Source organism: Lytechinus pictus, chromosome 5 (assembly GCF_037042905.1).
Source record: "Lytechinus pictus isolate F3 Inbred chromosome 5, Lp3.0, whole genome shotgun sequence".
Lineage (NCBI taxonomy): Eukaryota > Metazoa > Echinodermata > Echinoidea > Temnopleuroida > Toxopneustidae > Lytechinus > Lytechinus pictus.
Window position 1 is genome coordinate 7,258,846 of NC_087249.1, and position 72,089 is coordinate 7,330,934.

Sequence of the window (72,089 nt, forward strand, 5' to 3'; positions counted from 1 at the left end):
GAACACACAAGAGAAGTGTTGAAACAACACCACTTTAGAATCAGACCGATGCTGGCTTAACACTAATTAATTAGTGTTGCTTAAATGCCAAACCAGTGTTGTTTCAACACCTGTCTGGTGTGTTCCAATATAGATACCAGGCTAGTGTAAGATGAAAACAACCAACAGCAACAAAACATGGTGGAATTTTATTTTGTTTGTTCATCACATGTTTCATTTTATTTGAAATATTGAATACTGAATTTTCTTGATACAAAATGAAAACTTATTTCATAAAAAAATAAAATGCTTGCACTGGGCAAATGCGTATGTAGACATTGTAGGCATTTAAGTACAAAGAAAACAGGCTGCAGAAACATCGGTGTTAATTTAACACCAGCCCGGCATCCATATTGGAAAACACCAGAGAAGTGTTAAAAGAGCACCAGTAAGAATCAAACCAATGCTGTTTTGAAACCAATTGGTGTTGTATAAACACCTATCTGGTGTTAGCCTGAAGCTGAAGTGGTGTTGTTTCAACACCTCTAGTGTTTTACGATATAGATTCCGGGCTGGTGTTAAATTAACATCGGCACTTTTGCAGTGCACCAAAAATAGTGAATTCATATGCATTGTCAAATAAAAAATTGTGCTTAGCGTGAACTATGTTGATAGGAGATAATTATTAATCCCATAAATCATGAAAGCTTATAACAATAAGAAAAATAATTGGGTGATGTAAATTTTGGCAATCTCTAAACCATGCTTTGGTGGTTTTAAAGACAATCACATATAAATTACACTGTGTATATCACTTTAGCATCAATTTCTGTTCAATTCAGAATGTATACACTATGTCCACCCTAATTATACCCTAAATTCAAATTAGACATTAGATGGCAGCCTTCCCAGTTATATTTGACACTGCGAAATAAATCCTAACTAATTGATACAGCAACTTTGCAGTTTTTGATGACATTGGCCTTCATCCAAAAAAGTGAATAATTACTATTGTGATCAGTTAAATAACAATAATTAGTAATGGTGTAAGTGGAGGATTAAAAATATGCAATTCTTCATTGCAAAATGGATGAGATTAGTATGATGTCATCATAGAAAAAAGAAAATACAGCATCTTTGTCTGTGTTCATTTTTTCTTCTCACAACAATTTCAAGACAAATTATTTAATTTGTAACATATCTTGCATCTTGTATTGTATCTTGCATATACATGTATATATTTTTCATATGAATTTTTACTTTATTCACATAAATGAAAACTTTTCTGCAGATTCAATAATCAAATTGTTAAATTCATATTGTAACTCAACAGCGAAGAATTCAAAGTAAAAGTCATACAATGCTTCTGATACTACAATGTACCACATGTGGTATCAATTAATCTATGTTTATAAAATGTCAGAGGAATACTTTCAAGACATCACATTGATGGAGAGCCTTGCCCAAGGTTGTTCCACAAAGCAACAAGTACAAGCCGCATGCATACAAAATGGAATCAAATACACGAAACACGTTTGGGGCAAATTTTGCCTTTGGCAACTAATAAATAAAAAAAGGTATCTGCACTTATTAATACAAATAAAAATATGGTCCACTTGAACCCATTCCTTTATGAGACACTTGTACAATTCGTTCGTGTCAATATGAAATGATAACATCTTGTGATTGCACTTTTTTCTGCTTGATTTCTTTCGTCCATTTTAGAGATAACGCAGACGTCCCTCAGAGCTGCCAAGGCCAGTGCCAGCACACGTCGTGTTTAGCGTGTCAGTTCATAGCGGAGGAGCCGGACTGCGGCCGCTGCACAACGGACGATTTCAGGTGTATTCGGCGCTACGCTAAGTGCCTACGACGAAACCACTGCTCAAAGCGTTACTTCCCCTGCCTCCTGAAAGAAACAACAGTAAGTTGACAAAAGAAAAGAATTTCAATAATATTGAAGTGATTTATAAGTAAGATTTATTTGTTAGTATGAGGGAAAGTGCATGAATGATCAAAAGGGATAAAATGTACAATCTTTGTAAACGATTTTATTCCATCGAAGCTTAGAAAAAAAAAATATTTGATGGAAATTGTAATACAACCATAAAAGAGTACTAAATCTGCTATTGGGTCAAAAGTAGAAGGGTATTCTAAGCAATCTAAGATTGCTATATCAGTCTTTCAGTAGTCAAATCTGAAATAATATGAAATATGGTTCGGTGACAAAGCGGTTTGTTATATCCTGACTCCATTTTCCTTTGATATGATTGCTAATTCAATTCCCTCTTCTTCTTTTTTTTTTCTCTCTCTCTCTTTCATTTTCATTGTAGGATATAACCGGCAAATTTCAATGTAAAGTTCCAGAATGCAGCACCAGTTTATAAGAGTTTGCATCACCTTCAATCATCGTACAGATCACCTGCATCTTTAAATTGGCAACAGTTAGCAATCTCTTTCATAGTTTGTAAGCACAGTGTCAAGAGGTTTATAAGTAGAAAACTACTAAATATGATTAGTGGATAAATCCTACCACTTCCTGGAATGCACTGACTTATAACGAGATGAAATTGAACATTTCAATTACATTGGTTTAATGTTTTTTTCTTTTTTTTTCAATTTGTATTGTTGGACAAAGCAAGGTGGGGGAGGACTGGTCGGGGGGCACTGCTAATGTTAGGTGGACACCATGCTCGTACATGGAAGCATGTAAAAACTAAAAAGTGTGTTTTTGGTGGCCGGGAGATGAACTTGTTTTAAGTGAAAAAGGAATGACAGTGCCCCCCCCCCCCCCCGGAAATACAATCAGCAAAATTATCAAATAGTGTATTGCATGTACCAGGATAATGAAGGAGGCTTTCAAAAACAAAAAGGTGCCCATAAGGACACATCTATATAGTTTGAAATAAGAATAAATAAGAAAACGGAAATCATGTTTAGGCAGGAGACATTTGTTAAGCACAAATGGAAAATATCTATTGTAATGTAATGAATCAATATAATTGAAAATTAAAATATTTTAAAACAATCAGTGGTATGGTGGGTATACTGTAAGCTGACAGGAAAATTTGTGGTGGTTTCAATCTTCATGTATTCCAATTTTACAAAAAAGAAGATTGTCAAGAACCATTAAAACATCCTAGAAGAAGAATCCTTTCTATCTAAAACTATTGTCGTTTCAACCTTCAATGATTCAGATTTTACAAAAGTAAGAACTCCCAAGAAAACATCTTAGAAAAAAAAATCTTTTTCTATTTCTATTGTGCTAAAAGAGAATTGAAGGAGCAATGGCTTTCATTCATATGTAATCATCACTTCAGACAAGTTTATGCATTTTTTTCTGAAATAAAATATTCTAACAAAATATCAAGAGAGATACTATTTTAATTAAATAAATCAAGCTCTGGCAAAAATGCTGTATTCTTGACAAAGTGGTCCTTGATTTCCTCCAAGAATATTCACTATTTCCTAAAACTAATATATATGTAGGTACATCTAAGGAAATGCTAGAAATTATTTGACAATTGTGAATCGTACTGTAAATAATGTAGGCTTTTATTTATTGAATATGAATTAATGAAACCATGCTAATTGTACATACTTGGACGAATGCAAAGTGATGTGAATATAAAATGTTTAACATCTGTGATTTTTTGTTATGAATTGTAAATTTGCTAATGACATGGTTCTGAAAGAAAAAGAAAAAAAAGGTCATCTGGGGCCCATACACAAAGCTTAGCAATCACTGTAGAACATTTTTTTAACGATTGATTGCATAGACTATGATGTACAATTGATCGTGGAAATTAAGTGTACGATTAATCGCTATCCTTTGTGTTACGGTACCCAGAAGTTAAACTCTTTGGCCCGTATTCTGAAGTCGGGTTTAACTTAGACCATGGTCTAACTCTGTCCTAAAATTATGGGAAGCAAAAAGTGTCAAAATTTGTATTGCATTGTGTATTTCTTATGTTTACTGTCTTTCCTGGTTCTTTGATTGTGAAGACAATTATCTATAATTCATAATTCCTAGACAATTGAGAATGATTTGAGAGTCAAATGAGCTGAAATATGATATCTCTACTGTTAGTTATTTATTTCACAATTGGCTTTCCATACTTAAACCACAACTTTAAACCTGAGTTTCAATTAAACCCTACTTCCGAATACGGGCCTTTGGGTGTTATTCTGATAGCCATGGTTTAGTCAAACCTGGGTTAACTTAGACCACCCTTTTATGGAGTGCCAGTTGTCAACTCATTCACCAATCAAAATTATTCTTATCCTGCTGCAAAAAGTTGTCAAAAAGTTTGATTAAATAAATAAACAAATGAATGTACAAATAAATAAACGAATAAGGACAAGAAAAAAATAAATAAATAAAATATGAATTAATCAATACACAGTAATTGCCATAAAATCAAAGAAATATTATGAAGCCCTGCATTGCATATAGAAGTTTGGTTTCATATTCTAAGTTTAGACTAGGGTTAAACCTAGGTATAATTAACAGAATTTTCTTTGCCCAAGAGTTAGAGGGAAAGTGACCAAAGTATTATAATTTAGAGATGTCAGACTGAGGCGCCTTAAAGATGAAGTTCACCCTGAAGAAAAGTTTATTGTAAAAATAGCAGAAAAATATTAAAAATATTGGCGAAGGTTGAGGAAAATCCATTAAAGATTAAGAAAGTTATCAAAATTTTAAGTTTGTGAGTTGTGACGTCATATACGAGCAGCTGCCCAATATGCTATATAAAATGCATAAATTTCAATTTTTCAGTGACTAAATATTTTCTTCTTTTAGGAGGGGGTGTGAAATAATTTTTTGATAAACTAAATGTACAATAAAATCCATTTTCAATTTTATCAGAAAATTATATTTTATTGATTTTTTAAATTCACGATAATTTGAAAGTTCAAATTACCTCACTATGGCACCTTGCACTGATACACAGAATGTTTTCATCCCAGGATAGCTTTGAAGCTGCTGAAAGGGATTACTCTTCAAGGTTCAAGGCTGCTCGCATATGATGTCCAAAAAAAAAAAAAAAAATCTAATGATTTTTTAAATCTTTGGATTTAACCTTCACTTATATTTTAAAATAATTTTCTGCTATTTCTACAATAAACTTTTTGTCAGGGTGAACTTCCCCTTTAAATCGTGGATATTTGTTTAATAGCTTCATGCTTAAATGTTGTTAGGAAAAATAGAAGGACCTCCTTTCATTCCCTCCTGTAACAATAACAACAACAACAAGGGTTAAATATTGGACCTGAACGCAATAAAGAAAAATCCATCGTCATGGTCTAGTGGTTATGACTCTTGTTTTTCAATCTGAGGGGCGTGGGTTCGATTCCAAGCCATGGCGTGTTTTCCTTCAGCAAGAAATTTACCCATATTGTGTTGCACTCAACCCTGGTGAGGTGAATGGGTACCGGGTAGGAAGAAATTGCATGAATGCTTGAGCACCAAATAAATGCAGCTGTGCTAAAGTCGGGGTAATTATAACAATATCATGATTTATATAGAATATAAGAAAGGCCCGCTGGGAGTACAGTCTTTGGAAATTAAGTGGTCATCTTGCGTAAAATGTATGTTATTTTTATTATTATCAAACTGCACAACAGTGAAGAGAATAAAACCAACTACAAAAAATGTATGAATAATGAACAAAATAACAATGGAGATACATTCTTGTTTTATTGAGGAAGTGCTTTGAGTTTATGTGACAATGTTATCATATTCATGTTTTTGACTGACTTTGTATTATGACTTTATTTGCTTTGTTTCCAAAGTTGAAATGATGAATTCCTGATATTATTGTGGTTTTGTGTGAATTATTGTTACTTTTGTACATATTGTTATTTATTTGCATAATAAAATGCTAAATTAAAGCTCAAGCTTTTTTCTCTTTAAATCGTGTTCTGCATGTTACGTCTTTTTATACGCTCATATGTGTGATAAATGCAATGACAAGTTATGGGCAAATGGAAATTTATATTAAGAAAATTGGCTCACAAATTTGTCATTAATGCAATAAAAACAAAGCAAATATTAGATTCTCATAAAAAATATAATAAAGTGTTTGTAATGAAGGGGGTGGGGGAAGGGTACTCTCATTACTATATTGATAAAAAGATATACAAACCTGGAACAAGAGTAAAAAAAATTACAATAAAGTTCATATTCACGGCTACCTATTCATAAAAGTATTTCAACAGTCAAAACTGGATAAAAAACAGAAAGCCATGTAGTTTTATTTGAGGTGACAGAAAAAAAGACACAATAAACAATTACAAGAAATGGTAGCATGCAATGATGGAGAAAGGGAGGGAGAGAGAGGAATGGAGAGGGAGAGCGGATAGGGGGGGGGGGGACACAAAGGAATAGAGAGTGAGCATGGTGACAGGGATAAAAACAGGTAGAGATAAATAGATAGATGGATGGATGGATGGATGGACGGACGGACAGACAGACAGACAGATATGGGAAAAGGAGAGAGGGGTGGAGAGATAAGATAGAAAGAGGATGAGATTGTAAGAGAAAGAGGGAGGGGGGGGGGTAGAAAAATATAGTGTGTGAGAGAGAGAGAGAGAGAGAAATGGAAAGAAGACACTGTCTAGAGAGACAGACATGGAGCAAATGATAGAGAAAGGTAGACAAAGACAAATGAGAAAATAGTGAACAATATATTAAACATTTCAGAAAAGATGGGATAAAGGCACCTGTCAATTTTCAGACCTGTAAAATATACAAGTTTGACAAAAGAGGAACAGCCAGAAAGAGAAAAAGATAGAAACATGTAAAAAAGAGTAAAATGAGAGAAAGACAGAGAGATAATATACAGACAATAAAAAAAAAAATTGGAGAGGGGGAAAACAGAAGTGAGACAGACAGGAATGGAAGAAAAATAAAAATATGAAGAGTAAATAAATAAAGGAATAAATAAATATATATATATAAATAAGTAAATGAATTAGTAGATAAATGAATAAATAAATGAATAGATAAATAAATAGATAATTAAAATAAATAAATAAATTGAATAGAATAAGTAAATAAAATACAATAAATAAAAAAAAAATGAATGAATGAATAAATAAATTAATACATAAACATATAAATAAATAAATAAAAAAGAATAAATAAATAAGAGAGGATAAACACAAAAGGTAGAGAAAAGAGAACCAGACAAATGGAGTGCAAGGAAGAAATCAAGGAAGATAATCAAAGCTATGTATAGGGGAAATAGAAAGAAAAGAGGGTAGAAATATAAAGACATAAGAAGGATAAACTGGAATCTGGATCATTTCATAAAACTTGTTATAATAACAAATTGCAATAACAGTTAAAAGCTACTGAAATCCTTCAATCTGATTGGCTGATAATAATTTTGTTATAGAAATTGTGCAATTGTTATTATAAAAATTCATTATGAAATGGGACCCAGGAGTGATATTTTGATCAAGTACATGTATTTGATTTACTCTACATGTACATCGAAGTGATGTTTATCATCACATTCTTCCCTATAACTATTCAGAATTTGAAACTCAGGTGACAGTTAAACTTTCTTTTGAAGTAACTCCTGTAGGAACTCAGCGGCACAGCTTTCCATCATCGCATTAAGCCAAGCTGGTAAAAACCAATAACATAGGAATAATTTCCCATCTAATTTAATCAGTGATAGTCGCTGACCTTAAAGACGACAGAAATTACTCCAGGGCCTTTCAGGTTGAAGTGGAGATAATGGCTAAGCGGGGATTTGAACCCACAACCACAAGTCCAATGCTCTAACCACTAGACCACACAACCCATGTTGACATTTAATTTTCAGCTTTTCTATCAAGACTTGAGTGTTGGACGATGGTGAGAGAAAGGAAAAAAAATCAATGTTTTACAGGAAACTTTGCGAGTGATTCACACATCCAAACCGTCAGGGTTGCATAGAGATGATTCTAAGTGTGCCACAGGGCGCTAGGGTGAATGAAGTTTCACACCCCTCACTGAATTCTGACAGATCAGGAATGCGTTCCCACTGGAACCAATCCAAAAGGTAAACCGTCTTATGAAAGTGTGAACTGAGATATTAAGAAGTCCCAAATGATCTTGTCTGATGGTTGCTTCAACAAAATATACATTTGCAAATTCTATAGAAAGCTACATTTCAGGTAACCAACACACCCTAGGGAATTTTGTAAGCCAATTTGATTTAACCAACTATTATTCATTAAAAAAAATCCCAATTTATGTTGCATTTAATTTTGTTTTAACCGACTGCTGATTGGTTCATACATATGAACCAACCTGGAGGTTGGTTAAAACACTTCCGAAAGTGTGCGAAGTCCATCATAGAAATCTATTCTAAAAATTGAGGATCTCTCAAAGTTTCATGACCCAATATGAGCATAAATCTGGCACGAATCCTTATAACATTCTAGTCTCATTAATCATAGCTTTTCCTCACATCATGTCTCATATCACCTACACTCTTAAAGAGTACTAATGGTCAAGGTAACCAATCTGTTAGGTGTCTGATCAATGAAAATGGTCAAAATCAACAACAATTTTCTGGTAGATTCTAACCAATAAATTGGTTGATTTTGACCAATTTGTTGGCAGGACATACAGTATTCGCCAACACGTTGGTTAATTTGACCAATCCTGTAGAAGAAGGTTGCCTTGACCAAGGGCCCCATGGTCTGAGTACGTCCATTAACCAGTCATTAAGCCATTGACTCCTAAATCATGTTACTCCAATAAGTTTTGTACAGGAACCAACTAGTTCTACAAGATATTGCATTATTTTCTAGTTGCTACTCTACACTCAGGTGTGATATGCCTGGCTACCAAGTAGATTGCTCAGCACTGTGAGTGACATGCAATGGACCTTATGCCTTGACGTCATCGCACCGCCATTTTAGAGGCTGAAGCTACTGCCTTGCATGCATTGGTGATCTGCAGCTGGCGCATCTCTGACAACTCTGTTTATGCGTATTCCTTTATCCTCTGAGGGAGGGCGCTATGAGATTATAACGTCATATGCATAAAGTCTATAGGTGTGGCTGGAATGCTACCCTGAGAGTGGAGAATGTTTATTGTGAGTGAGCAAACCTTAATCAAATTCTATCTCCATGCAATCAATTATTAGGTTAATAATGGCCTGACGAAATATACATCTTTTCTAATGTTCAGGGGTGTGAGTGGTCACAAATAAAAAGATCTGAAAAAAGCTGAAACTTGTAGAAAAAGTCTGAAATAGAAAGATCTCCCATACTTTTTGTACAGAGGAAAGCCAAAAATAAGCTGAAATTAAGCTGAAAATCCAAACGAAAAAAAATCTGAAATCAGATAAAAATCTGAACTCGAGCACACCCCTGAATGTTGTATCCACGATAGAAATGATTGAAGTACCCAAAACTGCAAAACCTGTAAGTAGCTGGCAGAGAATCTGCAGGATTCTTCAACTTCCCTGGCCCACATACAGAGACTACCAGATCCTTATATGACCCAATGATAACGGAAGCCAAATTTTCATCAATCATATTAACGAGTTTTCGCAACAGCCCTGGGATGAATTCTACAACACAGTAAATCTATCGAAAATGCCTGTCAAATCACAATGAACAGCTTATAGAGATCTTTGTTGAAAATTGGTGAACTGAGACAGCAGATTGTCCTAAAATTCAGAGCTGATGAAAAATTGCAAATATACATGTCGTTTGTTCAGAGTATATGAAGACACTGCTATTTTTATTCAAAGATTTTTGACAAAGGCTGATTTGTCATGAAGGGCTTTTGACAATAGATTCTTAATGCTCCAGGTAGTGTCTGCGTAGTGGTTGCGAAAACTCCCTAATTAGGGAATAGGAGAAACAATGATTGAAGGAAGCTTCAAGTTCAGTGATCAAAATGTTGAAGCTTCGCAGAGTGCAGTTGATTAAGCTTTCACAGTGTGAACGTGGCCCAGCTGGAGTTCAGTGATTAAATCATGGAAGCTCTCGGCATGTGAACGTAGCCATTGTGGAAGAGACAGGGGGAGAAGTTTCAGCTTGTCAGGCCTAATCAAGCCTAGCAAAAGGAGATTGTCTGTGAGTTATCTACTGATAGAGAGAACATGAGGGAATGCCCCAAGAGTCGAGCAGCTACTGCGCTGCCAAGATCACTCTGGGCTGTCGGATGAAGGATTGAGTGGAGAAAAGTCTTAATCAGTCAAGATGTTCAGATTACATCACTCTTGGAGCGGTTGCCGACGACGTTCCTCCTATTATCCACTTGTCACCAGAACTACCTGAAGGTGTTTGAATGCAGGAAGCGCCAGTTATTGTTGGTGAGATGCGAACGACATGCCAACCTTGTATCCCGATTTGAGGGGGAAACAGACCCAGATATTTCCAGATAAAACTGTCAATTCCTTGTTGAAATACTAAACAAACTCTCTTGACCTGATGATTTAAGGACATGTGCCTTTGATCAACAGTCATCTAACCCAAAATATTGACAGCTGAAAATTAAGTAATTGGAAATTTCAGATAAAGCTGAAAAGTTCCCCCAGGATACAGGAAACACAAATTTTCAATTTCATTTACGTATTGGGGGAAAAATGTTAAAGTTTTATATACAGTTGTCACTTGTCAAGTATTAATTGAAGATTAAAGTAAAATGAATACTTCACATTCCCAAGAAATCACCCCCAAATTTGTTTAATCAACAATGCACTAATAGAACAAAAGTTAAAATTTATAATATAATTTGGCAATTTCAAAGCAGGAAGGGGGGGTTATCATTAATAAAATGATAAAATTTTACTGATTGCTGTCTACGATTTTTTTTACAGAGAACAGTCTTCATAAACTGATTTAAAACACCGCGAACTCAATATTTGGACATAAATAATGCAGCAAAAAAGTCTACAGGAACAACTATATAGTTCATAGACCTACATGTATATAAAAGAAAGTTACCCTGAATGTTCTGCAATTCAAATTTTATTCAAATTCAAATTCACTTATTTCAAATTTCTCTCTCTAAAAAAAGATACAGTGCATCAGGATCAAAACAATAAAATGACTCCATAATGAGTGAATTATGAAAATTGCAAAATTTTGACAAAATAAAAAAAAACATACATGTAAGGTAATGAATGGGATGTGAGGGAGCAGCTAAAAGCCAATAGGCCTATCTAGGCTACTCCCTGATTAACATTCATTCCTGAAAATCTTGCAATCAACTTTTTTAGATTGCAAGAAACAAAGAACATAAAACATAACTAGTAATAATTTGAATAAATAACAACAAACATAATGCACTCGACCACTAGTGTACTTGGGACATGGTTGCACATATCCTAAAGGGGGCAAGAATATGTTGAAGTTGAAATTTCAGCAAGGGAGCAAAGTGACCGAGCTGGTTTCAAGGTTTTTTTTTTCTTACTTGAAATAGAAGGATCTGTTAAACCCTTAAGGTTGAATTGTGTGAAAATTTGCAATAAAAACGTAAGTTCTGAAAATTTTGACGGGGAGCCCCCTGCCCCCTCCCCTCTCTCGCTGCATGCAGCCTTGCATTTGGCGACTAAAACATACTCCTTTCATAAGACCCTGTCCGATCGATGCGAGGTGATGTGTACCACACATTTAAGCAAGTGATAATGATCATCTTTTCGAAATCCTCTGATTTTTGTTGAATCGAAACTGCCTTGAGTCTAGGAACCTGTGACTCAAGCAAGCTTCTGTGACACATAGCAGACAGGACCTTCTACTACCTTCACGTATATGATGTTTTAATTCAAAACAGTCTGCACATTAATGTTAATATTGCACCGATTCTTAAGGTTATGTTTACAATGCACAGCATGAAAATAGGGGGGGGGGGTGAGTGATGAATAAATATAAGAGCTGAAAAAAGCTGAAGAATGATAAAAAGAAAAGCTGAAATTGAAAGGGTTCTCATACATTTGCACAGGGGACAGCTAAAATAAGCTGAAATTAAGCTCAAATTTAGCTGAAAATCAAGACATAACATGCTGAAATCAGGTTTAAAAACCTAACTATCACACCCTGCCGAGTTCCCTTTTGGTGGAGATTTTAAAAATGCTAATGCCTTAAATACATTCAACCTCTTTTTGGGGCAGTGCTTTTGTTTTTTTATTGATAATTGCTGACAAACTTCAACCCACCTTTTAAGAAAGACTGGATATATTACTAGTAAAAAAAAATTACATGAATTTCAACTGACATTATGTAAAAAATATTGGGTAAAATTCTGACCAGCATGAGGGTAATTATGTATCCAACCAATTTGGGGCAGTATTTTACCCAATGCAGTAAGGAAATTGTCCAATATGGTTAAAAAATAAGCAGCAATTACTTTAGAATGGGCAAAATTTTCATCACACTGGATATACAAAAATGCCCAATGTTGTTTGGACACATAATTACACTCATGGAGCAAATTTACTCAATATTTTTAGAGTGCAAGAGAATTTTGAAAAGTATAAATGTATGAATTATTAAGGTCAAAGAATGTATTTGAACACTGTTCTATGTACATTTTTCATTGCGTTTAATTATGATAATTCACTTGTTATGGGGGGAGTTACAGGAAGAAATTAATTTACATATTTTCACAGAGTAATATCCTGAAACTCTGTGGCTGATTATTAACCTGATATACCTTTACAAATTGCCAAGGAAGTTTTTGTGAAAAAGGTACAAGTATGCTAAATATTTCATTATTTATTAAATCACTGGCATGATTCTATAATTCATCATTTCATTCATCTTGTTACAAAAGTGTATCAGAAATGGTAAAAAAAAGGAAAAGCAAATTATCATGCAAATGTACATATATTCACATTTCATCATAGCCAAAATAAAAATCATTAAATTACTTGCAACAAGGAGCCTACATGTGACCATTCTATGATGAAGCTTGACTAAACAATGTATAGGGAACATAAATTATCATATCAGCTCTTTCCATACCCTCAAGGTATTCACCCTTAGCGCCAAAAAGGGAAGTGCCTTTCTCCCGAAAAGGAAGGCTCCCGACACGACGCAGCATGGCTCACTCGCAGGACCCATGGGGATACAGAAATACCTTTTTAAGAGACCGAAAAACCTTCCTCTTGTTCCGAAAATGAAACGTGGAAGTCAGAATGGAAGTACGGGTGAGGAATAGACCCATGCGTGTGAGAAGGTCACAGGGGGGGAGTTACAAAGTGGTTGCTTCCTACCTGGTGTATCCATCAGAACACTGATTTCACCTGTACTATTGTGAAGAAGAAAAATTGTTACAACTTAAAAAAAAGTCATTACTTATTGATAATACTAATCTGGTTATCGTTAATGCCTTTAAGATACACATGTATCTCAACGCTCACAGATTTATTATTACCCTGATCATCAGATTCAATCCATCATAGGTTAGCCTCTTTCAATATCAAACATTCTCTATTTTTATTTTCAGTGAGGTGTGGAGAGAGAAATAGCATATGTTCATAGTAAATTAATTTTCACCATGTTCTGCATTTCATTACATCAATTCATTCATTTGTTTGCATCTTTGTTCATTCTTACATTCATTCAGTATGGTAGTTATTTTTATAATTATTTCCATTATTATTTTTATATGTTATTATTATTGTTGTTATTATTATGATTATCATTTGTTTATTATTATTATTTCCATTATTATTATATTATTACTATTATTTTATCATTATTGTTATTATTATTATCATTAATACTATTATCATTATTAGCATCATTATCATTATTGTTATTGTTATAATTATTATTACTATTATTACTATCATTTTCATTATTTTCATTATCATTTTTATTATTCATTATTATCATTTTTTTTTTTTTGGGGGGGGGGAAAGAAGACATGAGAAATGCTGACCAGTGTCCATGCAAGGCCTGCCAGCTTCGACCTTACAAGGCAGTGGTGAAAAGTGATACCCTTCCCAAATCGGACATCAGAGGAAGGGGAAATCCCTTTCCTTAGAACCCCAGCCAGGGTGAAACTTTCCAGTTGAACATTCAGGTAGAGATACAGTAATTAGATTAACAAAAGTTGTTTACCTTTTTAATGATCTGTATGAACTAAGCTGTCGAAGTAATGTTAAATTGGGAATTTATGAGAGATGGAAGCAGGGAAATTGGTTGCCTCCATTCCGGTCCCCCACAAATTTTTTTCAACCTTGAGATAGCCTATCCCTCCCCCCAAATTATGATCTTAATCAGGTACAACTCCTGTTACTAAACTAGTTTCAAATTTTTTGCTGTAATCGCACACCAATTAATATAAGAAAATGCACAGTGGAGAGCATACCCGGATCATGGTCCGTCTTAAAGGTCAAGTCCACCTCAGAAAAATGTTGATTTGAATCAATAGAGAAAAATCAGAGAAGCATAATGCTGAAAATTTCATCAAAAATCGAATGAAAAATATTCGCTTATTTTTCACAAAAATAATTATATGCATAATTTAGTCACATGCAAATGAGAGAATCAATGATGTCCCTCACTCACTGTTTCTTTTGTTTTCTATTGTTTGAATTATGCAATATTTCAATTGTTACAGATTTGACAATAAGGACCAACTTGACTGAACCATAAAATGTTAAACAATAGTAGTTCCACATGTTCAGGGCAAAATAAAACTTTGTTTCACAGGACAATGAGGAGAAAATTAGATTATTTCATATAATAAAATACAAAAGGAATAGTGAGTGACTGAGTGATGTCATCACTTCCCTCATTTGCATACCGACCGGGATATGCATTTAACCATTTTGTGAAATTGAGCAAAAATTAAAAATGTTATAACTTTCATATTTTACATCCGATTTTGATGAAATTTTCAGTGTTGTGCTTGTATGATTTTTCTCTTTTTATTCATTTCAACTTTTTGTTGGGATGGACTTGTCCTTTAAAAAGAGTTAGGATTGATCCAAACAACCTCAACTATATGGAAATCCATCATTGTCATAATTTTTCCTCTTGGAAATTCACACAATGTTCTTTTATAAACATGAGGAGCATACAGAATTATCTAGAAAATGATGAATTCATGAATATACATCATATCTAGAAAATATTTTGAACAAACATGCATTTCATATGTTGATGTTGCTGGCTTTCCATAGTTATGGTTGATTGGATCAATTGTAACTCTTTGGAAGACGGGGCCCATATTGATCTTATTGATTGTTTAGTTGAGTATGTACCATCTCGCAATCTTAGATAAGCTTCGAAGGATCTTTTAAATTGTCCTAGTCCTCACACCAAGTTTTATGGAGAACAACCCTTTGCCAATGCTGCCCCTTCACTTTGGAATACCACCCCATCATATGTAAAGAACTCTCCTACACCCAGGTTTAAATCCTCTTTGAAAACATACTTATTTAAAAAGAATTTTTAAATGAGTTAGTGCCACGATTGCCAGCAAATTTCTCTCTTTTCTTCACTTTTTCTGTCTTCTTCAAAAAGCGCATAGGGACGCATTTGGCAGTGATATGCGCTATATTACCATATATTTATTATTATGAGTAAGGCATTCATTGGCAATAAATCAACCACCCTAAGCTCAATAAAGGAAATCAACTTCGACTCAATATGTTTAGACAATCTCTCTTATCATATCAAGATACTCCTTCCCTAATGAAATACAAATGTTAAACAATAGTCATTTTAAGAGAAGATACGGGTGATAAAAGCTGTCAAATAGAGGCATCTTGGTTGGGCATTGCCCCTCTTTCTCTTTTAACGATGAATGAACTAGATCACAGATTATGTTTGAACTCAAAAGGGATTTTAATGGTGGAGGATCTGATTAAATATTGAGCGCCAGATGGCGGTTGGGAAATTCTTCTTCCTTTGTTCGGATGTGTTTCATCTTTATTGACTTCTTCGTGAATTTACAGAAAAGTGGGAAAAGGAAATCTGACACATAAGGCAAACAAAAGCTTTAAAGCAGAAACACTGTTTCAGTTTGACAGAACATCAAAACAGTGTACACACTCATTCACCATAAAAGTGTTCCAAGAAGAATAGTGTTATAACAAGTGTCTCCGGAAGATGACAAGAACACACTTGTCGAAACGTCGAGTTTGGGTGGTCCTTTTCAGGACCAACACTTGCCCAAGAAAGATACATGGTGTACCGTGAAACCTACTACACTGTTCCAAGAAGCCTAAGTTGATAAATAAATATTTTTTTTATTATTGCTTTAACTCTACTTTTGAAGGTATTCATAGGATTGAGAAGAGAGTATAAGAGTTATAATGTGGAGAAATGTGATGCTGAATCATACAATATCGTTATTTCTGAAGAATTTTTTTTTTTTCAAAGTCATGCATTTTCATTCCATTAGTCTGCGAAGTAAGAGATAGAATTCATCATAATTCTTCCTTGCTTTTAAACTCAAACTGGTAAAATATATATTTAAAAAAAATCTCAAAGCCTGCATTGTTGCATATAGAAACTGGTTAATCCATTCCAAAGCCTATGAGAATCACATAATGAACGGCCATAGAGTGAATATCTAATTGTTCCCTCAACAATCCTTGAATCCTTTGTGGAATAACTCTTAATCTAACCTTGACATGCCCTTTTCCTTTCTTAATTCAATCTAAGTTGCTCTTCAGGCTATCAAATGATGTTTTTTTTATCTTTAAGATAATATCAACGAGATCAACAGAAAAAAAAATATTCTTTGCATTTCTAAAGATAAGGAAAAGCAGTTACAATTAAGTCCAGATCATTTCATGGTGCTTATTTATAAGCTTGAATTTGAACAAAATCAAAATCATATTTTCTTTAAAGTTTTGTAGTCCCCAAATATTTAATTGGCAGATGGAATATTGGATAACAGTGAACACAGAATAATGTTCATGGGACCACAAAAAAGTGTCTGGAACATTAAATCTGAACATTTTGGGCAATTCTTTTTACATTTCCAATGGTATTTGAACCACCAAACTTGCCATAGGCATTTTAAATAAAAGAATATGAAAAATCCATGAATAATGCACCTTTCCCTGATCAACGAACATGACCCAGCCTGGTTTTATTTTTATTTCTTTATCAAATCAAATCAACAGAGTTACCAACGTGATCAAGAACATTTCAGTATTTTAAAAGCTGAAAATCTGTATTTTTGGTGAGGAAATCAGTATTTTCAAAGAAATAACATTGGAAAACACATAAATCTTAAACTTTAGAAATAAGTATTTTGCATAAAAGCAACAGTATTCTTCTCATTTTTAGTACTAAATACTGAAAAATTAGTACTACTTGGCAGCTCTGTATTAAATCAAATCAAATCAAATCTGATTACAAGATCAGACATCCAGCTTGAGGATTCAAAGCCTTAAGCCAGTATAATACTATAGTATAGTATCGGACATTGAAACAAGTACAATCGCCATGGCGATGAGGAAGCTACTGGGATGACCATAGTCAATTTATAACCAGCAGGCAATTCAAACACTCGGAGATGGTCAGTGGAAATTAATTTTGACACCATAAGGAAATTTGGTGCAAGAGCGGGGATAACTCCATAAGTCAAAACAGTTCATCTTGTTAATTGGGACACAAAAAAAAACTTGTGGAGAAATTTATTTTAGGTGATTATTTTATTCTTCTGGCTGTGCATAAGTTTTTCAGCAATTTAGGCCTAATTCACAAAGGTGGTTTTGAAAACCATTGGTTCCATCAATGGTTTATGCAGATTTCATGTGTAAATTATGCTTGATTTACCGCGCATATTGTAAAATGTCCATTGCTGATGCGCGCTGTTACCATATTTCGCCAAATTTACACCTTTTGTCATGGTTAAGTATGTTGTTTACTTCATGAGTCCACTGTTTTGAAAAGTGGACTCATGAATAAAATAGCTTACTTATACATACATGGTATTGGAAATAGCGAGATAATCAGGGTAATATTCAAAATTGGCGAGAAGGTAACCCAAAAAGTGGGATAGTTGGGAGGTCTGAAAATATAGTTCTATGAAGATTTAATAAAAATTCTTCAAAGGATAACAGAGCTATGATTTTTTTTTTGATTTTGTTACATCACAGATGTGCAGCACCTTCATGTACCCGTAACGTGATACTAATTCCCCAAAATGTAATTTTCTCAAAATCTTAATAAAAATTTGTTCGGTGGATATGCCTATCAAACACATCTTTTCATACCTCCTTCCAGGGGAGAAAATGCTTTTATTCTTCAGGTTTAAATAAAAACAAATAGAATTTATAAAATTCATGTCACACGATCAACGGAGGAGCTGGCGTCACAAATAAAACCCTTTACAAATTCATGATTGTCAAATAATCTTTGATGGAATTTCATCAAACCTTCACCAATGTATTTCTCTAATTTTTATTAAAACACATTGTCAGAGGGTCAGCTTCCCCTTTAATCATCCACCAATTACAAATCTTGTCAGTGAGGACACCTCCCTTGAAAACTCCCAAATCTCAGGCATCCTGGTGAGGGGCAAATTGGATGGGCTGGATCGGAAACCCTCTCGTCAGCTCACCCCTCTAGCGACTACCAACAAAAGCAAGATGTGCCGCACAGAGGACACCCTTTGAGGCGTGTTTACTTTCCCCAAGTGCTTCAGAGGTGACAAGGCGGTGTCCTTATCATAATACCAACATGTACGTGCAGCCATCCGGCAGTTCATACTATTCAAGAGTTGTAAAAAGTGTTTAACTCAAGTAATTGCAGAAAGAAAGGATTTTGAGAGATAAATTTTATAATAGAGATGAAGTGCTAGGTCTAGACATGAACTAATAGAACTGCCAGTGGCTGAATCAAAGGAAATAGAAATTTGCCTATTTGAAAAATCTAATGAGCAAATATAAGCCCTATAAATACAGTAATGAGAGAGATGCAGGGTAAAACACATTGAAAATCATATTACTTGAATTTTTCTTGTGTATCATAAATAGAGAAGAAATATTTTGATTTGGTTTTAAGGGCAAAGCACAGTGCTAGCTCTATTTCTATGTAAATATACAGTGTATATCTCAGATCAAATTAGAAAGTATCATTGCAATTTTACAATTTACATGTACATTCTTGAAAATGCTATTCATACTACTGAACGCTACAAAATTACATTTTACAGTGAGAAAAAGTTACGAACATTTCTGTTATTTGATGATCTGGATATAAAATTATTATTCTTTTTGGTAACACATCCATGATTTAGTTTATTGCCATAATTATTTTTGGATGCATAAAACAGAAATGAAATACATATTTAATTTTTTCTTCTAACTTATACCCTCTCCCTTTCCTTCCATTGCTTCATTTCCTCGTCCTCCCCATCCTCTTCCCCCTTCATTTTATTCATCTTCATCTTCTCCCCCTCCATCTTTGTCTTGCTTCAAACCCTCCAATTTATCCCCTTTGTGGTCTTCTACATCGTCATCCTTTGCAATGATATAGTCACACTTAACCTTCCTTCTATTTCTTCTTTATATCTTCTCAATATACTGTCGTGTTTTCTCAACTTAAGGTAAAAGACAGTAGTTGCATTTCATGAGAAAAGTCTTTTAAATCAAGGTTAATTACCACAATATTATCATACATCTAGATCTGGTACATTAATGTAAACTTATCTTTGTAATATCATGAAATCTTAGCTCTAAATCGATAATTCTGATGATCACTAACACAGAAAAGCATATGTGGAACGTGTATTAATATTGCTTCGAAAAATACCAGACATTTGATGGAATTCCGTGCTTATTTTGCTCATTTCTCAGCAATTACGCATTTCCTTCCAGAGCTATTTGGCACATATTTTTCATATATACATACAAACACTTTGGTGGTAATTTCATTGGATTCTGTTTGAACTCATTTTGAGATTATTACCAAAACTGGTATTTATCTTCAATATTACTTTCCTCTTTCTCCATCTCTCAAGAATCCAGCAATGTGTATACATTCTCTTCAGGCTAAAACAAACACGCTTCTGGGCAGGTCATGCTGGTCAACTTGCCTTTCAATTATTTCTAGCCTCGCTCAAGGCTTTCTCATTTTCACAAAAAAATCCATTAATGTCTGACATTAAGGACTAGAAACAAAATACAAACCTCCTTGCAATATTAAGCTTTAATATATTCTCAAAAAAGACTCTTCCGTCTCCATTTCCGCTATTCTTTATTTAAACTATACCTCCAACTGACTTAACCCCAAACTGTAACGTAAATCATTAGTAGGTCGAGATTCAGTACTAAATAGAAAGTCTTCTTCAAGACTATTTTTGAATTGGATACCTCTGTTATCCCCACTGGCAAGTAACATTGGGGTGCTAATGACTTGAGGACAATGCCGTGACCTGCAAATAATAGATTTATAATGGGTTGATAATAGGCTAGAGAGGTACCGGTATTTGGGGGGCAAGGGAATGTCCCCATTAGCAAATAACTTTACACTCTATTCCTTTTCATCCATTCAAAGAATACTGCCCTCCTTCAAACAGCGAGAGTTCTACAACTACGAAGAATGCTTCGCGAAATGCATTTCTGAACAATACAAACCATTTAGTTGTCACTTTGGAAGTATGTTGGAGGCAATGTTGACATTTTCTTTTGTTCCACAATGCAAACAAAGTCTGAAATCACTAAAAGCTCAGACAATACTATGTTCTGTGTGAATGTGGTACACTTTAACCTATTTCTGGCAAGGTTTTAACACATTTTGCAATTTGCTCTACTAATATGCAGAGCCACACAATTCTAACAAATACATGAGAAAAACATTTTCATTTTATTGAAAAATCTGCAGATACATGCATGTGCCTAGTTTTCATTGCATTTTCAAATTTGATTCAGTGTGACCCCGACAAAAAATAAGTTTCAAGAAAATAATCGCTAAATAATTAAAGTTGCAGCATAATTGAAATATCAAACTGCTTCTCATGCAAATTGTTATTTTTCAGTATTTTAAAGATTCTTCATAAATATTTTATTTTAGTTAAATGATTTCGTTATAAGAATGCATCAAAGAATGATATTGCCAATTTAAGGACCAAGAACTGATCAAATAGGCTTAAAAATTTCTTGCAACAAATGGGTTAAACCTATAGACCCATTCAGATGTTCTAGGGAGGGTTCCTAACTCAAGAAGCAGCTTTACTCTATCTACAATATGAACATGTACAGCAAAACAATTTTCCTAGAACAGGAAGATTTGCTGATCAAGCATTGAAGAATCACCACTTATCCTAAAATAAACATGTATCATAGAGTATCTTTTCATGAAACGAACAAGTGTTTACAAAAAATCTAGTTGACTTATTAAATCATCATGATGTTATTTTAATTATTACTATTTATTTATATATTCATTTACTATATTAATTAATTAATTATTCATTTATTTATCCATTCATTAATTCATTTAACTATTCATTTATTTATTTATTTATCCATTCATTTATTCATTCATTCATTTAATTATTCATTTATTTATCTATTCTTTATTATTTTTATTACTTTTTTGTGGGGGGGGGGGGGTGAGTGGTAAATAATCTAGGGTACATTCTTTTCATATTACTGTAACAATAATAAGTAACATTGACCAAGTCTTCTACTATCACTGATTGCACATATAGAGATGAAGTAAATATATACATGATGGGAGAAAAAATCTAAATAAAATTCATACTTTCATATTTTCACTGAAGTAAATAAAAATAATTGTTCTGGTTGGCAGGTGTTCTGTACGCACATGAATAAATCTCACATTTTTCATTATCATTATTACACGACCAATTTTTGCTTTTGATGTAATATTCTGTTTATGGTAACTCCTGCAGGAACTCGGCAGGACAGCATTTTTTGCTGGTAAATGCCAAGCTGGTATATAACCAATTACAAAGGAAACATTTTACATCTAGGTTAATCAGTCATAATGGCTGACGTTATAGACGACAGATATCACTCTCGGGCCTTTTTATCAAAGTGGCGACAATGGCAGAGTTGGGATTCGAACTCACAACCTTGCGATTATGAGTCCGATGCTCTAACCACAGGACTACACGATCAACAAACAAGTCAAAGAACTTGGGACAGATAGAACTTGTTTTGTTTGTTTGGTTTTGTTTGTCAAAAACAACAATATCTTTTGCCCATTCATGTGAATTCCACTTTTTACACCCTCACAAAGATATATAGAAAAGACAAAATTACTGTTTTTCACACACACAAAAGACAAAATTACTGTTTTTCACACACACACAAGTTCTCAACATAATGGCATAAACTGAAAGATTTCATTTTGATCAAGAGAGGGCGGCATTGAATAATGTATACTTTGGAGATAGTTATTGTGCAAGTTCTGAAGTTGAGAGCCTTGTGTGTCAGTCAACTTGCTTGAAATCACATCTCCTCTCACCCCCCCCCCCCTCTAATACATCTTTCTCTCTATCTCTCCCTCATTCTCACTCTCCTTTTCTCTCTTATTTATTGCTATCAAATAGTAATCATATCTTTAAAAACACTTACAGTGTAGGTGTTGGTTTAGTTCCATCAGAAGACAAGTTTCTTTGCAGTTGAACCTGATAAAAAAATGTAAAAAGGCATTGTTCAGAATTTTTTTCAAAGTAAACTGGTTTTCAAAAGAAACTGATCAAACTTTGCAAGTGCACAAACACAGGCTAGCGTCAATAATCTTTGCTAAGCACATGTCAATAATTAAGAGATTGGTTCAATCACAGAGAGGCTATAGCCCCTCACATCAATTGGTTTCAGAATCCAAATTCACAAAATGGCAAAAGAAAGACCAATAGAAATGAGATGGGATTGAACAACTTCCAAGTTTATTACACATCTCCTTGATCAAGTGACCTAAAACTTGTACAGAATTATCAGTGATACTTGATTACCCTACATGTATGTACAATGTTTTTTAAAAATTAAGTTTTCAATGTTGATACAACCTAAAGTACATTGACATTAATTAATGAGTTCATTGTTCAAAACAGTGGACTCATGAATGAAATAGCATACTAAACCATGACAACAGGCATCATTTTGTGCACTGTGACAATAGCGCGCATCAGCATTGGACATTTTTTTTTAATATACGCAGTTTTCAAAACCACCTTTGTGAATTCTGGCTAATTTGTTGCAATCTGGGTGAGGAACCAGTTTCATAAAGCTGTTCGTAAGATACGAATGACTTTACGCACGACTGGTGACCATTTCTTGCGCTAAATGATACATCCCTATGTCATTCATTTAGGACATAAGAACATGTTCCAGTCGTTCAAAATGTTGTGCATAACTTTACGAGCAGCTTTATGAAACACCCACCTGGTGGGTGTTTCATAAATCTGCTCATAAGTTAAGAACGACTTTAAGAACGACTGGTAAACCTTTTTTACGCGCCAAATAATCACCAATGAACATTTAATGGTGAATATCATTTACCACAAGAAATGATCTCTTAATGTCGCTCTTAACTTACGAACAGCTTTATGAAACGGCCCCCAGGAAGTGTTGGTTTATTTCCAATTCGTATAATGCAAATTTGTCCAATTGCCAACTCGTCTACTATCATTTGGTCTACCATTAGTTCATCCACTCACCACATGGTTTACTTTCATTTAGTCTAATGCCATTCCAAATGCCATTTAGTCCATATACCATTTGGTATAATTAAACTAAAGTGTTAATTGTGCAAAATGAATGAAAAGAAAATGGGTATTAGACCAACTGGTTATTAGACAAAATGGTAATAGACTAATTAGACAAAGTGATAATTGGACCAAATGGTTATTGGACCAAATGGTTGTTAGATGAAATGTTGATGGACAAAATGGCATTAGACTAAATTAAGGTAGACCATGTGGTGAATGGACGAGTTGGCAGTGGACGAATTGGCAATTTACCGAAGTGTTTGAGCAGTTCAAGGGAGTGTCTCAAGAAGCAACTTAAATTTACAAAAACAATTCATTCTAAGCCAATCAAATGTAAGGATTTCAGAAGCTTATGACTGCTTATGACTGTCCGAGAAAATCCCTGACTTTTTGTTTCATGAAATGCTTCACCCAAGACTCAAAGTAATGCTCATTAATGTAGATCTATGTGACAACGATATAGGATTTATATTGCTCAAGGAGCTGCTATGGCCCATCTAGTCTACTTATTCAGGTGCTATCAGCTTTTTGAGGAATTACTTCCTCCTGGTATCCATTTACCTCACCTGGGGTTGAGTGCAGCACAATGTTGGTAAAACACGCCATGGCTGGAAATCGGACGTACGTCCCTCAGATTGAAAGACGAGAGTCTTACCACTATACCACGACACCCCCCCTACAATGGCATAATGGCACAATGGCTTCCAATGAGTTGTACTGACCTGTCCCTATATCATCCACCATCTTTCTTTTGCTACCAAGCTTGGTTTGTGGCTTGCTGTTGTCCACTGGGGCTAACATTCCTGGCCTTGGTAGAAGGTGACCTTGTGTCGGGGCTGGCTTGTTAAAGAAGTAGGGCATCTTCAGAGCCTAGTATGAAGACAAATTGATAAAACATTAATGTAAAAGAAAGTAGTTGCACTTGCAACAAACAATTATTTCATGAGAAAGTCTTCAAAATCAAGGTTAATTGCCACAATATTATCACAGATCTAGATCTGGTGCATTGAAATAAACTTACATGTATCTTTGTGTAATCATGAAATTTTAGTTGAAAACCCAAATTCTGATGATCACTGACACAAAATGACATATTACTAGGAAAAATACCCGACATTTTATGGAATACCGTGCTTATTTTGCTCATATCTCAGCAATTACACATTTTTCCAAGAGTTATTGGCACAATTTTTTTATTTATACATACAAACACTTGGATGGTCATTATATTAGATTCTGTTTGAACTCATTTTGAGATCGTTACCACAACTGGCATTTATCTTTAATAAAATGAACAAATTCAAAAGGGAATACTTAATTAAATAGTAGCTTATAAACTCTTTTGTACTGCAAAAAAATTATAATCTGCAACTGCTACAACTTTGTCAAAATGAAATTAGCAATATAATACTTCTAATGTATTAAGATGATTCAAAATAAATTTACATATCCATTCAAGATAGCGACCAGTTCTATGAAACGTTCACAAGTCTAATCCAAAATGTTTCAGTAAACAGAAATATGGAGAGAAAGTCTTTGAAATTAATAGCTATTACAGCATTATAGTGCGTTTTGACATAATTAAAAGCAAGACAAACTTGTCAAATGATAAAAAAAAGTAAAATACAAATATCAACTAGTGCTGATAGCAGTGATGCAGATGATCATAAGTGAGCATGCCCATTGACTTATGTCACAGAAAAAGACATGTAAAAAATGTTAGGAACGTCTTGCCTATTTTGCTACCATTGTTGACTGACACATGTCATTTACTCATGGATAGAAAAAAATTGTGATTATTCCATCAGATTCAGTTACAATCCATTTCACGATTTACACCACTTCTGAATAAATTTTAGAGATTTATGGGTATTCTATCGAAAAGCCTATTGATTTCCTGAAATATATTTGTATAAACTGTCCAAGAGGTTACGCTTATGACGGTTTCATCATACAAGACCTGGGGGGTTCACAAAGATTTAAGTATTACTTAGAATTTCACTTAAATGCCTAGTTGTGTGCTATATAAAAGGCATCACCGCATATGGCCAGATCATGCCATGAGGACGCGCACTACTGCATATCAATCAATAAGATTGCGTATTGCGTATCATATACACGTCAGCATTTACAGGTAAAAGACAGTAGTTGCATCAAACAATTATGAGAAAGTCTTTTAAATCAAGGTTAATTGTCAAAATCCTATCATACATCTAGATCTGGTACATTAATGTAAACTTATCTTTGTAAAATCATAGCTCAAAATCGATAATTCTGATGATCACTAACACTGAAAAGCATACATGGGACAGTGTATTAATATTGTTTCGAAAAATACCCAACATTTGATGGAATTCCGTACTTATTTTTCTCATTTCTCAGCAATAACGCATTATCTTCCAGAGCTATTTGGCACATATTTTTTCTTTAAACATACAAACACTTTGGTGGTAATTCCATTGGATTCTGTTCGAACTCATTTTGAGATCGTTACCACAACTGGTATTTAACTTTAAGTGTGACTCTAAGTCATACTTTGTGAACCCCCCCCCCCCCCGAGGGTGTTTCATGAAACATTCTCTGTCAGTGGTTTCACCTACTTATCTGTTCTGAGCCAATCAGATGCATGGATTTCAGTAGCTTGTAACACTTGCCAATGAAAGTCACTGATTATTCATTTCATGAAATACTCCCCAGGGATCCCTGAGGCCTTATTTACCTCAGTGGCTTTGCATCGTCTGCAAGGGTCCATGAGAAGGAGCCCTTTGAGAAGGTTCAAGAGGTCATCGGTAGCGGCAGTGAAGATATCCCGCAGAGGAGTACCAGGAAACTTCTTGAACTCAATATAGTCTGCTAGGGCTGACATGTTCTGTCCAAAAAAAATATCAGATTCAGATTCAATTCTTTCACACCTCTTTAAAAATACACAAAAATACATACATGTAAATACAAATAAATTGCTTATAAAACAAAACAGGTATTTACAAGTACATGTACATAGTATAAATAATTATAAACAGATAATAAGGAACAATGATCACCACTGCAAGGCGGATGTGAGGGAAAGACAGAAAGCCATTGGCCTTTCAAAGTCTATCCCCCTAATTCTTAATTCCCATAAAGGGACTTACACAATTTACAAACAAAAACAAACACAATGCAAAGAAAATTAAAAAAACAGGAAGAAAATAGTCTTAATTAGCAGCGGAGGGGGGAGGGTGGATTAAACATTCAAAATATCACCAATTATAGCTAAAACTGTTGGGCTGACAATTTGGGCATAGTCCCATACATGTACATGCCTTTCTGGATTCCGCGCATAGTGCATGTATACTTAAAGAAAAAACATATTTATCCTTTTGTCAATTCTATTGCTTCTCCAGTAATCACCAGGACTTAGATGCATTACACAGCATCTCACCGTCAGTTTGAGACATCTCTCCATTTTTAATATTCCAATTCAATTTAAAATCAATGTGGCACTAGCATCCCTGGGCAAGCTCTGGATCTACATGTGCTACTCTCCATCCAAGTGTCACTTGCATAGCAAAAAAATGCAACAGTGAATATAGTTTCACAGGATTTTGAGTTCCTTACACAGTGACTGGTTGATATAATAATTATAACAATAATAGATGGGATTTGTAACGCGCCAAATCCACTCACTCAGGGTGTAAAAAATGCACATGGAAAGCAGCCTATTAAAGCTGAAACCTTTGACCAAGGTAATACAGTCAATACTTTTTCTAGTGACCACTTATATAGAGATGCAACCTGTCTACTCGAGACCACAAAGTTGGCTTCCCTTGAATGTTATTCCCCATTGAAACATGCACTACAGGGGCTTGCCTATATAGACCACCTGATTATAAAGACCATTTTTCTTGGGTAAATTGCCAATTCATATACCGCCAACTCGTCCACTCACCACATGGTCTACCTCAACATTTTGTCTAACAACCATTTGGTCCAATCATCACTTTGTCTAATCACCAGTTCGTCTATGAACATTTCGTCTCATAACCAGTTGGTCTAATATCCGTTTTGTTTTCATTCATTTTGTCCAATTAACACCAAGTCCAATCAGACCAAATGGCATATGGACTAAATAGCTACTGGGCCAACTGGTTATTAGACGAAATGGTGAGTGGATGAGATGGCAATTTGGACCATGTGGATAGTGGATGAACTGATGGTAGACCAAATGATAGTAGACGAGTTGTTAATTGGACAAGTTGGCATTAGACCAATTGGAAATAAACCTTTTCTTGTATCCCGTTGGTGCTCTTTATATACAGGTGCCAGTGAAGAGAGGAGCCTGTAAAGACTAACTGCTTAGAAAGATAGATTTTCATGTCTCCCTTGGGCTGGCTTAGGTCTGACAGAATTTCTTTTCTAAAAAGCTTATGATCAATGTCAAAAGTGCAATCTAATTGCTAGGTTATCATCATCGATTACAAATACACCACCTGTAGATTGGTCTTTATAAAAAATTAATTGGACAAGCGGTAGTTCTTACCGGCCATTCTTCTTCTGATGGCGTCCCTATCGTCTGGAAAATCCTGCTTAACTGGTCCAGATCCGATTCTCCAGGGAGGAACGGGACCCGAAGGAGTAGTTCTGCTAGGATGCACCCCATGGCCCACATGTCCACACCTGTGCCGTAGATCCTCGCCCCAAACAACAGCTCTGGACATCTGTACCACCTGGAATGACAAGTGAATAATTCACATTCAATTCGAGTCAATTCAAAATGGTTTACCATATATAGATAAAAACTTCAATCACTACATGGAGCTGAATGACAAAAGTTTTGACAATAAAAAAAACATACATTACATGTATATATCATTTAACTGAAACCAATAGGACATAAACAAACTGTACAATATAACACAACATAATATGAAAGGACAAACAGACAGTTATTACATAGCATAAGATAAACAAAAATATTGGTGATGGTATGTCTCATAAAACAAATAAATACAAAATCAACAGATAAGTATTTGCTTTATATTTCCCATCTGAAATTATTCATCTACACAAGAAAAGATGAGAACTTCTCTTTGAAAAAATAGACATCTACATTAGGCATGTTTCTACAGAGAATCGTTAAAAACTGTTTATCTTTTCCCCCAATAAAAAATTGTATCGCCCTTAACCCTAATTCTCCCGGGGGGGGGGGGCCATAATGGCCCCCCCCTCGACAATTTTCGCGATATATCCGCTGCGCAAATTTTTTTGACCTCGCCACTCACTGACTTTTTACTTTCAAGTCTCGCGCAAATTTTGAGACCAAATTTGTGACGACCGGATACGCGGTTACGACATTACGCAACATTATGTAAGTGCATGTCAGACCCAAAATTGCTCACAAACGTGATTTCATGTACAAATCCAATGCAAATTGTGTATTTAGCCAAAATTCATAAATGTATCATTATTTCTACTTTTACTGATTGAATTTAATCAATTTTGCCTTGCTTATGATCAGAATTAAGTCTGGAACGATTTCCATTGAAAAAACAATAAAAAAACAAAAAAGTAAAAAAAACAAGGAAATACATAAGAAATTCATAAAACAATAAAATACATAAGAAATTGATTTCCAAACTGAAGTTTTTTTTAATTGCGATTGTTAAGAATGCTACAAAGAATATTTTAACCAAAAATTAGCATTCTAGGAGCTTTATTTAGTGAATTAGAGCAAAAAGTATGATTTATGCATAAATTAGCATAATTAATTCATATAAAATAAAATCTCATTATTTTGGAAAATTTTACCATACAGCCTTGTAGATTACATCGCACACAACCAGCGTGCAAATTTTTGCGTCGCTCGAGCGATTAGCGGCCGAGATCTTAAGGGGGGGCCATAATGGCCCCCCCCCCCGGAATGACAAGAATCAAAATACCCCGGGAGATTGAGGGTTAAACCAACCTGTTTCAACAGAGCGAATAATCTGATTAACTCACATTGCAGAACAAGGCAATAACCACCTCCAAGAGGTGGTTATGAGAAACTGTATTTTGCGTGATGCAGTTTATCAATAAACCGCATCACGTCTGTTTCTACAGGGAAGTTTTCCGGAATTCTGGATACTTACGCAGGTAATACCGTTTAACGATTCTCTGTAGAAACATGCCGATTGTAGGCCTAAATTCACTGAAAGCAGTTTAAACCATGGAGTGTACTGTTAAAGGCTTGATGTGAACATAAGTTTCTACAAGTATGAATGTTAACAATGCATGCTTATCTACACTTGAATACTTGGCCTTAAAAAATGTAATCACCAATGTCAGGGTTCCCAGCTTTTCAAGAAAAAAAAATTCCCTGATGAAGTTTAAAATTAACTGATAATTATTGAAATCTACATGTATTCCCAGTTTCGCATGTTTTCTAAGTCATTACAGTGAATTACATGTATCGTCAGTATAAAGACAATAATGTAAAACTAATTAGTACCGCATAACCACTCATTTATTGGATGTTGTTTTGATATGCAACATAATATAACAGAGTCTGACTGATTACCGTGCTTTAGACCTTTGGGCTGATCAAAATCCCTGATTTTTCCCTCATTTGAGGCATTTTCCCCTGATTTGAGGTATCTTTAAATCAAATTCCCAGATTTTTCCCTGACTGGAAGTAAAATAATTTTCCCTGATGGGCTGGGAACCCTGAATCTTACCTTTGCACTTCTAACTCAGCAGATAAACAAATTTTCAAATACAAGTAGGATAAATCAAATGCTGCATTGGACACTATGGACCAGAGAGGTCGGTGAATAAGAAACAAGCACTGTTTTCAATGCATTAATATAATTCCTCCTCCGATGACAAGATTTTGACTTTGCACACACAAAAACCCTTCAAAGTATGAAATAGAAAAACAGTATAGTAATATGCGATTTCTTAGAACTCATCATTCTGCAAACTGTGCTACATGTATGATAGAACTGGTGCTACACGTACCTTGTTACGACTTGATGTGTGTATATCCTATTGGGACTGCCATAAAACTTTGCAAGACCAAAATCACCAATCTTCAGCACCCCGCCCTCATCAAGCAGTAAATTGTTTGGCTTCATATCCTGTGGAAGCAATTCATCACAAACATGCCAGTAATGTGTCAGCTTACATAAAGAAAGCACACGTTACATAGTTACTACTACTGCTGCTGCTGCTGCTGCTGCTGCTGCTACTACTGCTACTACTACTACTACTACTACTACTACTACTACTACTACTACTACTACTACTATAATAATTTAGAAATTATCAATAAAGCGCACTTTGAGAGATCTCTAAGTGCTCCTCATTAGTCTCTAGTACTTTCCAATAATGAAGCCTAATTACCCTGGCTTTAGTAATTTAGCTGTTAAGCGCTGCCGCTTCTAGGAATAAAATCCTGCCCGATACCCATTTACCTCACCTGGGTTGAGTGCAGCACAATGTGGGTAAATTTCCTGATGATGTAATATAACGCCATGGCCGGGACTCAAACCCACAACCCTGTTTTAAAGGCAAGAGTCAGCACCACAAGACCACGGTGCTCCCTCCATTATTATCCATTTTACAAAAATATTGAAACTTATTTAATTATAATTGCATAACATACTGGTGAGCTGTTTGCATGTGATATCACTAAATGAAAACTTGAACGAGATAGATTCTCACTTCTAGGCTCCCACCATTGCCAAGTCTGAAATGGACACGCATTTTATAGTTAACTTCTAAAATTGTCAAGAAAATCATTATCTCATCATATGGTCATTCCCATAAAATTTAATTGAGATTTCATATATTGGATCTGCAAATTATCAATATTGAGGAAACAAGCAATGACCTCTACAAAATTTGACCTTGTGACCCCCCCAATCACATTAACTGTCACTCTCAAATGGGTAAATTGTCAGTTCGTCTATCGCCAACTCGTCTACTCTTCACATGGTCTACATGTACCTTCATTTAGTCTAATGCCATTCCTTCTAACAACATTTGGTCTAACAACCATTTGGTCTAATCATCACTTCGTCTAATCACTAGTTTGTCTATAACCATTTCGTCTTATGACCAGTAATTTGGTCTAATATCCATTTTATCTTCATTCCTTTCGCCCAATTAGATCAAATGGCATATGGACTAAATGGTTATTGGACCAAATGGTTATTAGACGAAATGGTGAGTGGACGAAATGGAAATCGGACCATGTAGATAGTGGAGGAACTGATGGTATACCAAATGATAGTAGAAGAGTTGGTAATTGGACGAATTGGCATTAGACCAATTGAAAATAAACCCTCAAATGCACACATGAATAATATTTTTAATTTGATTCATCTAACAGTTTTTATTTATCATGAGAGCAAGCCGGTTATAATAACATATGTGACATTTGACCTTTGAGAGTATTAATCAAACTCTGAACACATCACTATCACTCCCATATGCATACATTAGCCATGTTTAAAGTTGATCAGTCAAAGGTTCTTTATTTATCATAAGAACAAGCCATTTTTACATACACAATGGCCACTTTGAGCTTGACCTTTGACCTTGTAACCCCTAAAATCATATGTGATCATCTCCACTTCAATATGTATACATGTGACAAGTTTGAAGTTGATCCATCAAAAGTTCTTCATTTATGGGAAGAAAATATTAAAGGTGTGACATTTGACCTCGTGACCCAAAGTCCAGTTTCCTTTAGTCTTCTATGCAAATATGGACCAGGTTTTAGGACAAACCATCAAACGTATTTTTTTTAAGCTATCCTGACAACATAAATAAGACAGATGGATGGATGGCCTGCAAATTCACAAAGCCTCTGGCAAGTACCTACAGTGGGCAGAGGCATGAAATTTATATAACCTTCATAGAACGTTTCGTCAATTTCTCTGTTTTTACTCAAAACCAACTAATTTTTGGGTTAACTTCCCCTTAAATCATAGCAATCTCACCCTATGTAAGATCCAATTGGAATGGAGATACTCTAGACCTCTTAATGCCATCATCGTATAGGCCTTGATGTGGGCGGGTGTCAATACCAAGCTGCTTTCCTTTATGATCACCTGTAAACAAAAATACAAAACATAAACAAAAATATTGAATCCATCACAAATGGAACAATCTCCCAGGCTCAGCTGTCAATGCAGATTCGCCTGAACATTTTCACAACATTCTGATAAACCGTTTTTAAAGTAAAGTATATCCCTCCGCATGCATGCAATGTGTTCATGAGAGATGTTTGATAGTAATCGGCTGCAGAGCATTTGGCAAAAGCGAATCTAGAGGAAAAGAAGAAGTTATTGCCGGTGTAGCGGCGGATCCGATGCTAGGCAGATATGATTCTTGAACACTATCTGCTGGCGGATCATGTTCCAACTACGGCAGATTCAGAACTAATTTCTCCTCGGCAGATATCATTCTTGCTATCGTTTCTTGATCTGCACGCAAACGGTACCCATTTCCTTCAAAATCATATAGGACTATTTTTATTTACTTTTTTAATAGGAAAATAAATAATAAGAAAATCAAACTGCCGCAACCCGGCAGATATGGTTCCAAGTAAAGAATGATATCTACCATTTAGAACGATACCTGATCTGCTGCTACACCGGACAAGATGCACTTCATGACAAATTTAATATCCCCGTCAAGCAAATAAGCTGCTCCCTTCATTTAGAATCTATACCATATTTCTATATTTTATTGTCATCACCTTGTTTATTCATGTTTTTAATCATTATTGTAATTCACTATTATCCATTTTATGACAAAAAGTTGGAAATGGACTGCTTGTACGAATTCAGACAAATGAATACAGATGAGTTTATAGTCAATTGGCATAGAGAACATATACAGCCTTGTATAGCGCCCCCTTACATCCTCAACTTCTCACATCTGGCCAGGTTCCTATCCCATAATGCAACATTCTTAGCAGTTTAGTCTTGTAATATAGGCCCTCTTATTGACAACATACTAATCCACTATGGTACTCAACACATTCATGCCGTAATATTCATGTTAACAAGAGGCAAAACAAATACTTTCAATTAAAATCATATCAGTTTCTCTATGCAAATGAAATCATATGCTAATGTATTCACTGTATAAATGGAATAATTTAAGACTAGCTATTCACAACACAATGTCAATAAGAGGTCACAAACAGTTTTTGTCTGTTTGCTCCCCTTTAATCCAATACAATCTAAATAATAATAACATTCTGCTTTTATATAGCACTTAATACATCAGAATGTCTCTGAGCACTTTAGATTATATTATTACAACCAGTAATCGGAACCTGGCATGCCCGCACACAATGGCCCGTATTCTGAACTCAACTTTAAATTAAACCATGGTTTAAAGTTGTGGTTTAACTATGGAGAGCCAATTGGGGCACAAATCCCTAACAGTACACATCCAATTTATTAACTCATATGACACCCAAATTGTCTGGGAATGACAAAGATGTATTTTGAAGTATTTTTCATCATTATGAAAGCAAAAGGAAGCAAAATAGTAAACATATCAAATATCCAATATAAAAAGAATGTTAGAATTTTTGGCTCCCCATAATTTTAGCACAGACTTAGACCGTGGTCTAAGTTAAACCTGACTTCAGAATACGGGCCAATGTATACACCATCTCCAATCCCTGAGGAGCATTCCAACAAGCAGGGATGCCACTAGGTGTCCTCCAAAAATACTGAAACTTATTGCGGGCCGGGACAGTGTCCAAGAAATTTTTTTTTAGGGGGGTCCACCTTAAATTTTGGGATGGACACATGTCACAGGTAAATCATTGGACAAGCAAAAAAAAAAAAAAAAAAAAAAAATTTGGAGGGGGGGTACGCCCCCACCTCAAATTTAGGGGAGGGGGGAGGACCAAGTGGCTTCTTCCCTTTTTGTGATCGAAGACTTTGAAGTCAATTAGGTTTGAAAAACTGACGGTAGTTAGTTGTGTGTTTCTCATAGAACGCTAGACCAAAAGCTTCAGTCTCTGTATTTTGGTTGTTCAGCTGAACCGCGTTGGCTCCACTCACCAATACATAGACTGAAGAGTTGTTGGCCCGTACATTAAGACAACGTATCAGCTAACCCAGGGAGCTCCGGCCCGCTTTCCGGGCCGGAGCTCCCTGGGTTCCGTATCAGCATGCAGCAGTAACGTTAGATCTAACATTCGGTGGAAACCCGATTTTCGGATCGTTTTTGGTACATAAAATGTCACATTATAAAAAAATAATTACATCCAAACTTACGAGAAAATATATAAAATTCAGAAACATCGTACCTTAGACCGCAGTTACCGCTCATTCCTTTCAAATGATGATAAAAACTTAGTCATCCTTGATTCCTTCGTATTTACCAGTCGCTATTATACCACGATTCGTGCCGCTGCTTTGCGCTTGTCTACATGTATGTGCGTGCGTTCGAAACTTGTCGCTCGCATTGATTGGTCAGGATATCGATAATTCTAATCAGAAAGCCTTGATAAAAGCGTAACTCAATGAACGTAGTAGGCAGTGCGCGCGTTCATAAATTACGTACTGTATAAAAGCAAATATCTCGGATAAATATCTCTCACTCGGTTGATCGACATGTATCGCAATCGGGAGAAATAGGGGGAAAAAAAGGAGGACTTTCCGGGTTTTTTTAATACACAGAAAACAGGAAAAGTCGGAAATACGGAAATAAGACAGATAGCAGGAAAAAAGCCGGAATTCCGTATAAATACCGAAAAGTGGCATCCCTGAACAAGAGTTCCAAAACTCAATTGCTAGGCATAGTATATACAGGCTTTCGCATCCTACCAGGTACTCATTTTACACCTCAGTGGAGAGTGGCAAAGTGCGGATTGATGCCTTGCCAAAGGATGCTAGGCTGCGGTGGGATTCGAACACACGACCCTCTGATTACAAGGCGAGAGTAAGAACCGCTACACCACGACGCTTCCACGACCAGCCCCATTGAGAAGGGCAATAAAAAAAAAAATGATTTTGAAAATTTATTAGGTCAATGGTTAGATATATATAACATTGTAATCATATAGATACCTCTAGGTCCGTCTCCATGAAGTCAAACACAAGGCTGATGTTGGATCGCTGACCAAAACAGTCAAGGAGCTACAAAAAAAATCCAAAATATGCACTCTTGATTGGTTGCAAATCAAGTAAAATTTTATTTTAATAAAGTACTGTGTCATTGTATGTCTGTTTAGCTAAGAAATACAGAGCTAATGTTTGGGAATGAATGGTCAGCTGCAACATAGAAGGATTACATGTAAATAATAATCAATATTACAAATTGTGATGATGATGACAATGATGGTAATGATATTGATGATGATGTTGTTGGCAGGCCTTGTTAAATAATGATGATGATGATGATGGTGATGAAGATGATGTGGAGGAGGAGAAGGATGATAACAGATTACATAAATAGCATTTATGCAACAATTTGAAGAGTTTGGAAAAAAATAATTAAAGGTCAAGTCCACCCAAGAAAACTGTTGATTTAAATAAACAGAGAAAAATCCAACAAGCATAACACTGAAAATTTCATCAAAATCGGATGTAAAATAAGAAAGTTATGACAATTTAAAGTTTCGCTTAATTTAACGAAACAGTTATATATGCACATCCTGGCTGGTATGCAAATGAGGAGACTATGACGTCATGCACTCACTATTTCTTTTGTATTTTATTATAAGAAATATGTTGTCCTGTGAAACAAAGTTTTATTCCTCCCTGAACATGTGGTATTACCATTGTTTAATACTATATGGTTCAGTCAAGTTCGTCCTTATTGTCAAATCTATAAAAAATGAAATATTGTATAATTCAAACAACAAAAAACAAAAGAAATAGTGAGTGATGGACATCATCAACTGACTCACCTAGTTGTGCATATCACTGTTTTGTGAAAAATAAGCGAAACTTTAAAATGTCATAACTTTCTGATTTACATCCGATTTTGATGAAATTTTCAGCACTATGCTAGTTAGATTTTTCTCCATTTATTCAAGTCAGCATTTTCCTGCGGTGGACTTGACCTTTAAAGAGAGGGATATATAATAAGGAGCAGAGATCATGTAATAAAATAACTCACTCCAATTATATTTTCATGCCTAAGTTCTTGGAGCAATTTGATTTCTCTGAGAGCCGTCCTGTTAATGCCATCTTGTGCTTCGGATCTATGCCCAAGTTTTATCTATGAAGGAGAAAGAGAATTATTTGAAAACATCATACTACAAGGTATTTGAATAGCATGATTACTGACAAAGCACCAATAGGTGTTCTACATGATTGCATATGCTGTGTAGTGTGAGCGAAGCCGCATTGCACACTAAACACCCTTGAACTGGCAGGGCTTGTTTTTGGACTGATTCTCTTCATACACTGTACATGTATGTGACCAGCCAACCCAAAGCCAACAAAAAGTTGCCAAAAATGAATATTTCGATTTTTATTGGGTTTTAAAGGAACATCCTAAGCTTTAAAATGACATATCACTTGTAAAAATCCATCAACAATAACTTGATTGAATGCAGAAGAAACTAAGCGGGAGCTTAGTAAATCCAGCAGTAAATCAGCAAAGTTGAATATTAAAAAATATATATTTATGGTCAATAGCACAGTCAGGGTGTGCAACTGTGTGACAAGTGAAATGTGAAAACCTGAAAATCACTTCTTTTGCTTTAACCCTAACTAGGCCGGGCTTTTTTGGCTGTTCTGTGGCTGGGGGGGGGTTGATTCAACCCCCCCCTGAGATCTCAGCCGCCGATCGCGCGAGCGCCGCAAAAATTTGCACGCTGGTAGTGTGCGATGTAATCTACAATGCTGTATGGTAAAATTTTCCAAAATAATGAGATTTTATTTTATATGAATTAATTATGTTAATTTATGCATAAATCATACTTTTTGCTCTAATTCACTAAATAAAGCTCCTAGAATGATAATTTTTGGTAAAAATATTCTTTGTAGCATTCTTAACAATGGCAATTGAAAAAAACTTCGGTTTGGAAATCAATTTCTTATGTATTTTATTGTTTTATGAATTTCTTATGTATTTCCCTGTTTTTCACCCTTTTGTTTTTCTTTGTTTTTTTCACCAGATTTATTGCACAACCTTTTTGAAGCATAATTATGCTAAAATCAATTGCTTTCAGCTGTTTGAAGTAAAAATAATCATATCTTTATGAATAAGATGAGAAAACTCAATTTGCATTGACTTTGTACACAAAATCACGTTTTGGAACAATTTTTGGTCTGACATGCACTTACAAAATGTTGCGTAATTTCGGGACCGCGTACCCGGGCATCGTAAATTTGGTCTCAAAAGATGCGTGAGACTTAAAAGTATAAACTCTGTGAGTGGCGCGGTCAAAAAATTTCGCGCGGCGGAATGATCGCAGAAAATGTTGAGGGGGGGGTTGATTCAACCCCCCCCCGGCCATTTTAGGGTTAAAAGATTTATCCTCAACCTTCTTTTTTCATTTGCACTGGTTAATACTTCAAAAACTGGAGCAGAACATGCATAAATTTGCATACTAATAAGCAACTTTTGCTTTCCCAATACTGTCCTAAGAATGCACCTTGAGGCTGATGTGATTTTTGTTTTCAATTATCAATTGAATTCTAGCACTGGGCAGGGGGCTCTGTGGTAAAGCACCTGCCCTATGAAAATGAAGTTGCGAGTTTGATCCCGAGCCAAGTCATAACAAATACCTGGTCATGGAACCTTCTTCTTTCTTGAATCATCTGGCGCCCAACGTCTTCGCAGGGGAAAGGGCAACAATATTGATAACATATTATGTTATGTTGGAACCATAAAAATACCATGGTCCCGTAGCAAAAACGTTACCACTATGGTAACTCTGCCATCCAATGGTAACTACCATGGTAACGCTGATCAACAGCCAATCAAAATCAAGGATTCCATGGCTTCCATGCTAGTTACCATTGCATGAGAAAGTTACCACAATGTCATGGTAACGGGGCCCTGGGTCCCTTTTCACAAAGACTTATTGTAATTATGAATAAACAATTTTTGTAACAAATTTAACTATCAGCCAATCAAATTGAAGGATTTTGCTAGCTTTTAACTGTTATTGCAAAGTTGCCGCGAGGAGAACAGTTTTCAGAACTGAAGTGGCTTCCCTGGGTAAATATACCTTATAATTATTGTCATTTCTTATCATAACAAGTTTAAGAAACAACCAGCTAATAGCTGAAGTAGCCACCCTGGGTAAAAAGATTTATCATTAATTCAAATTTACCTTTTTCACTGCTACTATTCTGCCATCATGCTGAAGATCTCGAGCTTTGTAAACTGTAGCAAACTGCAATAAGAAAGATAAACAATAGTGCTTTGGCTGAAAAATGATCGTTTATACCAAACTGCCGTAGTGACAAAATCATAGGAAACGAACTTGTTTTTCAAAACGACAGGTATCTTGGGGAAAGCGAAGCTTACTTGATTTCAAAGTAAATTTTTAGTGCTAATACTTGCTATTTTGCCAAGTGCCAATTTCTGGGTGGTGCTGGTAAATCAGAGGTGCTGATATGAAAATAAAGACTGACTTAGAAAACAAGGATATCCTCACAAACCAAGACAAATCATGTCTTAGCTACATAACTATAACTATAACTATGAGGACATTTTTTTTTTCTTTAATTCCCAATATGGTACATAATACAAGTATGGCAATCACAGGAATTACACTGTAAGAGTGCTAAATTTTAAAAAAAGGAGAGATTCTGTGACCTTTCCTCATTTACCCTTCATGTTCTACTTTTTTGTGACTTGCCGTTTTCCTTCAGACTAGTTATCCTGGTATGTTTACATTGACTAGCACACTCGATTGGTGTCACTGTCGGCCAGTTGTTGGCACTTGACAAGTGAGGTGAATGAAATTTCCTAGATTTCTTGCGTGGAGAAATCCTTGTTACCAAGGATGATCCTCGTTTTAGATCCTCGTTTTAGACCCTCGTCACCTCTGTCTAACTGTAAAGTCGAAGATGGGCTATGCCTATGGAAAACGTGTCCAGTGTACACCACGTTTGTATATTGCAAACTGATGATTTTAGTTATTTTTTGTAGGCAGTGTATACAGCCACATGCGTGTGACGTGTCTTTACCATCCAGCCACACGCGTGTGGTTATATCCAAAATACCTATCAGTGGATACAGCCACACGCCGCTATTAATAAGAGTAAGAAACGTATGTAGGTCTAACCATCTACATCACGATCAAAATAACCTAATTTCTTCATTAAATTCTTACATTCTAAACCACTTTGATTTCTTTATATCGTTTCAATTTCATTCTCACCGTCTTCTTTTCTTGCTTTTCTTGTCTTGTTTACAGTTGTTACAAACACACAATGAAATGTTGCCTATTGACTGTGTAGCACAAACAGCCAAGCTCCGCACAGCTCACTTGCAAATATTATTTATTGTGTGCTCCAAAACCTGGAACTACATTGACTTTGTACACATTGCGATAGATTCTGTAAACTCTGACGAACACGATGTGATTTAAATAGATTTAACATCGCAATATTTATGTATCTTTGTTCCAAATCACTTATTCTTGATTCCATTATGTCTAAATTTTGCCTTAAGTTTTCGATTCATCAACACAATATCCGCAGTCTATTTGATTATCATTTACCACGAGTACGTACCTCAGTTTCTCATAACTCAATTTATTTCCAAGGACCTATTCTTTGGAATAATTTACCGTATTCTATTAAAACATGCCGAACCCTCAATTCTTTCAAACGTTATTACAAGTTACATCTTTTAAGTTTGTATTCTTAAATTGCTTGTATAACTACGCTATATATTTTGAATGTATGTGTTAATATCTGTTTTCATTTATGTTATCTGTTTTTGTAATATCGATTTTGTCTTAAAGATGTTTGGTCAACGCTCAATAAGGCTATCTGCTCTTTTTTGTTGGCCCCTCATTCTCATAAATATGTTTTTGTATGTTGTGACAATGTTTTACTTATGTACCTTATGTATGTTTTTCATGTTTTTATTGAGAGTGTAAATAAATTGAATTCAATTCAATTCATAACTTTGCTTGCGATCGTAGCTGGATGACGTCATGTATATGCTGACAGCTAGCTAGCGGCGAACGTTATGTTCATCGTCATCATCAATCATCATTTCGTTGTGAAACGGTCGTCTACTTAACAGCACATTTTCACACTTTTCTACTTGTGTCGATTCTAAAATTGAAACGATTTAAAGAAATCAAAGGGGTTTAGAATGTAAGAATTTAATGAAGTTCTAAGTGAGGTTATTTTGATCGTGATATAAATGGTTACTTAGATTTACATACATGTTTTAATAGCGGCATTTGGCTGTATCCACCGATAGGCGTTTTGGATATAACCACACGCGTGTGGCTGGATGGTAAAGACACACGCGTGTGGCTGTATACACTGCCTTTTATTTTATTATGTCTTTTGGTCGATTAACGTGCTTCACCATTTAAACAAAAAAGTTTATAATAAACTGGATTAATATTCACTTTGTCTGTCTTTGAGCAAGATCTGCGTTTATGCTGCAGCAATGTTCCCTCTAAGAAGAGGCGCTTGTCAGAAAATTGGGATCGTCCTAGTTTACAGGGACTGTCTCAGTTTTCTAAGATTTCTCCACACAAGAAATCTAGGAAAGTTTATTCTCCTGTCAAGTGCCGAAACCAATCAAGTGAGCTAGTCAATGTAAACATATCAGGTTTCATAACAAGATTATTGGAAGATGGAAAGTTGTGAAAAATAGATGGTGAACTTGAGGTCACTGAATCTATTTTAAGCACTCTCAAATTAATCCCCCCCAAAAAACTGTCCGACAATCCTAGTTACATTATTTGTCTTGGTTCATGGTTTATGAGGATATCCTTGACATTGTTTTCTGGGACATATCCCAATTTTTGGACCAGCTCTACTGCGTATGGCATACGTTCAGCGTGTTGACAAAATGGTTTTACTTTTATCGTGAAATTAGTCACCTTTCTTCTCGTGTGTGTCTGTGTGTGTGCACTGGGCTGGGAGAGAGGAAAGAAGTCACCAGCACAACGAAATGAACGGCAGTGAATGGACTGGTGACTGTTAGACCAGGATAATGCTGACAAAATGTGTTTACACCATTTACGCATGGTTCGTAAAAAATCGAGAAAACGTCCATTTTCGACAAGCCACGCACGGTGGCCCTAGAACTGCGGGATAAGCGTACCTAGGCTAGGCCAGCCCGACGGGCAGGGGGTGAATATCTGTCATGATTCGCACACATAAAAACCTGCATGTGGGACACGGCAATCTTATCGTGGCCTTCCTAAACGATTTATCTCTTTTTCACCAAAACATATGGTTTCAAGGAAAATTTCATGAATGAAAGTTCACCTACCTGACCTTCACCTAAAAAGTCTATGTTCTCATACAGCTTCGAACGGTCTCCTGCTAGCATACCCCGGGCCATTTTAGATAAGAATCCACAGCAGTTTTCGAGAGTCAATAATCTTTATTAGTAGTAGGCCTTAGTCTGGATGATCGGTGCAAAAATTAGCAAGAATTGTTCAAATTATGGTACAAGCATGAAATTTGGCTGACAGGTAGAGTAAATAGTGCTGAACATTTTTAGCAGGGGGTGCCAACCTGATCTCTCCTCGTATAGCAACAGTTGCTAGGTAACATATTTACCGTAGCAACCACCATTTTGGGGTGTTATCTACATTTAAAAAACTATATTTTGACTTCGAACTGCCAATTTTACAATCACATATCAAGCAACGTTCCAACCATATACAGGAACAGTTGCTAAGCAACACATTTTCCATAGCAACTATAGAAAATATTACTAAATACAACATCTGGTCATAATTTTTTTATGGAAATGGTAAAATAATTGGACAAAGTATGAAACCTTGGAGTAAACAATATCTCATTGACCTGAAAAATAAATAGCAGTCCAAATAATATAATATCTGCATAATAATAATAGTTTTTAGGTAAAACAAACATAATTTTTATATGCATGATTTGATTATTTTGATTTTTTCTTCATATTATTTATTCATGCATGACACAGCTAACACACCGACAAAAATCATCACTGGGTCATTGAATGTGCTTACTATTTAATGATTATATAGGATCTCGCCTGTTATGAAAATGAGAAAGGGTATTGTAGTGCATGAACTTTTAGGACAAAGGGAAGCAGAAATTTGATAGGTATGAACTAATCGCTCCCAAAGGACAATGCATAATTGGGAAGCAATGGCGATTAATGCCCACACACTTAATTGTCGGTAATATTTTGTTATTTTTGACTAACTTGAAGAGCATGTACAGTAGACCTGAAACGGCCTCAAGCATTGACTGTATGTTCACTGTATAGCATGTACAGTAGACATGAAACAGCCTCAAACATCATTGACTGTATGTGTACTGTGCATAGCATGCACAGTAGACCTGAAACTGCCTCAAGCAGCATTGACTGTATGTTCACTGTATAGCATGTACAGTTGACCTGAAACAGCCTCAAGCATCATTGACTGTATGTGCACTGTACATAGCATGCACAGTAGACCTGAAACAGCCCCAAGCAGCATTGAATGTATGTTCACTGTATAGCATGGACAGTAGACCTGAAACAGCTTCAATCATCGACTGCATATACATGTACCACTTGTGAATACGTCACGAAGCAGTACATTAAAATACAACAACACATTTTAATTGAAATGGTTATCTCTGTAATTGACACTAATCATTAACGTCGCATATCCTATCATGAAGATGAAGCGGTAATATGCAAGATATTGTATGTTGTACCAAGACATCAAAAAGTATGGCTGGAAAATGGAAAGCAATTTTAAGGTGATGGTACACAGCTTTCTAACAAGCTTCAAATGACTTCTTTCATCATTCTTGCCCATTATATTTCAGCATCTTTAAACAAAACAAAAAAACCCAATGATTCTAATCCCAAGTTTATTAGAAGCAATTGCCACTGTATGTATCTCCATCATTTTATCATAATTCTGGGCACTTGAGTCATAATTTACATGATATTTTGCAACAGTTTCTAGATGAAGGAAAATAAATAAATTATTTTTACACTGTAAGTTTCCAATAGCTTGGGACTTTGGGTAGAATTCTAGCGAATTAATCGAACATACATTTTATGTGTCGCACATGCCTTCTCAGAGTAGGGCATATATTTAGTCAAAAAATTAAGTTAAGACTGTCTGGGTTAATCATAAGTGCGGAAAAGCAAGGCCACTGTGAAACATGCAGTATGCTCGACAAAGAATAGCAGATGCAACAGAGGAACATATCAAGAAAGTTACAGTCATCATCCTCTTCGGTCGGACAATTACTTGTTCATCAATCAAAGTGTAAGAAACATTTCTCTTCATAAGGAAATTATATTGCGAGACAAGGTGGTAGTGCCATCAGCAGGATCATTTCCATCTGAGTTGGACATGCCAAGAAGTATCGGAGGTATACGGAAGGAAGAAGCATATCAGAACTTCATGCTAATGTTCTGTGGCCGAGTATGGATCGCGTCGAGCCAACCTGATATCATAAGTACTTCATATACGTAGGTGATAAAGCATAGTCCTGCAAGATTTATCAAGTCATGATCGGTCTTGAAGCTGCAAGATCCCGGCCAAAATACCTGCAATTGGAACTAACAGGTCAAACTAACTTATGCGCATGCTTTCAAATCATGAATCCTGGAGCTGCAGGATTGATCCAGGTCAAAACACCTGGATACAGAAAGGACAGGTCCAATCAACTGATCTGCAGGATCGAGCCATGATAGATCAATCATATAGCTGCAGAATCCAGGTCAACATGCCTAGAAACGGAACTGACATGTCAAAATCATCTCTTGCAAGATCTTTCATGTCATGATAGATCCCAGAGCTACATTATTAATCCAGGTCAAAACACGTGGAATAGGAACTGACAGGTCCAAATCGACATTTACAGAAGTCACAATGGATCATGTAGTTGCAGGATCGAGACCAACACCCCTGGAAACGGAACTGATGGTCTAAATCGAATCTAACAGATCTTTCAAGTGATGCTAAGTCCTGGAGCTGCAGGATTGATCCAGGTAAAAACACCTAGAAAAATATCAGAAAGGTCCAAATCAGCTTCTGCACAAGCTTTCAACTCATGATAGAGCCCTGAGCTGCAGGATCCAGGCCACCACGCCTGAAAACAGAACTGGCTGGTCCAAATCAACTGTTGCGAAATCTTTTACGTGATGACACGTCCTGGAGCTGCAGGATTGTTCCAGGTCAAAACACCCGGAAAAAGGACGGACATGTCCAAATCATCTTCGGCAGGATCAAGTCATTTAGCTCCAGGATCCAGGCCAGCATGCCTATATAAAAACGGATCTGACGGGTCTAAATTACCTCTAGCAAGATCTTTCACGTCATGATAGATCGTGGAGCTGCAGGATTGTTCCAGGTCAAAACACCTGGAATCGGAAGTAACAGGTACAAATCAACTTCTGCAGAAGTCATGATAGATCATGTAGCTGCAGGATCCAGGCCAACAGGCCAGTAAACGGAACTGAAGGGTCGCAATCAATTCTAACAGATCTTTCCCCCAGCTGCGCAGGATTGATCAAAACGCCTGGGCAAAATCAACTCCTACCCATGGCGTTTGGTTTGGGAACAACATGGAGAACTAATATGATCTTCATTGCAGGCTACGGAAGGGAGTGGGTAAACCAAGGCAAAGTGTGTTGGCTTTCAAGCGAACGACTGCTGTTAGCAAGGGATAAGTGGTATCCAATCACTCATTTGAAAATTAATTTTTGACAAGATTTATGTGTTTGAAATAATTCTAAACTTATATGACTCAATCAATTCTTGGTGGTCATCTCTTCGTGGTTATCTCTTCAAGATCAGAGCTATTTAGGTTTTTAGTACCCATGACCTCCTGGGGAGTTCTTGTAACCGTTCTTATACAAGAGTGACCTCTTGCTAAATGTTGATATTAGGTGGTTTCAGACCGCCTCAAAGTTCGTCAGTTCCAGGTATTTTGGTAATGTGAAAGCAAACTACGCGAAATTTTCCCGAAAGAAAATACCCGCTAAATAGTAGGTACTTGGCCAAATAACGAGAACTTTCGTGGGGATTTATCTAAGGTCGCAGGTATTTTGGCAATGTGAAAGCAATTTACAGGAACTTTTAGCCCAGCGTGTCGTTGGGCGCGGGCGCCGTGGGTGGCTGCTGGGCTAGTGATTTTGAATATCGCGCCTTGCCTGCTTATCAGAACATACTGCTCATGCTCGTAACTTCATGCAGGAACTTATCCTGGGGAGCGTTTCATCAATATTTTCATCCGACAAGTTGTCAGATCTGACATCTTTCGTTGATTCTGATTGGCTGAGAGGCACTGTTCCTATGGTAACTGTTGGATAAACTAGTACTTGTCGGATAAAATGTCCGACAAGCCCTTTCATGAAACGCCCCCCCCCCCTGAAGGGTATGTTTCGGGGCGGTGTGAATGCAGGAATATGGGTATTTTTAAGCCTTAAAAGTTATCGTAACTTAACGGGGATTCTTGTGATCGAGGCGGTTTGAAACCACCTTTTGTTGAATTATTCCAAGGGTCGATATTTTACATATGTTTAGGTTAATCCATAATATGGTTTCAAAATGGATAAAGATAGGTGTTAAAGGTGAAGTTCTTTTGATATGCAATAAGTATTATTATACCAATACTATGGAACCCATAGACATCGTCTTTGGAACTATGAACCATTTCATGAGGTAGTTTAATTTGTGCAAGGTTTTACTTTTTAAGCATCTATTAGTACCTCTATGATTTACACATCAATAATCTTACCATACTGCCTTTAACCATTGGTTGCTACAGAAAACGTAATAGCAACTGGTACTTCGCATGGGCTTGTATACATTGTATTAATGCTTTAATAGAAAAGATGCGATTTAAAAAAAATTATAATCATTGATAGATACCCTATAATACTTGTTACCGTGGGAAATGTTACTTAGCAAAGGTTGCTATGGTACTCATTAGGTCTACCTATGGAAACATTCATCACATGATGAATCTATGGGCCAGATTTAATTTCTGAGCTATTCTGAGTAGATTATAATGATCTGAATTAAGATATAGAATTTGTTGCTACGGAAGAGGGTCCCTTAGCAACCGTTGCTACGAATAAATGGATCAAAACTGTTGTGATACAAAGGAACATGCTTTAGATTAAAATTTGTATGACATATCGCTTATGAAAATGTTACTTTAGCCCAATTAAGCTCAGTTACTAAGGTAAATATGTTACCTAGCAACCGTTGCTATGTTCGGTGAACTCACGTCGGCACCCCCTGCTAAAAATGTTTAGAATAACTTACTCTACCTTTGTGCCGATTTTCATGCTTGTACCATTTTCTGAACATTTTTTTCACCAATCACCTAGACTATATCTGCCGCACGCCTCACTCGGGCTATCTATCGCTGGCCCTGGGCGCTGCGCCAGAGAAACGGCCGGGCTCGCTAGCTCTGTACGCGGTGAGAGGCGCCACTGGCCAATTCCCATGATTATCGAATAAACTCTCCAACTTTAATTCATCATCATCAGCATCATCATCATCACCGGGCATCATTATCATCATCATCATCGTCATCATCGCATCATAATCATCATCATCCGATCGTCATCATCGCATCATCATCATCTGATCATCACCAGTTCACCACCACCACCGCCATATCATCGTCATCGTCATCATCATCATCATCATTCACCATCCTTATCATCGTTTATCATCAGTGGCGGATCCAGGGTACGCCTCTTAGGGAAGATGAGCTGGCCACAAATGGGGCCCGCATTATTTTCATTGGGGAGGCGGGGTTAATTGCCGTGTCGCTGTCGTCATCTTCGTCGTCATCGTGGTCACTATGATCATGATTTCTTCAATCAGAGTATTTCATACATGTCACTTACGTCCATATAGTCTGAGATATGATGCGCATGAAATTAAAACAATTGGCGATTGAGATATTAAACACACACAAGCAATCACGCATCCCCAAACCCACATTCAAATTCCTGTTCCACTTTTTAAAATTATTGTTGAATATACATCTAAGAATACTTTCTTTTTTTTCTTAGCAATTTATTTCTAAATTATCAATATTACAATTCTAGATATTCTCTTTTTGTTACAAACTATGAAACAAAATTTTAGACAGAAAACCTTACTATTTCAAGATGACCATATTCCCAAAATACTCTGTATTTTTATCATCGAGTTGAATATAGCCATATCATTATATTAGAAAAAAGAAACCGAAATTGAACAATATATACAATGGGTGATTCTATACTTGTCGTACGGGACATTTAGAGTACGTACATTTGACAGTTTTTTGACAAGAAAAAAAAAATATTCCAGTAAGTAAAGGTGATCAACAAGTACTACCAGAGTGTTAGGAAAACCAAGACTTAACATGACTTGAATTCACATCCTGTATAATAAACATTCATGAATAAATAAAGCAAATTACAATTTTCGAGAACATTGTGGCGTACGGGACACTCGATCAAAATGTGTCATACGGGTCATTTCTAAATTGAAGCCAAACTTTCTTAATCTATGTCTCTTTGACTTCTTCAATCACTTCATTTTACTGATGATAATGATAATCCTATCAAACTAAAGACATTCATTATGTTAGAAACCGCTATTGGCTGAATATTTCTGTCAATATATCATAAACAAAATAATGTGTCATACGGGATACTTGCGTGTCGTACGGGACATTGTGTGAAAAGCTTTGCATTAGTTCAGTAATTATATTTGCATCCGTATGATTTCTTTTGTTCTCTTTTTCTTTCCTGTAATACATATATGTACGCATATCAGAATAAGTCTACTATACTTTTTTCATTTCCAAGGGGATCCACACTTTACAAGCTTTGCTTTTTAGTGGATCCCCCTCATTTCCATTTATGCTCTATATTACACTGTTTTTTCTGTTTTTTTTTTTACGAAGTAAGAATGCCCTTCTGTAAAATTGTACTTGATTTGTATTACTTTATATTACTTTGTATTATGTTTTTTGAATGGAAATGAAATAAAAAGAATTGAAAGAATTGACATTAATTTTGTGTGTTGTACGGGACACTAATTGTGCGTTGAACAGGCACTTGCGTGTTGTACTGGACAGCCTGAATAAAACAATGAACTTTTTATCAATCAGAAGGGGAGCATTGCCCCTAAATTCTTCCTTTTTAATGAAAAGCCTTTTAATAAGTAGTCATTCAGGACAATATAATTAAGTAACCTCAATGTATATACAATCGGGAGCAATTGTTTTTTTTCATGATGGGAAATGTTCAATTGTTCACAGCATTTTAACGAGCTGAAAAACTTGAGGTTTTGTGTGAAGTTATATTTTAGTGAATTAATTGATGATTTCCAATACACTATTTAAACAACGAATGAACGAAACTGTTTGTGTACATTATGGGGCTAAAATGTTATGATTTTTCATATAAAATGTATACATGATATATGTCACAACTGTCACTTGTAATTCCACAACATATTTGTTTTTTCTCAAGAAATATAATGCGATTCTACTTTTTCAAACCTTTCTGCATTAATGAAACCATATATGATTTGTATTATTTTCCAGATTTTTTTTGGAACATGGTTTGTCTTATTTTCCAGATTTTTTTTACAGCTTGAAAAAAGTAAGAAGTTTCAATACTATACATAAAAAAATTAGTGATCATCAAGAGAAGTCCAAATAGATGATTGATATGTAAATATTTTTTTTTACATCTTATAATAATTTCACATTAGCATGCAAGAGGAAGTCATCTTCCAGGCTAGGGTGAATCAATTCTAAAGGTTTTCTTTTGATGCTCAATGATAAAGAAATAAACCTGCTCTGACCAGTGAAAATCACCAGTTTAGCTGAAGGGATTCACAAAAGAAAAAACCTACATAAAGTCAATTAAAATGGTTAGAATCACTTATATTTCATGTTCTATGGAGATAAAAAAGCACTTTTTCAGTTCACTTTATGTCAAATCAATTACTTAAATTAAAATAGGCCTACTATTTATAGTTTCTGAATCCAAATCCTGCAATTAAATGCAGTATATATTGTGTGTCGTACGGGACAACTTTTAATAGGACAATTTAAAAAAATGAAAGGCAGTAACTAGATCCTTATGGGATAAATCGATCACCCATGGATCAAAGATAGAGAAACTGATTTTGTGAAATTGCATCATCAAAAATATAATTGTAGGAAAAACTTTTGCATTTTTATGTGTCGTACGGGACATTGTCAAAAATAGGTTCGGATAAATCAGGGCTGCCCTATTATGGATCATGAAAATGTTGTAGATATTATTTGGAACCATTCAATGATACATTATTCCATTGATCGGCAATATTTTCAATCTTCTCGTGCTTTGCCAATAATCGTTTCAGGCAGTGTTTGTACTTGACTATTTAATTAGCAAAATTATTGAAAATTCCATTGTTTTCCCCCAAAAAACTATATCTGACTTCACTTTTGGTTAAAACCCACAATTTTCATAAAATTTAGGTATCATAGTAAAATATTACACTACTTATGACTTATTGAAAGCATGTTGAAATTTATGATATTTTTGAAGTTCTAGTGTGGAATCGCCCCAATGATTATTTGGGAGGGGGGCAAGACTGAAAAATGTCCAAAAGTATCGGCACGCCAGATTTAGTTTTACGAGCGATTTGCGCCGAAAATTTTTAATTTTACATGACTTGTTTAAATTCATTTTTATGCTAAGTTTAATGATTTGATAGTGCTTACCAATGCTTTTCATTTGCATTCATTTGCATTGCATAGTTGTCAAAATCATTAGGGGGCTAATCAATATGTTTGCCCCAATATTTCCATTAGGAATGACCGCCCCCTGCCCCCCCCCCCCCAACGATCGACGCCTCTGTCCCCGGCTGTTTAAGATTATTTTGATATGTTTTGAGTATGTATTTTATTGTTTTGTTCAGCATCTATTTTAAATAATATAATACGAATAAAATACAATCTTATGCACAATTATAATAATTTAGTACCGAACATCAAAATTTACACTAAGAATGATTGAGAAAATTATTTGCACAACGCCCGGTGAACACCTCTTTCACAATTTGGATTCTTAAATTAAGTTATGTACACATATCTATTTAAAATAGAAAAGGCGCTTAAATTACACCCTTAAAATAGATATATGGCAGCAATCAGCTTGATTTTTCCAGGAAACCAAAGTTTGAAAGAATGCTGTCGATACATTTTTTTAATATCACTGATTTATTGAGGCATCAAAATCTCATGAACCAAAAGCATTTCTGTTTTAGACATAGTCATAAAGTATTCGTGGCCGTATGCAGTGGAAGGGCAGTTGCCACCAGAAATTTTGAAAACCTACATTTATCACTGAAAATTTTCACAAAAGTCACCAAGTGCAAAAAGTGGAAATCCTTAAATTTTTATTTTAAAAAGCAAAGCGTCCATGACAAGCTTGGTCGCTTCACTTTCTCGCTTTAAACTTTCTTTGGACATGTTGGAAAACAAATTCTGCATACCGCTATGAAGTATTTCACAAGTGTTTCTTTTTTTACCTCTTCTCAAAGAGCAAAACGGGAATTAATGAGGATCGGTCTCAATTGAAAGAAGAAATAATTTTTGATCGAGGACATTTTTTAAACGATATTTTAAACAATGTAGATTTGTTTCTCATGTATCCGGAATATCACTAATTCCTAAGTTTTCGTCCGCTTTCTGGGGGCAATTATACATTGATGGATCAGAGGGAGATGACTCAAGATTGATTTAAATAGTCATCTATCATATTCGTTTCAGTCTCTGTATCTCCATTTTCAAATAATCACCGTAAAAACAAACATATACAGATATAGAAATATACAAAACAGATTAAACGTCATAAGAAATATTTCAATAATGATATCGTAGAAACATGATTGGTACATGAATATAGGGGTCTGATAGGGGGGGGGGGGGCCATGGGACGGGAGAATGCTCATATACATTCATTCTTTAAATTTGCATAGTTGTTACGTCTTGTTTTATTATTTGCTTTATAGCTGCATATATAAGTTGTTGAAATGTTATTTTTGCATGAGTTCGGATTATGTCTCTTTTTTTATACAATTTGCCTGCTATGTTTATTACACTGTTATTTAATTTGTGTATTGCACTGTTGCAATTATCATTTTGTTCTATATTTTCTTGATTATGTATGTATGAAATTTATTTGAATGAATAATAAAGATCACTACAAAACAAAAAATATAGCGTTGTTGCAATATGGATAATTGCATATTACCATATGAAAATGTAAATGAAAATAGAGGACTTACTAAAAAGTAGAGCTTGTACACCTCAAAAACTCTGGTGTTGATTTAACACCAGCCCGGAATATATATATTTCAACACCAGAGAAGTGTTAAACAACACCAGTTTCGTTTTGGTCTAACACCAGATAGGTGTTTATACAACACAAATTAGTAACAAAACAGCATCGGTTTGATCCCAAACTGGTGTTGTCTCAATACTTCTCTGGTGTGGACATAATAGATTCCGGGCTGGTATTAAATCAACACCGGAGTTTTTGCAGTGTATTGTTAAAACGGCTTTGTGACATCACATCGGGTTATCGGGTTGGGTCGCCGGGCAATCACTAAACCCGATCATTCGAGAAAAGGGCACACTCATTTCCTGAAACGCCGTCGGATCCAATTTACCCGACCATTCGAGAAAGGGCACCCTAAATTTCCGAAAGGTCGGGTCAAGTCTACCCGATGTAAACTGGACGCGACGTTTCGAGAATTTAGGGGACCCTTTTCTCTAATGGTTGGGTATACGATGTGACGACACAAGCCTTGATAAATCCACTTTAACATGTTAAACATAATTGGAGTAATCTTCAACATTGAAAAAAAAGGTAATCGTGATCACTGAGGAAGTAAAGGAAATAGGGTTCTTGAAAAAAGAGGGGAAAAGGTTTTCTAGTGAAAAAAAAAGAAGAAGAAAAGATGAAGGCAAAAAGATAATAGTGTCTATAGCAGTAGAAGGGAAAGCGAAATGAAATCGAGTATCAAATATCGTGGGGAAAAAGAAAGATGAAAGATTTTCAGTATGCCCAAGTGTCAGTCCCGGCTAAAGTTCTATAGCGCTTTTCCACGAAGCAGATATCACCGCGTTCTACTTCTTGTCATCGGCGAAATGAGAACTGTACGATGGCGGGGGCGACGATCTCGGCGCCACTTTCGACGAGGGAATAATGGTCTGCACTGGACGCGTCCTGTTTCGACAACGAGAGCAGAAGAAGGCGATCAAGGCCCAAGCACTCTCGAAGATTTCGAAGACGGTGATGACCGAGAGGCCAAGCCAAAGACCAAGCTGGCCGCCGATGTCACTCAGAAGATCGGGGATCTGTATGAAACAGTTAAAGGGGTGAAAAAAGCAAAACTATCATTGTAATAATGATATTTTGATATTCCTATTCGTAAGTAATCATAAGAATATGCTTTAAGGGATGGTCCGGGCCTAATACATAGAGTAGAATTCACTGAGCAAAATGCCGGAAATTTCATCAAAATCGGATAACAAATAATAAAGTTATTGAAGTTTAAAGTTTAGCAATATTTTGTGAAAACAGTCGTCATGAATATTCATTAGGTGGGCTGATGATGTCACAATCATCTCCACTTTCCGCTTTCTTATGTTATTACATAAAATCATAATTTTTCATTATTTCATACTCGTGTGAATAATATGTCTCCCTTATAATGAAATAAGTTGCAGCAATAAATATCTAATGCACTAAATCAGTTGTCAATCGAATTTTTCTAGTTCTTGGAGGAAAAAAATTGAATAAACCTAAGTTCATATAATAAAATACAAAACAACAAGTGGGGATGAGACATCATCAGCCCACCTAATGAATATTCATGACGACTGTTTTCACAAAATATTGCTAAACTTAAAAATTCAATAACTTTGTTATTTGTTATCCGATTTTGATGAAATTTTCGGCATTTTGCTCAGTGAATTCTACTCTATTTATTAAGCTATAAATTCTTTCAGCCCGGACCATCCCTTTAATGATTTATTATTAGGTGATTTCTCAAATAAGTATACACACTTTCCAGCCCACTGATCTCTCCCCTAGTGGAGAGATCAGTGTTCCAGCCCCTATATCCATGATATAACCACAGACATGACAGAGTGAGTTCCTTTCCCGGCGGCGAGTTGGCTCTCCTTATCCTACAGCGCTTGTATCGGTTCTATGTATGTTCGATTATGCTGAATAAACAACAATTGTAATGGTGATGATGATGATAACATTAATAATAATAATAACAAGTGGAACGCCTCTGGCAGTCTCGCCTGCATTACGCGATTCGATATAGCAGCAGTGTTGACTTTGTAAACAGCTATAGAATAATTATTCACAAAAGAAACCTTTCATATGATAATAAAATACTATGTCCATTGACCCAACATGACCTTGACCATGATCATGTGACCTAAGACATGTGCAAAACATATTTGATTACCCTTATGTCTATGTTTCATGAACTATATGTGTAGATCCATAAACTTTTAAAGTTATGATGACAATTCCACAAATACCCCCAACATTATCAAAGTTCGTTGACCCTAAATGACCTTTGACCTTGATCGTGTGACCTAAAACAGGATGTTCAGGGATACACTATCACCCTTATGTCTAAGTTTCATGAACTAGGTCCATATACTTTCCAAGTTATGACAACATTTCAGAAACTTAACCTTGGTTAAGATTTCAATGTTGACGACGCCGACGTCGCCACCGCCGTCGCCGTCAGAAAAGCGGCGTCTATAGTCTCGCTCTGCTATGCAGGCTCCTCAAGTTGATTTGCCTGTTCTGATTATTCAATTTCTTGACATTAACCTATAAATATGCCTTGGATCGGACATAAGCATAAATCAAAATCATATTTTCATGTCACGTTGTCAGTAATATAAATGTTTAATTGGTTCTTAAATTGCGAGAAGCTAAATGACTGGATGAATATTATGAAGCATTTACTTCAGTGCTCTTTCTTTTATAAAAGGACATTGGGAAGTTCAAATTAAAACCTACCGTATATGCCTTATCCTGACGAATGTATTCGTAGTTGAATTCGTCGAAGTAAATCTCTACCTTAGCCATATTACTCCTGATGATGGAAAGAAAATAAAGAACAAATATAAAACAGAAAATTAAAGTAAATTAAAGTATCGTCTTTTCTGAAGTCTTAATAGGAATAAACAGATGCAAAAATGCCTACTTTATTTTAAAGAATCACCTCTCTGTGTATTAAGGGCAAATTCTATCCCAAGAACGAGTTAATTTAGATTTGGAAAGTAAAAAAAACACAACAAAAACGAACTACAACCATGACAACCGTATAATGTTGAAAATGGGATGCGAAGTGAGAGAGATATAACGGGTGAGTCTAAGACATCACACATTAACACTCACAATGTCTTTTGTATTTAGATTTTTCCTTCTCTACATAATAACGAATATTAATTAGCCACCGACCCCAAGTATATTAATAAAAAAGGGGGCGACAATTATCACGATCTAAGGATGGTCATTAACTGAGAGGTGCAATTCCATTCTATTATTGTAAAAAATAATTCTGAAATCATATTATAGAAGAAAAAAAACTTTATTTACCTTGTCCAGTCAGATGGGGTTTGGCCTCTGACCTGTTCCCTCATCTCCGCATTACATTTTGTCATCTTTTCAAAAAGCTTCCTCTGTGAAAGTAGCAGCAAAGAGGGCCAAAATATGCGGTTATACTATACTGCGTGGTTGCCTAGCAACTAGCACTGGCCCGGTGTTAAGAATTGCATCAATTTCCATTACTATCTTACTGTTATTCTCTTATCGGGTGATCGAAATAAATGTGAGGAAACGTGTTTAAAGAGTGGGTTACTTCGAAGAGGAGAGGACGTGGGCAGGGGCCGCGGAACCGGAGGGACCTGGGGGCTTCAGCCCCCATTTTTTCCTCCAAAACCGTGTACAGAAACATTACTTTATTATCTGAATGAAATTTTTGCAAATTTTCCAATCAAGTGTAAGTTTATTGGTCATTTAATTTTTTTTTCTTCAGCCGTTAGAGTTAAAATTTGGCATTGTTTCGTATTCTAGCGCACTCTCTCGGCTATTTTTCACAAAAGTGGCCAATTGATCACCAATCTTACAAATATATTGGATTGGATGTCAAAACGAGCTTATCATGGGGGCATTTGGAGCATTTTCATATTAAAGTTATGATGCCCACTAAATCCTGATCATAAAAACTGTGACGATCCCCTCTAAAAAAGGTTTACCCTACATTGGGTAAAATGGGAACATGCATGTTGGTTGGGTAAAAAGATACCTAATATTTTGTTACTTTTACGCAATGTTCCGTTGAAATAGCCCAATATGGAGTAAAAAAACCTACCCAGCAAATATGCATGACTGTTCCCTTTCTACCCAATATTGGGTAAAATTTTACTCAGTGTTTTTAGAGTGTAGAAAAGTCATAAAGGTATGGTCTAGAACTAACTTTTTTTTTGGGGGGAGGGGGGGATTAATATGTTTTTCCTTTTCCCGACTGTGTGTATGTTTATCTTACCTCATAATTATCAGAAGGCCAAGTGGCTGAACTTATTGTTGGCAAGTAGTTGATATCACTGGAAATGAAGGAAATATATAAATTTGGCGTTTTCTGTTACACACTCCGATACATTATAATACAAAGTTGAAACTGTGGAGACAAATTACATTATCGCATTGAAATGTATTAATCTTAAAGATATACACACCTCAGTTCGAGTACAGAATCAACTATGAGCAGGGTGTTCGAAAAAACCCCGATAATAAATCAATAGATTAAATAATCAGTTATTCCATTGCAATTAATTGGTCTACTTCTAAATCGTTTTAAAATATTTTTTTTACTCGCAAGATGACACAGAAAAAGATTATTTAACAGATGACTAATTACATACAAAAATGCGCTCACCCCCTTTTCCTACTTTGTGAAAAATTATGCCATTGATGGACAAAATTTTAACATTGGAATATCGTTCATGATATAGATAATTGAATAGACGTGATTGACAGTCAACCTATTATTATATATCACAAGATTACTCACTGGCAAGCTGTTGGACACTCACAACCCAGTCTTCCGACAAAATACATGCGCTCGATCCGTTCAAGACAGGCAGTTTCTAAATTTCAAAGAAAGTTAACAAGCAGTGATTTAACAAGCATGACACATGGCGGCGATCCCGGATAATGTTCATTTGTACCCAGCTGACCCGGGGGGGGGGGGGGGGGGGGGGCACTTCCATTGACGAGTGGATACCATGCGCGACCATGGGGTCTCGAAAAGCACCCTAAACACGTATTTTCCATATTCTGAAAATGCACCCCTTAACAAGTATTGGCGTGTGAAACCCTACCCTTAACAAGTATTGGGAACAAAACGATACTCTTGGCAAGTATTCCCCGAAATAAACCCCTAAACAAGTACAGGAATATTTTGTTGTCACAGGTCCTTCGGTCGTTGGTTTACCTTTACACATCAATTTTGGTTTAGTACGACCCCAAGCTACACACCTCGTGCAAATCGGACTCTAAACACGTAGTGTTGGGGCAAAAAGGACATCCTTCATAAAACATTTTAATTTTGTTTTATCATCCCCGCAAATTTGACCCTAAACACGTAACTTTCCTAGCGAAAGAGGTACCCTTTTTTCATTATTTTTGTGTTTTTGACACCCTTATCACGTTACGTACGTAACGTGCCCTATCTTGATAAAGACATCCTTTTTACGTGTTCTTTTGGTCGCGCATGGTATCCACTCGTCAATGAAAGTGGCCCCTCGGGCCAGCTGATTAGTATTCCATTGAGGAATTTGAAAATGCTGTAGACCTACATTTTACTTGCGTAAATCCGGTCCGAACAGTGGGGGATGATAGCAATATATTGACCTGAAAATTCAAAGTTTTTGGGACACACCCACACCAATGGCTATGTATACGGGGGTATATATAACGTTGTACATCATACAACAATCTTCCAGTTAAAGGCCTATCAGTATTTTTTTTTAAAATCGATTTCTATATTGTACTGGATTTGTTGTGATATAAAGTAATGAATGACAGTCAATATTAATACAGGGGCCGCGGAAGCGGGGGGGGGGGGGGCTTCAGCCCCCACTTTTTCCAAAACCATGTACAAAATTGTAAAAATTACCATACGATTGTGATTTTTTGCATGGTCAGCCCCCCACTTTGAAAACCGTTCCGCGGCCCCTGCAATATGCGCGCGAGTGAGGCGAGCTAGCAAATTTTAAGTTCTTGGAAGACAAAATGGTGTCCAAAAACCTCTTTCAAGTGGTGTGTATCCATCACATCACGTGCAATGTATATAAGTAGGCGTATGGAGGATGTAGGGATGCCATTCCCCCCCCCCCCATCCGAAAAGTGGGGGGGGGGGATATATCCCCCTCCGGTATTTACGCCCGTGGAATTTAATGTTCATAATAACGTGTTCAAAGTGCCAAGTTTCATTTTCATATTCTTTCCTCCTCGGTCATCACATTCATTTTCAGGATTACATGAGTTCCGTTTGCAACCTCCCCCAAGCATTTTTATTTACCATGCAAAACATTTTTTAAGTATAGCCAGTGTTTCCACAGATCCAAAACAATTTCCCGAAATTCATAGACATTTCCTGGAATTTTCAAGTGTGATTTTTAAACGAAAATCGGGCAATAATACAGCAAGCCTGAATTTGGTCCAAGTGACCCGAAAATCAAGGAATTTAACATTTTTTGTTCACGCCCTCTTTAAAAATAGGAACAAAATTACGAAATGCAAGCGCGGAGCGTGAGCTAAATTTTTTTAGCTACGTATCGAGGTAAACAATTATTTAAATATAACATGAATATTAAATTTGCATTTAATTTTTGTTTAATTGTAATTTTCGGATTACCCGGAATTACCTGGATTTTTTTCATTACCCGAAAATAACCTGAAAATGATCCGGGTTACCCGCAATTCGGGTAATTTTCTCAAGTGGAAACTAAGTAGAGCAATAACTTTCGCTTTTTCCTTTGCTGGTCGAATTTCGTATGTCATTCCAAAGTCCAAAGTTCACACTTCTCGAATTGAAGTAAATTAGCACAACTATAATCGCCATGTTGTTTGTATTATCTACTTGCAAGTTTTACTTTTGGACTGATATTGTATCCACAAAATTATCACTTATCGGAGATTTAATGAAGTCGGCTTTATTTGTGACTTACAAAGTCCAACGTTCACACTTCTCGAATTGAAGTAAATTAGCACAACTATAATCGCCATGTTGTTTGTATTATCTACTTACAAGTTTTACTTTTGAACTGATATTGTATCCACAAAATTATCACTTATCGGAGATTTAATGAAGTCGGCTTTATTTGTGACTTGCAAAGATAAAGACAACTCATTTGTGTGTAGTGAGGATTATTGTGTTGTGTTGCGGTGGATTGATTTTCAACACGGAAGTAAGTCTTGATAATGATAATTTTGTATAAGTAGTCTACCATTAATTATTGTGATTGTGTAGGACTGTTATTTTGACATTTGGTTTCCTTTTATAGTTTAGTTATTTATAGTTCCAGTTTTGGTATTTTGTTCAGCTTTGTTTACATTCTTGATGCTTCTGTTGTCATCCATTTCCATTTGACCCTAAAACCTGCTTCTTCCGTCATTCCTTTCCTATTCAGATGTGTTCATTCATTACATTCTCACATCTGATTATTTTGTTCAACATTCTTATTATGTAATTATCCCAACATCTTATTCATCTTCATCCACTATCTCTTATTGGTTATTTTCATAAATTAGACTCTTCCACTTTTAGTTGGTTCCTCCATTCTCTAAATTGATTGGTTAATATTTACTTAATTTGAATATATGTAAATTGTAGATATGATTTGAATTCTGATGTGGCAAAGCAGCACATCCATTAACCCCCACAATTGCATGGCCGGGGATTCACAACTAAAAGAAATATACAGAACATTCTCCTTTTACCAAAAAAAACAGCAATCCATTGAATAACTCATCCTCATTACTTATCTAAAAGTGCACCTCTTTTCCAAAGAAATTACCGATTCAGAATATCATTTCATTACAGACCTGTTTATTTATGTACCAGTGCCACAGTCAGAAGTTACCAAAGTCTCTCCAATTTTGTACCATTCATATCAAACTAGAAATTTTGACAACTACCCCCAACCAAATTATTCAAATTGTACTTCAATTCAACTTAATGAACTTACCAACACATCTTTTTCTTCCTTTATTTTCTGAAGTGCATAGAGACATTTTTATTATGTGTTTTGCGCTACATAAAAACTGACTATTATTATCATCATTATTATATATTAACATTATCATTATTATTATCATCATTTTATTATCATTATTATTTTATCATTATTATTGTTATTATTATTATTACATTTGAAAAATCTTGATGGAGGGGTGTGCATTCTTTGGTAATGACCCTTTCAAAGTTGCACCAACGCAAACAAACTACGAACTTACGAAGTATTTTTTTTCTTTGATTTTGATCTTTATTCTCTCTACTCATAGCCTCCTTAATCCTTATCTTCTTTTACAGGAAAATAAATCGACATGGCATCTAAATTTGGCTCAATACAGGGCGCCTTTTGTGAAGAAGCCGACTGTGAAACGATTGCTGATGTGACTTTTTATGTGAAGGAAGACAAGAAGAAACAACTCTGCCATTCGTGCGCCTTGAAAAAAGAGTGCCTCGGAATACCCAGAAAAGGCGGGCTTCGTCTGTATTGCGAGAAACATGATAAAATTATGGAGCTATATTGCAAGACTCATGGTAAAGCTTTGTGTGTTCCGTGCGCTGTGATTGACCATCATGAAAAACCTTGCATACGTCAGGATATAGAGGACGCCCTCCTGGAAATCAGAGCAAATCTCAGCATCCTCCAGAAAACGGCGACCAACAAATTAGAGCTATCTGGAGTCAATGGGGGTGAGATTCTTCAAAGTAGACAAGTCGCTGACGAACATTTGCAAACTATTCAGAGTGTGGTCGATTACGAAATCGAAGGGGCTATTGAAAGTGACAGAACAAAGGAAAAGGTAGACGCTGATAAAATCGACCAGGAGATCGACGCGAGAAACCAACAGTTACGCGAGGAGATTCAAGATATCGAGAATAAAATTCAAAATAACAATGAGGAGAGAGAAAAGCGACATGAAGAAAATTGTTTAATTGCAGAGAAAAGACGACAACCGATTTATGACAAACAACGCGTTCTTCATGCTGACATTCAGAACATCGCTCAGAGGGTCGAGAAAAAGATTGGAGAGCTTGAGAAATCATGGCAAGACGACAAAAAATCAACAGAGAAAGCAAAACAGACACTGGACAGAGTTCTTGAAGACGATAAAAATGTTGTCATAGATGGACATCGTGTGCATGCATCAGTGAGTGAGGAACTAAAGAAGTTACTGAATGAGGGTGAGGTGAAACAAATGAATCGTGTTGTATCAGGTGTGAGGTTTGTGAAGGGTACCGGGAGAGGGCGGTATGATGGAAGAATTGATGGATATGATGGTGAATGGAAGCTTATGGATACCCGAAACATCACAGATGACATCACATTCCCGCGCATTGTAGGATGTATAGATGAATATAAGGTAATGATTAATGGAATGGCTAGTGAAGTGCACACCTACATGTTAGATTTGTACAGTAAAAACATTCAGAGAGTCATAAGCGGCAGTGATACATCCTGGGTTATCTCATGTGCAGCGCTGGATGATGGCAAGGTAGTATGTGGTAGATACATCGATGGCTGTGCAGGAGACAATTTGCATGGGTGCATCAGTGTATACGACAGACAGTGGAATCACATCAATGACGTCACAATACCAAGAAACACGACCCGGAATGATACATGGGTGGATATTGCAGCTGATCGGGATCATGGGATGGTCATCGCTGTTGAGAGGGGTCAGTCTAAGATATACGTGATCAACCCAGATGATGGTGATATTACCAACACTATCACGTGTAAAGAAAAGATAATAATGAACGATGTGCTACCATCAGGTCAAATCATCGCCCAACCTTGGCTAAGAGATCGCAGAGCGCTCATCATCGACAGAGATGGTGGTCAAAGGGAAATCTACCACAGTGATGTCATCTTGAATGTGTGCGTTGATCGTATGACAGACGCCCTCTACGTCGTGACTTCGGATGACGAGAGAAACAGGTCGTGCGTGGTTGATCAGGTAATGAGTAATGGTGAAATGAAGAAGAGAAGAGTAACACTATTCCCTATATCAGCTAGAACACTGAATAGATTCAACCACCTTCTCGCATCTCGGGTGACAATGACGTCATCAGGGAATATGATATCATGTGATGGAGATAATATTCTCATATTCAACAAGCTATTTACCCTCTAAATCCATGACAGATGAATTTTGATACACTGCAAAAACGCCGGTGTTAATTAACACCGGCGTTTTTGCAGTGTACTGAACAATTGGGAAGCGTATCCCCGTCTACGTCTTATCTTTGTATATTTTGTGTTTATGCTTTCGAAAGATATCGTGGTTTGTGTTTTTACATTTTTATACAATTTTTTTTAATAACAAACTGCAAAGCTACCTTTTTATTATAGTAACAAAAAATATATTACCGGGTGAGCACTACCACATTATTATTCATTTCATTCCATTGTGTGATTAATTTCATTCCTCATCAATCAGTTTAGATCTGACATTCAAGCCATCTCATCACCTCGCATTCACCATTAGCCCATTGTCTGCTGATTTATTGGAAATGCTTGTTTTCCAGCGATCCGTCGAATTAATCAAATGTTTAATCAATTAATCATGTTTTTATGCAACTTTTTCTCCGTCGACCTTGCGTCAATCATATTTTTCGCATAAGGTATCACACACTCTAAAAAAAACGAAGAGCTAATTTAGCTCTTAAAGAGCGTTATATAGTGACTGCACTTCGGAGTGCTGATTTTTCTCGTCCAAATTTGAACTAGACAAATCAGCACTCCGAAGTGCAGTCAATATACACGCTCTTTTAAGAGCTACATGTAAATTAGTTTTTCGTTTTTTAAAGTATAATATGAAAGAAGAAAAAATGAACATTTTACTAATATGAACCTTTTTTTAATTTTTAGAATAGATAGCAATTAAAGTCAGGAAAATTCACTTTCCATTGTTCTAACTCAGTCATCATGCGTGTATTATGAACGTTGGGGTTGGCTTCATGAGGGGAAGCATATCTTGTCATTGATGTACATCTCATGATGCAAATTCATGATTATAATGGCAAAGCATTACATAGAATTACGGTTTCTTCTTTTTTCTGGGACGCACTATCTAAATCGTTCTTGTTTGAAATTGTCAGTAATATAACATAAGATATAAAAAAAAAAATATGTATATAGCACTTTATATCACCACGATTATATGATTGTAAATAGAGTAAATAACGTATGGAATTAGGAAGTGATTATAATGTAAACTTTATGGTATCGCGTTGTGAAGAAAATACTTTTAGTTGTGGCTGATCATTGTAGCCGTTTAATGATGATAATAATATGGTCGTTTTATCATGTTCATATCGAGCAGTCACTACATGCATACTCTACTGCGCTAGGCCCGGATACTAGGTAATCATTACCCTGGCTTGAGGCGGGAGCTGAGCCGCCATATAGGCGTTTAAGCATTCAACAAATTAATCCTATACCAGTTACCCATTCACCTCACCTGAGTTGGGTGCAGCACAATGTGGGTATTTTTTTGCAGAAGGAAAACACGCCATGGCTGGGATTTGAACCCACGTCCCTCACATGGGCCGCGGAACGGTTTTCAAAGTGGGGGGGGGGGCTGACCATGCAAAAAAATCACAATCCTATGGTCATTTTTTACATTTTTGTACACGGTTTTGAAAAAAGTGGGGGGCTGAAGCCCCCCAAGCCCCCCCCCCGCTTCACAACATGTTTGAATACAAAAGCTGCCAAAGCTGTAATTGTACATATATACTTTTTCACAAATTTTGTATAATTTGACCCATACATGTACTGTACCTTTATAGCAATAGCTTTAATCCACACTCTTAAAACAAATTAGTCAAATTGACTAGAAAAGTAGTCAGCTGGGTGCAACTGATATGCATATCATAATTATGCTAGTCACATTTCTGACATTATATTCTAGTTAGAAATAACTGTGTTCTAGTAAAATACGACTAGAAAATAGTCAAACATGACTAGGATAACAGTTGCACCCAGCTGACCCTATTAACTAGTCATTTTTGACTGATTTGTTTTTAGAGTGCAGATCGGTTTCCAAAAGGGGTACCAGAGGAGAGAATGTCACACATAATAATAATAATAATAATAACGGCATATTTACCCAGGGTAGACACTTCAGTTCCGAAAACTGTTCTCCCAGCGGGCCCAGCTATTATTATTACCCCGGCTTTAGCACGGCTACCTTGATCGGGCGCTCGAGCATTCGAGGAATTTTTTCCTACCGGGTACCCATTCACCTCACCTGGGTCGAGTGCGGCACAATGTGCATGAATAAATATCTTGTTGAAGGAAATTACGCCTTGGCTGGGATTCAAACCCACGACCCTCTGTTTCAAAGTCCGGAGACTAATCCACTGGGCCATAACGCTCCACTATGGCTATTCTTGTGCAGTTTGACACAGCCCCCCCCCCCACTCCTTCACCTTCTTCCGATCCGCGTCTGGATAAGGACAATGGATAAGAGAATTGGAGTCAGAACGTTTTCTAACTGGACCGTGTCGATATACGTGTATATTTGCATAAAAATGAAATATAATTCACTGCTAAACTGGTTTGTTGGTTTGATGTATATGCCTACCATTATTTAGTTTCAGTGCAAACAATCTAGCTGATTCATTTATTCATGTTGTTATTATTGTTACTTTTCTCTTCAAGCTTCCTACGGTATCACTATTTCTTTAATTGTCACATTATTAAGTTATACTATGTCATTGGTGTTCCTCTTTATATATTTATCATCAAATTTTGGTTATTTTGAATTATTATACGATTAGAACGTCAAATAGTATTATGAACGATTTAACTACGATATTTCTGTTTATTTCCGAGTCTTAAAATTGAAAAATATTTGCCCTTTGCAACCTTTATTTTATTTAGGGATGGGGTGGGGGTCCTGCACTGCAGATTCTCACTCCTCCCACCCGTGATTATCATCATCCTTTTGGTATTCTGTTTTATTTAATTATATTTAATTTGATTTGAGCCTAGTATAATTTACATTTTTTTAAATCGTGTTAAAGAAACTTTCAACAAAAAAAAGAAAACATATAATTTAATTTCCTATGCTATTAGAGGTCAATTATTGTTTTGAATATGTATCGAATATGTTTTAGGGTTCAACGTTCAACATGAAAATTGTTAACCATAATTTTTCAAGAATGTGACCTTAGTATCTTTAATGTTTCTTAACTATTATCTGTAAGGGGCCCACTATATTTCTATCTATATATCTTTCTCTCTATATTTCGTATTTATTTATATATTATATATTGGATTTGTAACTTTGTGTTTCACTGTAATTGTCCACTTCAGTGTTTGTTTTGTAAAATTGAAAATGATCCAATATGTGTGGATTTTGATCAATAAATTTTGAAACTTTGTATACTCTCATCTGACGTGATCAATGTTTCTTGGGGGTAATCAGGGAGAAAGGGAGGGGTGGTATAGATAGGGAGATAGTCAGAGGGGAGGGGTAGGGAGATGGAAAGTGAGGGTTGGAGCTGGAAAATGTCAAGATAAACACAGAGAGGTATATAAGGAAGGGTGCATGCCGAAAGGGGTGGCATAGAATGAGGGGGGGGGGGGGGGGGTAATGGGAACAGAAAGGGAGGGGAAGTGGCATAGGTAGTAAGATATATAAATGTGTCCTGTTCAGAATGACAAAATGTGGTTGTACACTTTTCATGTATTATATTATCTTGCGCTTTGCGCTCGCATTGTTTTTTTAGAGGGATGCATTATGATGTTCATAAATTTCTGCAAGAGTGGTTTTAAAAAATGTTCTCTTTTGATTCTTTAGCGAGATGTCCCAGATATGATGTTTGATGCTAGCGATTACAAAATGTGCTGAAAATGTCCCATTTTCAGGTCAATTTATCTACAAATTTCAGCTCGCGCTTTGCAGTCGAATTGCCGGTATTGGTTTATAAATGAGACATGTTCTGGAGATATATATGTTCACGATTACAATTGTGCTTTAAACTGCTCAAGTTTCAGGTCAATATATCAAAATTCAAATCTTTGCTTTCAGTAAACCCTCACACACACTCAATTCACTTTCTCAAACACCCACACATTAGCATCCCCTTATCCGCCACTATACCCCCCCCCCCCAGTCTAGTCTGCTGTGCAAACCCTTCACTCGAGTTAAATGGTCTGAATCCAAAGACTACAATGACTTGCGTCCTAAATGCCCTCTCGCTCAGAATTGAAACAATAAGTTTTATTATGCGCTAGTCTTTGCGTGAAGACCCACTTGTTGATCATACTTTCAATCAGGGTCTGTGCCTGCAGACTTTAACCCGTGCCCGATAAAAATGAAAAAAATATACAAATCGTCATTTCTATCCTCGGTATGTTTTGTGTTTTAGAATGTATTTCAAGGTTCATTTTTTATCAGTATCTTGATGAGACTTACCTACATCACTGTCAATATCACAAGGAAAGAAGGTACCGTTACTGTAGAGAGGGCTTGGGAAGGAAGGGTCGCTACAGCCGCACTCGTCTATCACAGCATACTGGTAACAACTTTGCTCACAGGTCTTTTTAAAATGATAAAAAACAAGAACAAACAAAATCATTACAGAAATTAAGAAATGAAGTATAACTCTCGTAGGATCTCGGCAAAGCAGCTTTCCGCCGCACTAACGCCAAGATGGCATGAATTATAACCAATTACATAAGAAACATTTATATTTAAGTTAATCAGTCATACCGCCCTTTCACATAGTTAAAAAAAATCATAATTTGAATGATGATTCCAGTGAAAAATAAGGCTAAGGACGATTTTTTTTTAGCACGTGTGAAATCAAACTAGAATCACGAACGTTAATCACAATCACGAATTCAAATTCTACTCCGTGAGAAGAACTCCAGTTAAGTTTCACCCAAATCACAGTTTTCGAGTGAGCGTGTGAAAGGTCCGATGATTCTAAAGACGAATTGCAGTCATCATTACAATGATGATTCAAGATTCACGTGTGAAAAGGACCGTAGTCGACATAAATTATTCTTGAGCGTTGGGCTTTGGCCTTATTGTTTAAATATGATGGCCGAGCGGGGATTCGAACTCACAACCTCACAATCGTGAGTCCAATGCTCTAACCACTAGACCACACGGCCCCCCAAATCAATCTTACAATTTTATTCTTAAGAAATAAGATGACGGACATATGAAATACAAATCGCAATATTTATGCTTTGCCCTTGCATCTTCCTTTTGTGCATAAATACCATACGGCCAGTTGTGCATTTCATTAAGTGTGTATTAAGTCGGCCCACGATAGGAAGATAATATGAAAAATTAAGAAAAAAATATCTGCTGATTAAAAGATGACATAAATGTTATCTATGCGCAAGGATAATGTGGTAGGGTTTTTTATTCTTTAAATTTGACGTCGTGCTTGGTGGCGCCTGGTACTCAGCGCACTGTTTGAGCAACAATTATTAACGTCATTGAATCAATGCCATTTTCAGGCATTATCAAACTGACATGTTAATCGTGGAAAAATACGATTTTAAGCGACAAGCATCAATTATTAGGAACACAATAATTTTGATGATTGTGTATATTTCATTCATTTCATTTATTGGTTTTTGCAACATTTTTCATAACAACATTCTGGACAAGAAAATACATATCTGAAATTTGACATCAAGATAATGAACAATAGTTTTGTATATAAATCATCAAATATATATCATATATTAATGAAAAATATTAAGTGGTATTTTCTGTTACACAATAAATAGGATGGTTGCAAGGGTCGTCACAAAAGCAAAGCTTGAAAGCGTAACAGCCCTGGAAAATAGCCAAAATAATTAATATACTGTCATAAAACGTGCAAGTGGGGGGCAAGGGAGGGAGATGCTTGGTCCTTAGCATGAAATTTTAGAAAATAACACGTTTTGTTGTTTGATTTTTGATTTATAAATGTTCTAGATAAAAGTCAAGGTCTAATTAAAATAATGATAACAATGATAATGATTTTCTTTTTTTAATTTGTTAGGTATTGGTTTAATTGCAATTCTTTTACAGTTCGTTTAAAGGAATAAAGTGATCTTGTCAGCTTGAGTGAATCTGGCAATGCATTCCAAATATCTGGTCCATGATGTCTTAGTGTTTTATGTGCAAATAGTGTCCTGGGATTGTTTAAGTGAATATTATTGCATGTTCTTGTTGGATATGAGTGTAAATTGTTATTATATGAAAATAAATCCGTGAATCCTGGAGGAAGCATGTCATAATTATATCTATGCATAAATAGTGCTATTTGTAAAGTATTAATATCTATTATCTTAAATATTTTCAGACGATAAAAAAGAGGGTCTGTAGGTGAAAGATATGCAGATTTGGAACAAATTCTTACCGCTTTCTTTTGCAATAAAAGTATATGATCAAGCCTTGTCTTGCAGCTATTCCCCCAAATGAGGTTACAGTAGTGAATATACGGTAAAATCAATGTATTATACAGTGCGTATCAAAATAAAGCACTTTGAAAAAGCACTGGGAATTAAAAAAATATACATTACGTGGGTATTTTTTTTCACATATAATCTTGGGTTTGGGTCTCATCTATCCAATGAAAGTAAAAGTTTTGACAGAATGTTACACCTGAGTGAGTGCTGTCCATTTTTGTAAAGCTCGCATAAATCTGTTTGCGCAGAAATGCTCGTTTTTCACGCTGTGTCAAGGGGAAAGGGCGAAATCAAACTTACCCTGCGAAACATTTCTCATACATTTCCCTTGCATTTTAGTCAATTGAAATAAAACGAAGACATTCAAGCATTTTGTAATAATTTTGCCACCCAAATTAAAATTTCAACACTTAGTAAGCTCACCCTTTACCCTTTTTGTGCCAGCTGGATCTGAGGACATAACTAAATCTGAACAAAAGTTTATATTAGACATCTCCAGCATTTTTTCACTAAGTTTTTATCATTAAAAGTGGGTTTCCATTTCATTTTTCATTTAATACTTGTTTCTCCACACTTTTTTTCAAGCTTGACAATGATTAACAAAATGAAAATCAAGCCTAAGCCATTTCATGTAAATCAGCTCAGTGTGAAGCAAATATCGTCACGATGGCCTCGGTATGTGTGGGAGTGGGATGGGGCGCAATACACTCTTCGAAGTGTTTTGGGCAAGGAAACAAGTTGAAAAAGGTAAAAGATACCTTCAAATCAATTTTACTAGCTAAATTCCACGTGTTCTTCATGATTAAGGTCTACTTTCATTCGCAAAACTATTTCAAAGTTCTGCGCAAATCATTTTTCACTAACTTTTCAAAAGTAAGTGGTGCTCACTCAAGCGGAAACATTTTTCGACAGTTATATCGTCATTTGCTTAAATGGATCTGTACCAATGTTAAAATCTGGAAAAATCTTCAGGAAATTACACATGTATAATTTTATAGGATTTTTTCTAAGTGTAAACTTTTTTTGATACGCACTGTATATCATAACAAGAGATTTTTCTGGTAAGATTTTTTTTAATTTACATAATATTTTAATTCCTTTTGCTACAGAGGAAGACACGTTGCTTATGTGCCGAGTCCATGATAAATGCTTGTCTATTGTGATACCAAGGAATTTTACGTATGCTAAAGGCACATTATCAATTGTTATATCTTGTGTAAAATTTTCATTTCTATGAGATGATGGAAAATGCATAATATGAGTTTTACTTATGTGAAGAGATAACTTATTACATTTAAACCATGATGAAACTTTATTCAATTCTAAATTAATTATATTTATCAATTCTGGTAAGTTCTTGTGAGATATCAAAATATTAGTATCATCGGCGAATAAGATGAAAAAAAGAATGGGAGATGAATTTACTATGTCATTAATGTATACTGAAAATAACAAAGGTCCCAGAATAGAACCATGCGGGACGCCGCAATTGATAAACGATACAGGAGATTTAACATCATCGATAGAAACGTATTGCCTATTGGAAAGATAACTCTTAATCCATGACCAAGCAATGCCCCTTATCCCGTAGTTATACAACTTATGAAGTAAAATAGCATGGTCAATGGTATCAAACGCTTTACTTATAGGTCCATAAATAAAGCAATGGTGTGATATTTTTTTGAAAGTGAATTTACAACTTTGTCCAGCAATTTTTTATTGCGAAATCGGTAGAGAATTTTTTCTGAATCCAAACTGGGCTGGTGTAATAATCTTATCAAATGACAAAAAGGAATCCAATCTTTTGTATACAAATTTTTTCTAATATTTTGATATGCATGGCAAGAGGGAAATAGGCCGATAATTTGTAACTTGAGTAGGATCATCTTTTTTTATAAATCGGGATTACTTTGGCTATTTCTAATAGATCAGGCAAGCATCCAGTGGAAAGTGATAAGTTGAAAATATGTTCCAATGGAGAAACAATACATGTTACAATTTGCTTTAACAATTTTGTATTAATGCCATCATAGCCTGTTGACTTTTTGATGTTAAAGCTTGTACTATTTTAATTATTTCATGTCGGTCTGTGGGAGTAAAAAAAACATAGTATTTTGATTTGGCTGGGAGAGATACTCTTTAAAATTCGTATTGTCACTAACTATCTTGGAAGCTAAATTGGGACCGATGTTTGTAAAGAAATGGTTGAATGATTGTGCGATTTCAGCCGGTTGAGATATTTCTATATTGTCTATCTTAAAACTGTCGTTGTTGCTATGTGGTTTGTTTTTGTTAATCAATTTGTTTATAACTTTCCACGTATATAGGCCGGACGCGAATTTTTTTCCCTACTACTCAACTCGAGAACAATCTACCACAAAGTATAAAACAAGCAGATTCAACAAAGAAATTCAAATCCATGTTAAAAACCTACTTTTTCATTAAATAGCCTTTTCCGTTCGCATGTGAAACCCCTCACAGTCCACTGTGAACTATACAATTAATTATTATTTTTTGCTGAAATTCCTTCTCTCTTTCTATTTTTCCCAGGCGCTTATTATAGAGACATGTTTTGTGATAAGCGCTATACACAAATAATGTTAATTATTATTATCATTGTTATTATTATTACGACTTTTCCTTCGCCTTTTTATCTTTGCGTACCAGAAATACGATGTTCCGGAGTCTTTGAACGAGGTTACAAGACTTTGACTTGTACGCCATATTGTTCTAAGTCTCGACGGTCTCTTTTTGTTTTATGTAAAAGGAGATTTAATTTCTTATTAAGTTCTTGCCTATTTTGGTATTCGAACCCTCAACCTCGTCATTGTAAGCACAAATTGTCGCCAAATGACTTTATAGCTTGATGATATAATGAATATTCATAATGTGTAGGGGAGACTGGGGACAATTGTAACAAAATTTATTAAATTTGAATTATCACCTTTATCAAAGCTAAATACCTGCTCAAACTTAAATAAAACGAAAGATTCATATCTTGGTCTGAAATATGAATAGGTTTGGATGAAGTTAAACGATTAATTTAGAAGCTGTAATCATTTGAAAACAAGAGGTCAAGTGTTACAATTGCCCCACAACACGGGGTAATTGTAACACACCTATGGGGCAATTATTGGAACACGTGATATTGCAACAATCTTATTCATCCCATACTAATTAAAAACAAATTATATTCTACTATCTACAACACCCACACCTGCACCTGCATTGCACCCACTTGATCAGTAAATATCAATCTTAGTCAAAAACCTTTTTTATGAGGCCGCCATCAATTTCAAGCTTTAAACCGCTCACGATGGCGGTCTCCTGCGTTCATTAGTAAATGTTGTTTTTTTATTATTAAAAAGTGAAGTATATGCTTTTTTTGTTCTTATTATGTATTATGATTAGATTGTATACATTATGGATTATTTTGTATATCGTAAACAATGTAAATACTTTTGATAATGTATTATTGTGAACGC

At 35.7% G+C, this 72,089-nt stretch overlaps 3 protein-coding genes across 3 annotated transcripts in view; 1 reads left to right on the top strand and 2 right to left on the bottom strand.

Annotated features, from left to right (window-relative positions):
* Window positions 1-208: 208 nt before the first annotated feature.
* LOC129262489 (cyclin-dependent kinase 7-like) lies at window positions 209-47,355 on the bottom strand. The gene is made up of 12 exons (XM_064099716.1): window positions 47,155-47,355; window positions 42,089-42,200; window positions 38,946-39,008; window positions 36,776-36,877; window positions 35,722-35,790; window positions 32,623-32,733; window positions 30,635-30,753; window positions 28,176-28,362; window positions 26,376-26,525; window positions 24,379-24,526; window positions 22,521-22,573; window positions 209-1,888 (listed from the first exon to the last, which is right to left on the bottom strand). Exons 2-11 carry the CDS (start codon window positions 42,158-42,160, stop codon window positions 22,545-22,547), a joined length of 1,050 nt encoding a protein of 349 aa, XP_063955786.1. The 5' UTR covers window positions 42,161-42,200; window positions 47,155-47,355; the 3' UTR covers window positions 209-1,888; window positions 22,521-22,544.
* Window positions 47,356-51,042: 3,687 nt separating this feature from the next.
* The window catches only part of LOC129261869 (amiloride-sensitive sodium channel subunit beta-like), a 39,704-nt gene continuing 18,657 nt past the window's right edge, over window positions 51,043-72,089 (bottom strand). Inside the window, exons 9-14 of the mRNA XM_064099307.1 lie at window positions 66,605-66,728; window positions 56,952-57,027; window positions 56,427-56,484; window positions 55,478-55,560; window positions 54,896-54,971; window positions 51,043-53,199 (exon numbers count right to left, since the gene is read on the bottom strand). Coding sequence (XP_063955377.1) covers window positions 52,969-53,199; window positions 54,896-54,971; window positions 55,478-55,560; window positions 56,427-56,484; window positions 56,952-57,027; window positions 66,605-66,728 — 648 coding nt within the window. The 3' untranslated portion in view covers window positions 51,043-52,968. The remainder of the gene's footprint in view (window positions 53,200-54,895; window positions 54,972-55,477; window positions 55,561-56,426; window positions 56,485-56,951; window positions 57,028-66,604; window positions 66,729-72,089) is intronic.
* Window positions 60,491-62,311, top strand: LOC129262487 (uncharacterized). The gene has a single exon (XM_054900611.2). It carries the CDS (start codon window positions 60,491-60,493, stop codon window positions 62,309-62,311), a length of 1,821 nt encoding a protein of 606 aa, XP_054756586.2.

Coding starts and splice junctions, on each gene's coding strand:
- LOC129262489 (XM_064099716.1), bottom strand. CDS start 42,160: ATGGCCCGGGGTATGCTAGCAGGAGACCGTTCGAAGCTGTATGAGAAC. Junction 35,791..36,775: donor GGCATGAAAATATAATTGGA/GTGAGTTATTTT, acceptor TTTTTTTTGTAG/CTCCTTGACTGTTTTGGTCA. Junction 28,363..30,634: donor ACACATCAAGTCGTAACAAG/GTACGTGTAGCA, acceptor TTGTCATTCCAG/GTGGTACAGATGTCCAGAGC.
- LOC129262487 (XM_054900611.2), top strand. CDS start 60,491: ATGGCATCTAAATTTGGCTCAATACAGGGCGCCTTTTGTGAAGAAGCC.